Here is a 72,089-nt window from a genome sequence, read left to right on the forward strand (position 1 = left end):
AACAATAATAGGAACACACCCCCTGGACTTGAAGCCATGCTTAAAGAATTTATTAGTACACAAACTGCTTTTAACAAATCTGTTGAAGAAAAGCTTGGGAAAATTGATATACTTGCTTCTAAAGTCGATAGTCTTGTTGCTGATGTTGATCTTTTGAAATCGAAAGTTATGCCTAATTAAAATCATCATAATAAAATTGTCACTACAGCAAATGCCATCCAAGTTAGAATTAATGAGAATATAAGATTGATGGCCGAATTGCGTGCTAGGTGGGAAAGAGAAGAAAATGAAAAAGAAGAGAATATAGCTAAAGTTTGGACTATTACCACCGCTAGTAATGCTAATGCTACACAAGTTGCTGCACCTCCTACTAATAATAATAAAATAATTGGTGTTAGCAATGTTTCCACTTCTAATGCAAAGCGCGAAAAACTACCTGAAACTGCTAAAACTGCCTGTGACAAAGCTGCTGAAATTTTTTCCAACATTGGGGATGATGATCCCATTGCTTTAGATTATAATGGTTTGAATTTTGATGATTGCCACATCTCTGAAGTTATAAAGTTCTTACAAAAACTTGCTAAAAGTCCTAATGCTAGTGCTATAAATTTGGCTTTCACGAAACATATTACAAATGCTCTCATAAAAGCTAGAGAAGAGAAATTAGAGCGCGAAGCTTCTATTCCTAGGAAGTTAGAGGATGGCTGGGAGCCCATCATTAAGATGAAGGTCAATGACTTTGATTGTAATGCCTTATGTGATCTTGGTGCAAGTATTTCTGTTATGCCTAAGAAAATTTATAATATGCTTGACTTGCCACCGCTGAAAAATTGTTATTTGGATGTTAATCTTGCTGATCATTCTACAAAGAAACCTTTGGGGAAAGTTGATAATGTTCGCATTACCGTTAACAATAACCTTGTCCCCGTTGATTTTGTTGTCTTGGATATTGAATGCAATGCATCTTGTCTCATTATATTGGGAAGACCTTTTCTTCGAACTGTTGGTGCTATCATTGATATGAAGGAAGGTAATATTAAATATCAATTTCCTCTCAAGAAAGGTATGGAAAACTTCCCTAGAAAGATAATGAAGTTACCTTTTGATTCTATTATTAGAACAAATTATGATGTTGACACTTCGTCTCTTGATAATACTTGATACACACTTTCTGCGCCTAGCTGAAAGGCGTTAAAGAAAAGCGCTTATGGGAGACAACCCATGTTTTTTACTACAGTACTTTGTTTTTATTTTGTGTCTTGGAAGTTGTTTACTACTGTAGCAACCTCTCCTTATCTTAGTTTAGTGTTTTATTGTGCCAAGTAAAATCGTTGATAGTAAGGTTCATACTAGATTTGGATTACTGCGCAGAAACAGATTTCTTTGCTGTCACGAATCTGGGCAAAATTCTCTGTAGGTAACACAGAAAATTATGCCAATTTACGTGAGTGATCCTCAGATATGTACGCAACTTTCATTCAATTTGAGCATTTTCATTTGAGCAAGTCTGGTGCCTCACTAAAATTCGTCAATACGAACTGTTCTGTTTTGACAGATTCTGCCTTTTATTTCGCATTGCCTGTTTTGTTATGCTCGATGGATATTTCGATTCCATTGACTTTCAGTAGCTTTGTGAAATGTCCAGAAGTGTTAAGAATGATTATGTCACCTCTGAACATGTATATTTTGATTGTGCACTAACCCTCTAATGAGTTGTTTTGAGTTTGGTGTGGAGGAAGTTTTCAAGGATCAAGAGAGGGAGATGATACAACATGATCAAGGAGAGTGAAAGCTCTAAGCTTGGGGATGCCCCGGTGGTTCACCCCTGCATATATCAAGAAGACTCAAGCGTCTAAGCTTGGGGATGCCCAAGGCATCCCCTTCTTCATCGACAACATTATCAGGTTCCTCCCCTGAAACTATATTTTTATTCCATCACATCTTATGTGCTTTGCTTGGAGCGTCGGTTTGTTTTTGTTTTTGTTTTGTTTGAATAAAATGGATCCTAGCATTCTTTATGTGGGAGAGAGACACGCTCCGCTGTAGCATATGGACAAATATGTCCTTAGGCTCTACTTATAATATTCATGGCGAAGTTTCTTCTTCGTTAAATTGTTATATGGTTGGAATTGGAAAATGATACATGTAGTAATGTGCTAAAATATCTTGGATAATGTGATACTTGGAAATTGTTGTGCTCATGTTTAAGCTCTTGCATCATATACTTTGCACCCATTAATGAAGAAATACATAGAGCATGCTAAAATTTGGTTTGCATATTTGGTCTCTCTAAGGTCTAGATAATTTCTAGTATTGAGTTTGAACAACAAGGAAGACGGTGTAGAGTCTTATAATGTTTTCAATATGTCTTTTATGTGAGTTTTGCTGCACCGCTTCATCCTTGTGTTTGTTTCAAATAGCCTTGCTAGCCTAAACCTTGTATCGAGAGGGAATACTTCTCATGCATCCAAATACTTGAGCCAACCACTATGCCATTTGTGTCCACCATACCTACCTACTACATGGTATTTCTCCGCCATTCCAAAGTAAATTGCTTGAGTGCTACCTTTAAAATTTCTATCCTCTACCTTTACAATATATAGCTCATGGGACAAATAGCCTAAAAACTATTGTGGTATTGAATATGTACTTATGCACTTTATCTCTTATTAAGTTGCTTGTTGTGCGATAACCATGTTCCTGGGGACGCCATCAACTACTCCTTGTTGAATATCATGTGAGTTGCTATGCATGTCCGTCTTGTCTGAAGTAAGGGAGATTTACCACCTAATGGTTAGAGCATGCATGTTGTTAGAGAAGAACATTGGGCCGCTAACTTAAGCCATGATCCATGGTGGAAGTTTCAGTTTTGGACAAATATCCTCAATCTCATATGAGAAAATTAATTGTTGCTACATGCTTATGCATAAAAGAGGAGTCCATTATCTGTTGTCTATGTTGTCCCGGTATGGATGTCTAAGTTGAGAATAATCAATAGCGAGAAATCCAATGCGAGCTTTCTCCTTAGACCTTTGTACAGGCGGCATAGAGGTACCCCTTTGTGACACTTGGTTAAAACATATGCATTGCGATGATAATCCCGGTAATCCAAGCTAATTAGGACAAGGTGCGGGCACTATTAGTATACTATGCATGAGGCTTGCAACTTGTAAGATATAATTTACATGACACATATGCTTTATTACTACCGTTGACAAAATTGTTTCTTGTTTTCAAAATCAAAGCTCTAGCACAAATATAGCAATCGATGCTTTCCTCTTTGAAGGACCATTCTTTTACTTTTATTGTTGAGTCAGTTCACCTATCTCTCTCCACCTCAAGAAGCAAACACTTGTGTGAACTGTGCATTGATTCCTACATACTTGCATATTGCACTTGTTATATTACTCTATATTGACAATATCCATGAGATATACATGTTATAAGTTGAAAGCAACCGCTGAAACTTAATCTTCCTTTGTGTTGCTTCAATACCTCTACTTTGAATTATTGCTTTATGAGTTAACTCTTATGCAAGACTTATTGATGCTTGTCTTGAAGTACTATTCATGAAAAGTCTTTGCTTTATGATTCACTTGTTTACTCATGTCATATACATTGTTTGGATCGCTGCATTCATTACATATGCTTACAATAGTATGATCAAGGTTATGATGGCATGTCACTCCAGAAATTATCTTTGTTTATCGTTTACCTGCTCGGGACGAGCAGAAACTAAGCTTGGGGATGCTGATACGTCTCCGACGTATCGATAATTTCTTATGTTCCATGCCACATTATTGATGATATCTACATGTTTTATGCACACTTTATGTCATATTTGTGTATTTTCTGGAACTAACCTATTAACAAGATGCCGAAGTGCCAGTTGCTGTTTTCTGCTGTTTTTGGTTTCAGAAATCCTAGTAAGGAAATATTCTTGGAATTGGACGAAATCAACGCCCAGGGTCCTATTTTGCCACGAAGCTTCCAGAAGACCGAAGAGTCAACGAAGTGGGGCCACGAGGTGGCCAGGAGGGTAGGCGGCGCGGCCCCACCCTTGGCCGCGCCGACCTGTCTCCTGGGCCCCTCGCGACGCCCCCTGACCTACCCTTCCGCCTACAAATAGCCTTCGTCGCGAAACCCCCAGTACCGAGAGCCACGATACGGAAAACCTTCCAGAGACGCCGCCGCCGCCAATCCCATCTCGGGGGATTCAGGAGATCGCCTCCGGCACCCTGCCGGAGAGAGGAATCATCTCCCGGAGGACTCTACACCGCCATGGTCGCCTCCGGAGTGATGTGTGAGTAGTCTACCCCTGGACTATGGGTCCATAGCAGTAGCTAGATGGTTGTCTTCTCCTCATTGTGCTTAATTGTCGGGTCTTGTGAGCTGCTGAACATGATCAAGATCATCTATCTGTAATTCTATATGTTGTGTTTGTTGGGATCCGATGAATAGAGAATACCATGTTATGTTGATTATCAATTTATATCTATGTGTTGTTTATGATCTTGCATGCTCTCCGTTATTAGTAGATGCTCTGGCCAAGTTGATGCTAGTAACTCCAAGAGGGAGTATTTATGCTCGATAGTGGGTTCATGTCTCCGTGAATCTGGGGGAGTGAGAGAAACCTCTAAGATTATGGATGTTGTTGCCACTAGGGATAAAACATTGATGCTATGTCCGAGGATGTAGTTATTGATTACATTACGCGCAATACTTAATGCAATTGTCTGTTGTTAGCAACTTAATACTGGAGGGGGTTCGGATGATAACCTGAAGGTGGACTTTTTAGGCATAGATGCATGCTGGATAGCGGTCTATGTACTTTGTCGTAATGCCCAATTAAATCTCACAATACTCATCATAATATGTATGTGCATGGTCATGCCCTCTTTATTTGTCAATTGCCCAACTGTAATTTGTTCACCCAACATGCTGTTTATCTTATGGGAGAGACACCTCTAGTGAACTGTGGACCCCGGTCCAATTCTCTTTACTGAAATACAATCTACTGCAATACTTGTTCTACTGTTTTCTGTAAACAATCATCATCCACACTATACATCTAATCCTTTGTTACAGCAAGCCGGTGAGATTGACAACCTCACTGTTTCGTTGGGGCAAAGTACTTGGTTTGTGTTGTGCAGGTTCCACGTTGGCGCCGGAATCCCTGGTGTTGCGCCGCACTACATCTCGCCGCCATCAACCTTCAACGTGCTTCTTGACTCCTACTGGTTCGATAAACCTTGGTTTCTAACTGAGGGAAACTTACTGCTGTACGCATCACACCTTCCACTTGGGGTTCCCAACGGTCGCGTGATGTACGCGTTTCAGCGGATTCAGGAGATCGCCTCCGGCACCCTGCCGGAGAGGGGATTCATCTCCCGGAGGACTCTACGCCGCCATGGTCGCCTCCGGAGTGATGAGTGAGTAGTTCACCCCTGGACAATGGGTCCATAGCAGTAGCTAGATGGTCTTCTCCTTATGTGCTTCATTGTCGGATCTTGTGAGCTGCCAAACATGATCAAGATCATCTATCTGTAATGCTATATGTTGTGTTTGTTGGGATCCGATGGATAGAGAATACTATGTTATGTTGATTATCAATTTATATCTATGTGTTGTTTATGATCTTGCATGCTCTCCGTTATTAGTAGAGGCTCTGGCCAAGTTTTTGCTAGTAACTCCAAGAGGGGGTATTTATGCTCGATAGTGGGTTCATGTCTCCGTGAATCTGGGGGAATGACAGAAACCTCTAAGGTTATGGATGTACTGTTGCCACTAGGGATAAAACATTGATGCTATGTCCGAGGATGTAGTTATTGATTACATTACGCACCATACTTAATGCAATTGTCTGTTGTTTTCAACTTAATACTGGAAGGGGTTCGGATGATAACCTTAAGGTGGACTTTTTAGGCATAGATGCATGCTGGATAGCGGTCTATGTACTTTGTCGTAATGCCCAATTAAATCTCACAATACTCATCATATCATGTATGTGCATGGTCATGCCCTCTCTATTTGTCAATTGCCCAACTGTAATTTGTTCACCCAACATGCTATTTATCTTATGGAAGAGACACCTCTAGTGAACTGTGGACCCCGGTCCATTCTTTACATCTGAAATACAATCTACTGCAATTGTTCTACTGTTCTCTGCAAACAATCATCATCCACACTATACATCTAATCCTTTGTTACAGCAAGCCGGTGAGATTGACAACCTCACTGTTTCGTTGGGGCAAAGTACTTTGGTTTTGTTGTGCAGGTTCCACGTTGGCGCCGGAATCCCTGGTGTTGCGCCGCACTACTTCTCGCCGCCATCAACCTTCAACGTGCTTCTTGACTCCTACTGGTTCGATTAAACCTTGGTTTCATACTGAGGGAAAACTTGCCGCTGTACGCATCACACCTTCCTCTTGGGGTTCCCAACGGACGCGTGCTGTACGCGTATCAAGCTCTTTTTCTAGCGCCGTTGCCAGGGAGATCAAGAGACGCTGCAAGGGGAGTCTCCACATCCCAATCTCTTTACTTTGTTTTTGTCTTGCTTTATTTTATTTACTACTTTGTTTGCTGCACTAAATCAAAACACAAAAAAATTAGTTGCTAGTTTTACTTTACTTGCTATCTTGTTTGCACTCCATATCAAAAACACAAAAAAATTAGTTACTTATATTTGCCTTACTTATTTCAACATGTTTCCTTTTAATTTTACCGTAAAAGACATACCGGTAGGACGTGGGTCTATAATTGGGAGAAATAATATAGAAGAATTTTTCAATCATGTTAGTACCGTTGAAGATTTTGAAGATAGACACTTGGCAGAACTTGCTCCTACTTATGAAATTGCTGATGCTTCTTTAGTTCGCATGTTGGAAACTAAATTTGTTAATCTCAATCCTATAATCCAACACATGTTTCTTACACTCGGTGATATGGAAGAAGGGGAAAAGAAAGATTTTGTTTTAGAAACCCTTCTTAGAGAATTTGGTGGTATAGCAAGAGAGGCTAGAAAGGTCTTTATTAAATATAAGATGCTTGGTTCTTATACCAATTTTGTTAGTATCCTTGAAAAGATGGATATGGATAGAATTAAGTATACTAATAATGTTAATAATGGTGGGGAGATTAAAGCACCAATACCATGTAAGCTCCTAGCAATGCACGAAGCACTAGAAAATAACTATGCTTGGCTTGTTCCTGAAAATTTGTTTGATGAAAGTAGCAAGCCCAAGACTAATGAAAAGGGAGCCGCAGAAACTTATGTATCCAATATACTATGCATGGTTGAGAAAACTCCAAACCCCGCTGTAGATGCACCATCTTTTGATGATGCTTGATATACACTTTCTGCGCCTAGCTGAAAGGCGTTAAAGAAAAGCGCTTATGGGAGACAACCCATGTTTTTACTACAGTACCTTTGTTTTTATTTTGAGTCTTGGAAGTTGTTTACTACTGTAGCAACCTCTCCTTATCTTAGTTTTGTGCATTGTTGTGCCAAGTAAAGTCGTTGATAGTAAGGTTCATACTAGATTTGGATTACTGCGCAGAAACAGATTTCTTTGCTGTCACGAATCTGGGCCAAATTCTCTGTAGGTAACTCAGAAAATTATGCCAATTTACGTGAGTGATCCTCAGATATGTACGCAACTTTCATTCAATATGAGCATTTTCATTTGAGCAAGTCTGGTGCCTCAATAAAATTCGTCTCTACGAACTGTTCTGTTTTGACAGATTCTGCCTTTTATTTCGCATTAACTGTTTTGATATGTTCGATGGATTTTTCGATTCCATTGACTTTCAGTAGCTTTGTGCAATGTCCAGAAGTGTTAAGAATGATTATGTCACCTCTTAACATGTATATTTTGATTGTGCACTAACCCTCTAATGAGTTGTTTTGAGTTTGGTGTGGAGGAAGTTTTCAAGGATCAAGAGAGGGAGATGATACAACATGATCAAGGAGAGTGAAAGTTCTAAGCTTGGAGATGCCCCGGTGGTTCACCCCTGCATATATCAAGAAGACTCAAGCGTCTAAGCTTGGGGATGCCCAAGGCATCCCCTTCTTCATCGACAACATTATCAGGTTCCTCCCCTGAAACTATATTTTTATCACATCTTATGTGCTTTGCTTGGAGCGTCGGTTTGTTTTTGTTTTGTTTGAATATAGTTGGATCCTAGCATTCATTGTGTGGGAGAGAGACACGCTCCGCTGTTGCATATGGACAAGTATGTCCTTAGGCTTTACTCATAGTATTCATGGCGAAGGTTGAATCTTCTTCGTTAAATTGTTATATGGTTGGAATCGGAAAATGATACATGTAGTAATCTGCTAAAATGTCTTGGATAATGTGATACTTGGCAATTGTTGTGCTCATGTTTAATCTCTTGCATCATATGCTTTGCACCCATTAATGAAGAAATACATAGAGCATGCTAAAATTTGGTTTGCATAATTGGTCTCTCTAAGGTCTAGATAATTTCTAGTATTGAGTTTGAACAACAAGGAAGACGGTGTAGAGTCTTATAATGTTTACAATATGTCTTTTTTGTGAGTTTTGCTGCACCGCTTCATCCTTGTGTTTGTTTCAAATAGCCTTGCTAGCCTAAACCTTGTATCGAGAGGGAATACTTCTCATGCATCCAAATACTTGAGCCAACCACTATGCCATTTGTGTCCACCATACCTACCTACTACATGGTATTTCTCCGCCATTCCAAAGTAAATTGCTTGAGTGCTACCTTTAAACAATTCAAAATTTATTACCTCTGATTTGTGTCAATGTTTTATAGCTCATGAGGAAGTATGTGGTGTTTATCTTTCAATCTTGTTGGGCAACTTTCACCAATGGACTAGTTGCTTCATCCGCTTATCCAATAATTTTGCAAAAAGAGCTGGCAATGGGATTCCCAGTCCCTAATTAATTAATAAAAATAGACACTCCTCCATGGTATGTGATTGTTGGACGGCACCCGAAGGATTCGGTTAGCCATGGCTTGAGAAAGCAAAGGTGGGGAGGAGTGTCATCATAATAAAACTAAAATAAAAAGGCACTCCTTCATGGTATGAGATTGTTGGCAGGCACCCGAAGGATTCGGTTAGCCATGGTTTGTGAAAGAAAGGTTGGAAGGCGTGCCACACAAAAATAAAATAAAATGGGAGCCACTCTTTGAAGGTTTGTCTGGCAAGGGGGTTAGAGTACCCACTACCATTCGTTGACAACAACAAACACCTCTCAAAATTTTACTTTTATGATCTCTATATGTTTTCAAAATAAAAGCTCTAGCACAAATGTAGCAATCGATGCTTTCCTCTTTGAAGGACCTTTCTTTTACTTTTATGTTGAGTCAGTTCACCTATTTCTCTCCATCTCAAGAAGCAAACACTTGTGTGAACTGTGCATTGATTCCTACATACTTGCATATTGCACTTGTTATATTACTCTATGTTGACAATATCCATGAGATATACATGTTATAAGTTGAAAGCAACCGCTGAAACTTCATCTTCCTTTGTGTTACTTCAATACCTCTACTATGAATTATTGCTTTATGAGTTAACTCTTATGTAATACTTATTGATACTTGTCTTGAAGTACTATTCATGAAAAGTCTTTGCTATATGATTCATTTGTTTACTCATGTCATTTACATTGTTTTGATAGCTGCATTCATTACATATGCTTACAATAGTATGATCAAGGTTATGATGGCATGTCACTCCAGAAATTATCTTTGTTATCGTTTACACACTGGACGAGCAGAAACTAAGCTTGGGGATGCTGATACGTCTCCGACGTATCGATAATTTCTTATGTTCCATGCCACATTATTGATGATATCTACATGTTTTATGCATACTTTATGTCATATTTATGCATTTTCTGGAACTAACCTATTAACGAGATGCCGAAGAGCCGATTCTTGTTCTGCTGTTTTTGGTTTCAGAAATCCTAGTAAGGAAATATTCTCGGAATTGGACGAAATCAACGCCCAGGGGCCTATTTTCACACGAAGCTTCCAGAAGACCGGAGAGTCAATGAAGTGGGGCCACGAGGTGGCCAGGTGATAGGGCGGCGTGGCCCAAGCCCTGGCGGCGCCACCCTGTCATCTGGGCCCCTCGTGACGCCCCTTTACCTGCCCTTCCGCCTACAAATAGCCTTCATCGCGAAACCCCCAGTACCGAGAGCCACGATACGGAAAACCTTCCAGAGACGCCGCCGCCGCCAATCCCATCTCGGGGGATTCAGGAGATCGCCTCCGGCACCCTGCCGGAGAGGGGATTCATCTCCCGGAGGACTCTACGCCGCCATGGTCGCCTCCGGAGTGATGAGTGAGTAGTTCACCCCTGGACTATGGGTCCATAGCAGTAGCTAGATGGTCGTCTTCTCCTTATGTGCTTCATTCTCGGATCTTGTGAGCTGCCGAACATGATCAAGATCATCTATCTGTAATGCTATATGTTGTGTTTGTTGGGATCCGATGGATAGAGAATACTATGTTATGTTGATTATCAATTTATATCTATGTGTTGTTTATGATCTTGCATGCTCTCCGTTATTAGTAGAGGCTCTGGCCAAGTTTTTGCTAGTAACTCCAAGAGGGGGTATTTATGCTCGATAGTGGGTTCATGTCTCTGTGAATCTGGGGGAGTGACAGAAACCTCTAAGGTTATGGATGTACTGTTGCCACTAGGGATAAAACATCGATGCTATGTCCGAGGATGTAGTTATTGATTACATTACGCACCATACTTAATGCAATTGTCTGTTGTTTTCAACTTAACTAGCTTGGTGACCCGCGCAATTGCGCGGCTAGAAAAGTTGTATTTTGTACTTTTGCATATCTAATGTTTTATTTATCTTGTTGGTAGAGTTTTTGGACAAATTCAAGTGAAATAAGTAACCATAATTTATTTTAAACCTCATGATACACTATTTGTAGTACATATATATGGAGGCCTTTCATGAGAACTGACACTTTCCAGACAAATAATGTGGATCAAGGATACAATGCATTAGGATCAAATGTGTTTACTCCACCAAAATTATACAAATTCATGTTTGCTTGTCTCCATGCTCCATTTCAGCGTGGAAATCGTAGACTAAGCTCAAAGTTTTTTCCTTGAGTGGTACATGATTTTGGGTCTAGATAGCACCTTAATTTAGAGTATAGCTGCGCAATTTATCAGGACAATGTCTTGTGAGCCGGCTCTGGTATATTTTTCAGAGTGCTAGTTTCCTCACTTTCGCTAGACAGCGGTTGTCATCATTTGGACGTCGTCACATGTCTGCCTCATCCAATAGCTAAAGCTAGTTTCACTGAACCTCAATCTAGCTTGTTTAGAAAAACAAAATAAAATCGTTCACCTTATTTTACGGAAGTCTCTATTTCAATTATTTGGAACATTTCTACAAAGAAAAATGGCTATATCCTATCAAAGAGTTAGTGCATTGATCTTGCTTATATTAGTACGATTTTTTCCTAGTATTATCTCCATGCGATCATTTTTGTGTTTATGGGGGAGCTTAGGAATTTTGTGCCCTTTCATATTTTTAACACCTAGAAATGTACTAATTGCATGGATAAATAGTTCAAGCTTCAAAGAATACGTGTGGCTTGCATGTTTGCATGCCTCATCAGTCATGATATGTTCTGATGTTCATATATCTAATAACATTGTCATATTTTGTAGGCAATATAGAGGCTTAAGTAAAAGAAAAGAACTTGAAAATTCTCCTAGAAAACACTACAGACTATTTTTATATTTTAGGTAATTTTGTTGGAGTAAATTACAAAATAATTTCAAAAGTATGGAAGGTCCGACCGGCATTGGTTGGGCTGGTGTACAATTGAGCCTCCACGTATTTTTTGCTTCATTGTTGATGACTTAAAGAATAGCTTACATGGTCAAACTCACCAATAAAAGAATGGAAACATAAGTAGGTTATATCATTGTCGATGCAATTCCTTTGTATGGTCACGTCCATGAGCATATGTCGGGCTAGTAAACTAAATCCGGCTATAAGCGTAGGAAGAAAATTTAATCAACTAATGGTAGACATCTGAAGAAGTAATCAATCAAAAAAACAATACAAACCAGCAAGTGATTAGCTTGATCACCCCTTTATGTTTGTTTGCCTCGATTCTTCGGCAGCTGCATCCAAGCCCCGCAGCAGCAAGGATCAGCAAAATCAATTGATGCTTGCCTGCATGAATAGATTGATTGGTACATCTAGAAGTGCATCGATGAATTAATAAATCAGAAATAACAATATTATAACCTTTCTTCAGATAAAATCATAGCGTTAAGGGGAGTAAAATCTAAAAGAATTGCAGAAAGATCAGCTATGCAATCACATAAAACATGATGTCCCTAAAAGCACGGTTGATCTAAAATGCACCGCACCAAAACTCCTAGTTCGTATGCTGAAAAAATAAATAAAATAAAAACATATAGAATTAGTATTTATACCTAAATTGATCGTTTAAATTGATAGTTAACTGAACTTGTGCACCCTTTATGGATTCCTTTATGGGAATGCGTTGTTTCTACTGCAAGCTGGAGCGGTCGATAAAATGCTTCAGTTCGTATGATACACATACATCTATAGCTGCTTTAATCTAGCGCAATAAAATTTATGATAGTGTACATATTAGATGATTATATACCTTAACTTCGAAATGCACATATGTATATCCTGATTTGCTGGCCAGCTGAAGTGGACCGAGAGAGATCCCGCCTTCACCGATGGCCACAGTCTGGCAGGAGGAACCACGTGTCCGGCAACGGACATGAAGTAGGTTCCTGTCCGTGGACTATTGCACCATAACCTCAAGCCCTCAATGGCGGCCATGGAGTCGAGAACGCCTGCTTCGTGAATAGTTTCTTCTCGCAGCGGCCAGCTCTCCATTAACCGTGATGTGCCAACTTCGATCAGACGTGTCCGTGGGTGGTTGATGGCCCACTGGCTGTATCATCGATGCCGGTTTCCGCAGAACTGTGCGAGTCCAGCCCCAATTAGATCTTGGTTGCTACCATAGCGCCTGCCTCCACGGTGTACTGTACTGAATTATCCATCGGATTTTCCTGAAACTATCGACAGTGTATATATCATCCTTACCTGAGTGGGTGCAGACATGGAGGTTGATTTAGGTCCACTTCCTGGCACGAAGCTGCTGCGGGACGACGGGATGCCGGACAACCACACAATAAGCTCTATGCCGCTTGATCCTACCACAAAGGAAGTTAGATCACCAGCGTAAAACCTGAGAGAGCCGAGATCTCGTCAAAAGTTTCTGTTTGTAACGTCATGTGGAAAGTACTTGCTTTCTTTTGTCGTGATGGAGGTGGTCTCACCTTTACCAGATCGAATAAGCATATGTAGAAGACAGCATTGCTGAAAATTGATGTACAGATGCACATCTGGCGATGCCTGCAGCTTCCATGCAGTAGCTAAATCAATCGGCGGCACGCCAGAGGTTTAGATCAATGCCAAAATAAAATTTTCATTGCCAGACCTGACCTGGGAGAAGCTGAAAACGTAGTTGGGGCGTAGCTGTTGAAGGTCATCCCCGGACAGCAATCCAATATTTTCCGGCGCTGCGCTAGGAGAGCCTGGGACGCAGTGAAGATGCCTTGATTGATTGCGATCTGATTGTTTTAGGGTTGCAAAGAAGTTTTTTTTTCTCTTCGTTATAGGAGACGGAGCGAGAGAGTCAATCTTAACCGCTATAAATAAAAAAGCTAAACGTTTAATTGATGCATGCGCGTTGTCTCTATCCGTTCCTTCTATCCCCTAATCTTAACTCTGAAGCGGTATCTCTAAATCTAAGCCGTTCCTTTTTAAGTTGTTTGACGTTGCTTAATCTAAGCCCTTTATTGTTTGTTGTTTTAATTATATAATAGATAGATACTGCAAGGGGTTCGGATGATAACCTGAAGGTGGACTTTTTAGGCATAGATGCATGCTGGATAGCGGTCTATGTACTTTGTCGTAATGCCCAATTAAATCTCACAATACTCATCATATCATGTATGTGCATGGTCATGCCCTCTCTATTTGTCAATTGCCCAACTGTAATTTGTTCACCCAACATGCTATTTATCTTATGGGAGAGACACCTCTAGTGAACTATGGACCCCGGTCCATTCTTTACATCTGAAATACAATCTACTGCAATTGTTCTACTGTTCTCTGCAAACAATCATCATCCACACTATACATCTAATCCTTTGTTACAGCAAGCCGGTGAGATTTACAACCTCACTGTTTCGTTGGGGCAAAGTACTTTGGTTGTGTTGTGCAGGTTCCACGTTGGCGCCGGAATCCCTGGTGTTGCGCCGCACTACATCTCGCCGCCATCAACCTTCAACGTGCTTCTTGACTCCTACTGGTTCAATTAAACCTTGGTTTCATACTGAGGGAAAACTTGCCGCTGTACGCATCACACCTTCCTCTTGGGGTTCCCAACGGACACGTGCTGTACGCGTATCAGGAGGGTTTAAGCGATTCTGTGAGGATATCAATATCCGGTTGGATTTGTGTTCAGTGGCACACCCACAAGGCAATGGCCAAGTGGAAAGGACCAACGCACTTGTGCTTTCCGGTATCAAACCGAGGCTTATTGAACCACTCGAAAAGACGCCGGGATGTTGGCTTGATGAACTACCATCAGTGTTGTGGAGTATAAGAACCACACCAAACCGGTCTACCGGATACACACCATTCTTTATGGTATACGGAGCAGAAGAGATCATACCAACCGACATTCTCCATGACTCACCACAAGTTCAACTCTATACCGAGGAAGAGGTAAAAGAGGCTCGAGAAAATGATGTTGATTTGCTTGAAGAGCAAAGAGAGCTGGCTTTGGCAAGATCAGCCATATACCAGCAAAATCTCAGATGCTATCATAGCCAGAAGGTTCACCCGAGAGTGTTCCGGGAAGGAGACTTAGTGCTACGTCTTGTGCAGCGCAGTTAGGGATGGCACAAGCTCTCACCTCCATGGGAAGGTCCCTTCATTGTGAGCAAGGCTCTGCACAATGATGACTACTACCTAATTGACGCACAGGAGTGGAAGGAAGGAAAGAAGGACAGGTCAGGAGAAGAAGCTAAGCGACCTTGGAACATAGCCCTGCTGCGCCCTTTCTATTCCTGAAGATGTGATGTAAGGAGTTCCTTTTTGTACCTTATTTGCTATGAATAAAGATACCGACACCTCGGGTGAGTCTCGGGGACTGCCTCTACCGGAATTGCATGCAATATGTTTATTGTTTTCTGTATACCGATTTGTTTGGTGAAAGGTTTTCTTTTCCGGTTTAGTAACATGCTAAACCTAAAGGAGTCTTCGAGTTTGCTGTTGTCCGAAACCCGGCTTCATGGCAAGCAAGATAAACCGGAAGGTTTTAGGCACGTGAAAAACGAAAAAGGAACCGAGAACAAACAATCCGGAATAAATTTAACTAACCTCGGTTATGCCGGTTTTTTGTGAAAATTTTCGAATTATTTCTAAGTTCAAGAAAATGCTTGCTTGGCAAAAGAACTTTGAGTCTCCTACGCCAAACACCCAAAAGAGGTAGGCAGAGCCAAAGCAAAAGAACCAAGTGTGCATCAGATTGGATGCGGAAACAAATCCGGAATCTTCACTGTGCAAGATCAAAGCAAACCAACACAGACCGAAAAGATCTCAATCACATATGTTACCGGCTTAACATATAAGCCTACCGACGTACCGGTTAAGTTAAAAGTAGCACAACCAAAAGTACTTAGAGTATTGTGTTACATCTCCCACCCGGCATACCGGGAAAATTTTACGTCATTGTTTTCACTGAGACATGATCAGGGGGTGTGATACAGAGGGGATGAGTTATCCTGGCCTTGCACAACATGGGGTTCAGGGGCAGTTTTGGGCACAACCGGCGCTCCCAAGGCTTGCTCTGGAGGGGCAGCGGCTTCTTCTTCAGGGGCCTCCACCACGGCGTTAGCCTCGTCCTCGCCAGCCTCTTCTTCCTCCTCATCATTAGATAATTCATCTTCGATGTCAGCGGGAGGAGGAATGAAGGTGCTGGTAGAGGCAAACTGGGCAACCCGGTAAGCACGGTCACGGCGGCCTGGCGGTCCTCGCAGGATCCGTGTCGGTAGGCGCGTTCCCGCGAAGGCTGTGCAAGGCATCCAGGTCCAGATCGTCGTACCAAGAGCAGGCAACACAGAGTGCTGCATCATCTCTGGCACAGGCTGATGAGCATTTCCACTCGCTGAACCTTTTGTCGGCGTCCCTGAGCCGCTGGGCAAGGAGAGTCAGGTTGTCCGGCACGGGCTCCCCAGGCCACATGAATTTGAAGACCTGAAGGGAAACTTCCGGCACATCGCCAAGATGCCGGTCGACGACCTTCATGTGTGAGAGCCGGGCGTGGAGCGCAACAAGATGGTCGTATGCGTTCCACGGAGCTTTCGGATCGCGAGTAGGGTTCTCAGCCCGCAGCTCCATGACCCTCTTATGTGCGTGCGGCTGGGAGTCCGGAAAGAACTCTGAAAGAAAAGACAGAGAACGGTATTAAGATACACCGCTGGGAAATGCAAGTTAGCGAGTATGGGAAAAGAGGCACTTATTGAGCGCTTGGGCGTCGGTATCAATGACCATCAGGTCAAACTCAGCCTGATCTGTCGTAAGCTCAGCGTTCCGGTCATGCGCCTGCTGCAGCAGCCTGGTCTCCTCCTCCAGCTCCTTCCGCAGCTACGCGGTGACGTCGACAAATTCCTTCCGAGCCTCCTCCACCCTTGCATTGCTGGCAGCTATGGCTTCCTTCAGCGCCTGCGCATGCTGTAGCTTAGCCTGGACCAGCTGGTCCTTCAGTTCAACGGCGTTGATTCGCTGAGCTTCCAGTGCGTTGCGGTGCTCAAGGGCCAGCTTTTCCTTCTCAGCTGCAATCCGGAATGGCAAAAGTTCAGTAAAAGAAGCCGGTGAGCTCAAACAAAAGAAAAGACGAACAAACGAAGTTTACCCTTGAGCGCGGCGATTTGGCCGGAATGTCTTCAAGTGAGGCTTCCGGAAGGGCGGCTGCACGAAAGAAATTTATAAGTGTTGTTCATAAAGAAAAAGCCGGTACAAAAGAAGCCGGAAGGCAAGAGTTAACCTTGGCACTTGCCGTGGGTGCGCTCAAGGGCGGAGAAGGCCTCAGAGAGGTCCCGGTGCTCCCACAACAGCCCCTCGAATAGCTGCTTCCGGGAGTCGAGTGTGCCCTGCGCAGAGTCAGAATAAGTAGTGAGCTATGCCGGTTTTTGCAGTTTCGCGCAAAGTACTTTGTGCTTGTTTTTTGCAGTTTCGCGCTAAGTACTTTGTGCTTAACCCGAAACTCGGGGACTAGCTATGTCAGTTTTTTGCTTCAGGAATGTTTCGCGCTAAGTACTGCGTGCTTAACCCGAAACTCGGGGACTATGAGGATATATCAATAAGTTGAAAAATTGAAAACCGGCATCCGTATAAACGAAAAGTTGAAGTTTAGCAATCTTACCACCATGTTGGATTTGGCGTCGTGCCAAGCGGTGTCAAACTCCTTCATGGCACGCTTGAGCCGGTAGAAGTGTTGCACCGTGCTCCGCGGGCTGAAGTTGTCCACCACCGGCAGCTTGTCCTTGCCGATGCCGCGGGTGGCGGCGGAGAGGTCCGCCCGGTTCCAATTCTCAATGTACTCCCTGAGCGAGCCCAGGTCAGCCTCACCGCGGGTCAACTCAATGATCTGGCCCACCTAAGATGAGGCCTTCTCGCCGGCAATGACCGCGGCGCGCCCGGCGTGTAGCACAAGGAATTGAGCCTGGGAGTTGTAGGTGGGCGCTGTCGCTGCCGTAACCGCGGCAGTAAGCTGCTGCACGGTTATTATCGCGCCCTCCGGCGGAGTTTGCTGGGGGCAGGAGCTGGTTTCGTGGCATGCGCTGCCGGCGGTGCAGGTGCATCCTTTGCCGGCGAGGTAGTTACCGGCGTAGTCTTGGAGGGGGAAGGGGCAGTTGTCTTCTTCTTTTTCTTTTCAAGGACGAGCGGAACCAGAGGTTCCGGCCGTCCGGCTTCTTCGGAGCCGGCGCCCATGTTGCTGGCACCGGTGTCTTCGTGGTCAGGAGGGGAGATGAAGTCCTCCTCCGCGCGGGATGGAGCTTTGCCGGCATCATGATGTGCCGGACTTGGAGGAGGAGGAGAGGTCCTGGCTGCTTCTTCGGAAGTCTCCGGCCTCATACCGGGAGCACTCCTGGAAAGCACCATGGGAGCCCTGAAAAAGAAAAAGATGCAAAAGTTAGCTATGAGACATCAAGTACGAAAATTTAAACCAGAAAGATATGACACTACCGTCTTACCCAGAGGCGACCGGGATTTCGCGCCTGTGCTTCCTCCTGGTAGGCCCAGAGCCGCTCTTCTTGTAACTCTTGGCGGGGGGAGCTTCGCCAGAACCGGCTTCGGAGGCCGGGGCCTTGCTGACTCCGGGAGTCTCGCTGGTGCCGGCATCCTCAGCCGGGGCCTTATCCTTCTGTGCTTTCAAAGCCAGAGCGTCCAGAAACTCTTGGCCAACCTCGTCCGCTAGGGGAGCCACGTGCTCCTGGACCTGAGGGTTCTCATCGGCTGAAGGGGGTACTACAAAGGAAAAGTTTATAAGACAGAGGAGATGTACAATGTACCTCGAGAACAATGACCTCATCATCAGTATCAGAATCGTTTGCCGGATGCTGAGTTGAAAATTTACCGGGGCGCCGAAAGTGTGTTGGGCCCATCTTGTGTTTTCCCTTTACGTAGTGATCTACGTCCACGTCGTCGTGAAATTTGCGCTTGGGGGTGAAAGAGGCCGGCTCCTCAGAGCGGATCCGGGCAAAGTTCCACAACATAATAGAAACCAAGTCAGTATTACGGTTTACAAACATACCGGAAGCAGTTTTCCAGAGATCCCGAGACCTTACTCGGGGCGGCGGAGGATCGGAGCGGCTGTAAGGCTTCAGGCCAAATTTCCCGTTAGCCCGCATCGCGGTCCAGCAAATTTGCTTGGCCTTAAGGACCAAGTCAGTTTAGCTCAGCGAATGAGTGGTGATCCTTGTTGGATCCCTCAAACCCAACATTTGGCTCATCTTGTGAGCGCGACGCTGGAGGGGCAGAACCCGACGCGAGAGGAACAACCGGATTATATCGTCGGAGCCGAGGTTGGTATCCTCCTTGAGCATCTTGACGAACATGGCGACCCGCTTGGATTCTTTATCATCCTTGGGGTGGTGCAGGCAGTCGGTCATGGCGGGAGGCCCATGAACATACACCGGTAGATTGATAAAATCTTCCGGGCCTCCGTTCCGGACATAGAAAAAGGATTTTTGCCAGATCCGGACTGATTCCAGACCGGCAAACTTGTAGAAGATGCTCCCTTGGCAGGGCGCAAGGATGCACCCCCCACACCGGACAAAAGGTTTAGGGAGCGGAAGCTTCCGATCTTGGATCGAGTTCTTCCGCAAGTTGTAGAAGTAAGAGAAGTTATCAACAGTGGGAGTGATACCGGCGTATCCCTCCATGAAAGCGGTAAAAGAAGAAAGATAAAAGATAGAGTTGCCCAGAAGGTGGTGGGGTTGAAGCTCATAGAAATCAAGAAACTACCGGAACAAATCCGACGCTGGAAGGCCTAAGCCGCGCTCAAAATGGGCGGCAAAGACAACATATTCGCCTGGCCTGGGCGCAGGCTGCCGCTCCTTGCCGGGAATCCGGCAGAACACCTCCTCCGGTATCCTTCTGGACCGGTAGAGCCAATCTATCTCCGCTTGTGACACGTCGGAACCTATCCAGGCTCCGCGCGTATAGCTATCAAGATCTATGCCGGCATAGTTGGCATCGGCGCCCTGGCTCGAGCTGCCGGCATGTTTTCCTTTGTCGCCGGTTGACGTGGGCATTACCCTTCGGGTAACCGACATTGCCCTATCCTGTATTATCTAGTTGGAGGCCCATGAAGGCACTTGGAGGCAAGACCGGCCACCTGGATGGCGCACCAGAAGATTCCTTGGCGGACAAGACAAGGAAGCAGCCGGATAAGGAAAGATTAGATTTAAAACTACTGTAAACCTAGTCGTGCTCGGTTAGACCTCTTGAGACCTGGCCCCTTATATAAAGGCCAGGAGAGGGGCTGCCGAGGGGCACAATCAATCTTAGCAATCTTAGCCACCAAAAGTCTAGAGCTATGTCGCCGTAGCACTTAGCCTCTCGACGAGATCTCAGCCAAACTATTCGGCACCCCATTGTAACCCAATATCTTCGTAATCAAGATCAGACAGGCAGGACGTAAGGGTTTTACCTCATCGAGGGCCCCAAACCTGGGTAAATCGCTCTCCCCGCTTGTCTGTGAACCGATGTCTCGTGTCAGCTTACAGGATTCCATCAACCCTAAGCCCCAATCGGAGGGCATTGCCGAGGAGTACCCTCAACAATTGGCGCCATCTGTGGGGACCCTGTCGGCACAAGATCGGACATCGGCAGAACCAGTCATGTCACCAGCGGCTTCATCAACACCATCATCACCAAGGCTGGGAAGCCCGATTCGCTTCGGCTCCTACGAATTCACCCCGCACAGCGACTCGTCTCGCTCGACCTTCTCCGATCTGCAAGGCAACATGGAGATGACCTTCGGGAGCATCCACTACAACGTCAACTCGGAGGGAATCCTTCGGCTGCTGGAATCACCCACTTCCAGATCGACGAGTCCAAGCGCGTCATAATCAATCGACCTTTCGGCTGGTCTGATAGGCTCGACGAGTTCGCCCGCGCCATCGACTCCTCGTTCAGCGTCTTCCATGTCGGTTGGATCCGAAAATCCCACATCTTCGGAGTTAACCTCGTACTACTGCTTGAACTGCGACACCAGTCACGGGCTGGGATCAACCGACACACCGTTCATCTGCAATGCCCAGTATTCATCGGGAGAGGACAGTGTCGACAGCATCGTCCGAGGTGTCACCCGAGGAACAGCGCACCACCAGGTTTATGTTGCCAACAACACGAGGAACAGGGGAGACGGAGATCGCACCCCCCGTTCCAGCATGCGAGCAAGTTTTAAGAACAGCGCCAGCAACAACAACAACGATACCATCGCAGAGGAGGAGTGGGCAGCAGCCAAGGCAGCCGTGCTTAACAACACGCCGCTCCCGGCAGGAACCATGATTGGCACCCTCAACGCTTACCGCTCTATATTGGAGAAAAACCGGGAACGATTATCCAAAGAACAAGCCACCCTCGAGAGACGCTTATCCGCGGCAGACCGATCCAGTGAACGACGAAGAGGCTCGCAAGGAAGCGCCTCCCGAAGTACTCAAGGGGCAGGCAAGCACGGATCAAGACTATCCAGGCTCTCGGAAGACGACGCCAGAGAAATAACGTCGAATCTGACCAAGTCCTTTATGACCACGGACACCGCGGGCATGCCACGGCCAAAAACCATCGCGGGAGCGACCGCCAACCTCGCTGCATACCTCATCAATCAGTGCCCTGAAGGTTCCATGGCTCAAGCCCACCGAGGTGCCCTAGAAAGTCTCGCAATATTGGGAGATAATCAGGTTCCGCGGAAGGAAAAGACCACGTTGTAGGCTAGTGGCTCAAAGCATCGTGCGAGAGATGCTCGGGATGAAATCACCCAGAGCAGGATCGACAAAGCAAGGCGACGACGCGCCGCTAGGGAGGAATATGACAGTGATTCTTCGGATGAGAGTCAGGAGAACGACGGCGAGCTAAGGGGAGCTAATTGTTTAAGCTACAAAATCCGTGAGGCGATGCCACCCAGAAAGTTCAAACCCACCCCTACTGACGCTGCCAAATACGATGGACAGCAGGAGCCAAGGTCCTGGATAGATGACTATCTACAGACTGTGATTCTACATAAGGGGAATCAGATAGCAGCAATGCAGTGCTTGCAGCTTTACCTAAAGGATTCAGCGCGAGCCTGGTTAAGGGGTCTGCCGAAGGGTTCCATCAAATCATGGGACGACCTAGTAGACGCTTTTGTTGCCAATTTCCAAGCAACGTATAAAAGGCCTGTCGGGATTGAAGAGTTACGACATTGCCAGCAAAAGCAGAAGGAATCGATGCGCGCATACATCGGGAGATTCACCAAGCTCCTAAACACTGCCGAAGATGTATCTGTCGACAGAGCAATCGACGCCTTCAGCGATGGCATCCGACGTGAAAGCTACATAGAAGAACTCGGACGCAAAAAGCCAAAAACCATAACCAAGTTAATGGAAATCGCTAACAGCTGGTCTGATGGCGAGGACAACGACAGCGCAGTGACGATGAAGACGACGACCAGCCGAAGCACGACTCGGGTGGACGAAGGGATCGTCACAAGAGAAGGAAGAACCGCAGCTATGACAACAACAACAACCTGGTAGCCGCAGGGTACTCTGATCGGCAGGACGATCGATATGACGATAGACGAGACGATCGGCAGGACGGTAATCGGAACAACTCTGGGAACCGTGGCAATTATAAACCACGGCAACAGAGGACTCCCGAACTGCCCTACGCTGAGCAGATCAACGCTCCCTGTTACTTGCACTCGTATGCTGATTCTAAGGACGGCAAAACGAAGTCAAGCCACTTGCTCAGGGACTGTCGGCAGTTCATTGACATGCACAAACTCATCCAGCAGGCAGGCCAGCAACCGCCACCACCACCACCACCACCTCCACCACAGCACCAGGTCCAGCAGGCTCAACCTCATCAACCCAACGAGGCATTTCCACCACCACGTGGGCAGATGAGCATGATCCACAGGACAGGTGTTTCAAGAAGAGAAATGAAGAAGCTCACTCGAGAAATCAACCTGGCCGAAAGCATCATGGCGAACATCCCTGAATATGTCGAGTGGTCGTCTCAGAATATCACATTCAGCCGAGTAGATCACCCGATGACCATACTGAAACCAGGACACGCTGCCCTAGTAGTCGAGGCGCAGGTCGGGGGATTCAAGATGAGCAAAGTCTTCATGGATGGTGGAAGTGGACTAAATCTGATATTTCTCGACACAATCAAGAGTATGGGGATCACCATGAGAATGCTAGAAGAAACGAACACCCGCTTTCATGGGATTCTCCCCACTTCACGGGCGTACTCTCTTAGCAAAGTTTACCTGAACGTCGTCTTTGGCAAACCCGACAACTTCAGGAAGGAAAAGATCGAGTTCGAAGTCGTGAACTGGGAGTCGTAGTATCACGCTATACTCGGGAGGCCAGCTTATGCCAAGTTCATGGTTGTACCGCACTACGCATACCTCAAGCTGAAAATGCCTGGGAGCAACGGGACAAATATCACAGTCTATGGAAGTTTCTCACGCTCGGACAATTGTGATCGCGACTTTCAGAGGATTGCTGCAAAATTTGGACTGAAGCAGGAAATTACTGACCTTCCTTCAAAGTTGTTGTCACGCGATAATAAGGAAGAAGAACGCGTCACAGGAGCAAAGAAGAAGCCAGCCGACCTTGCTCTTGAAGCTTCGGCAGCACAAACTTCTGCAGCTCAAGCTTCGGCAGCAAAAGCTTCAGCAACTGATGGTACAGAAGACATAGGAGACAGCAAGACACTGACGATCGCTGCCCAGATCCCTGGTGGAATCAACGACGCTTCGATAACCACTAACGTGGTGGACAAGCCAAAAGATGAGAAGAACCCCTTCCTTGCCTGAGCAATCTACTAGTGTTTAGTTTTCCCTCTCTTTTTAAGCAGGGCTCTCCCTTTTTCGCCCTTTATTCCCGTGTTTTTTATTATTAATGAGAACTTAAGTTTCGATTCCTTGAAAGCATTACAGTAAATCGGAGCACCTACACCGCATCATCGTACACACTGTTTACGCCCCCTGGCGAACAACGGTACAGCATAGCGCGCGGCAAAAGATCGGGCTCCGAAAAAGCCTCTACGAGTGCTACCAGATGCAAAACAAACAAGGACATTCACTCTTCCCTCTGCTATAGATGCCTCTACGAGCGCCGTAAATAGCAAGAGTTTGGAAATACATATAAACACAACCCACGTTTGATATTTTACTTATGGAAATATCAAAGCACAACGGGCTCATCGGCAGAGTAATTGCACCCGATATATTCGGGAGCTGCTGTCGAAACATACATCGGTTGAAAGCAAAGTTGCACATACAACAGGTTTAGGAAGACCTGCAACACGAGCTGATCACTCAAATAATTTGCTGACCAACGAATAGACATACATCTAAACGGGCAATTAAGATTTGCTCCCTCAAAAATTGCCAACGGCATTGACAGGGTACAAGTACATATACATGTATCTACCGAACAAAGGGTCTCGACTACGCACTCCAAACACTTGGATAAAGTAGCCAAAATACCTATTTACAAAACAACCTTAACCCCTGAATCACCCTTGCGGAGTTTCTTTTTCCTCAGGTACCTTTGAATCCTTCTCAAGCTTGTCGACAATTATATTGGCGGGCAGCAATACCTTCGGATACAGTGTCTCCAAATCACCAACCGCGTTGGTGATAGTCAGCAGATTCGCTGAGGGATAACGTGCAAGGACAAGGGCAAGTGTAAACCTGGCCCCTGCAAAAACCTGAGCTCGCACCAAGTCTCGAATCTTCTTGGTATTCCCAAACTCAGACATCAGAGTCAACAACGTAGGAGGGACCGCGTTCAAGGGGAACATCGTCCTCCAAATTACCCTCAGGGCTTTGTAACACTTGTCGAAGAAATGGTGGACTTGTTGGACCCGATCCTGAAATTGTGCGACAGCCGAAGCCTTCGAGTGTTCCCGCCAGAAAATTTCTTCGGCTGATGACAGCTGGGTCAATGCATGCACACACTCGTGAATCCGCTTGTTCTCTTCCGCACGATTCAAAGCTATGACTAGCAGAGAAATCAATGGAAGATCATGCAATACGTTTTCGACGAAAGAGTAATGAACCCAAAGACCAGGGAACTTACAGTTTAAACTTTCAGTGGCCTTATGCAGTTCAGTAAGAGCATAGCGCTCTACGTCGGCTGCAATCTCGCCCTTCTTCTTGATAATGGCAGCCAAGGCGTAGGTGCTGCGCAGATCTTTTTCCAACTGTGTGATCCGATCCTTCATACGTTGGACTCGATCATCTTCAGAAAGAGCACCCGAAGAATTGTCAACAAATGCAGGCACTGGGAACACCTGCAAGGAAAAGTGTCAAAGGCATGACAGATCGATTCACATCAACATCAGAAGGTACTCCCATCGGGAGAATGCAAGTGAAAATATCATAACAAAGAGTGTGCTAGCAACATTGCTAGCACAAAGTTTATTACAAGCAGAAGTTATCCGACAGAACATTGTTGCACATCAGCTCAAAGAAAAGTTTGTTACAAAAATCAAAGGGCTTGGGTCTGAGTCGATAAACTAGGGCCAGCCGATGTCTTCCTTGATGACACCACCTCGAGGAGCTGGCGTGCACACTTAAGAGCCGATGTCTTGAAGATGCTTAAATCAATGAACCGCCCATCCTGCTCTTTCGGCAGCTCCTTGATACGTCCCCAATGTATCTATAATTTCTGATGTTCCATGCTTGTTTTATGACAATACCTACATGTTTTGTTCACACTTTATATCGTTTTGATGCCAATTGACAAGATGCCGAAGTGTCAGTTCCTGTTTTCTGCTGTTTTTGGTTTCAGAAATCTTACACAGGAAATATTCTCGGAATTGGACGAAATCAACGCCCAGTACCTTATTTTTCCCGGAAGCTTCCAGAGCACCGAAGAGAGACCAGAGGGGAGCCAGGGGGGCCCCACACGCCAGGGTGGCGCGACCAAGGGGTGGGGCGCGCCCCCTATGGTGTGGCCCCACCAGGGCCCCTCCGAGGCTGCCCTTCCGCCTACTTAAGGTCTCCGTCGCAAAAACCCTAAACGAATAAGCCACGGTACGAGAAACCTTCCAGAGCCGCCGCCATTGCGAAGCCAAGATCTGGGGGACAGAAGTCTCTGTTCCGGCACGCCGCCGGGACGGGGAAGTGCCCCTGGAAGGCATCTCCATCGACACCACCGCCATCTTCATCGCCGCTGCTGTCTCCCATGAGGAGGGAGTAGTTCTTCATCGAGGCTAAGGGCTGTACCGGTAGCTATGTGGTTAATCTCTCTCTCCCATGTACTTCAATACAATGATCTCATGAGCTGCCTTACATGATTGAGATCCATATGATGAGCTTTGTAATCTAGATGTCGTTATGCTATTCAAGTGGATTTTACTTATGTGATCTCCGGAGACTCCTTGTCCCACGTGTGTAAAGGTGACAGTGTGTGCACCGTGTGGGTCTCTTGGGCTATATTTCACAGAATACTTGTTCACTGAGTTATGATTTGAGTTGGATGTCTCTATGAAATTGTGGTGTGTTAGTACCTCCTATGAATGCTCACAGTGACAGCGTGGGGTGTTTATTAGTACTTGGGAATACATCTTTAAGGTTTGCCTACATGATGAATTAGAGTTCGTTATCTTGCCAGAGAGTAATTCAGAATAGCATAGTGAAGTGCTTATTTATATTCCTTTATGATTGCAATGTTGAGAGTGTCCACTAGTGAAAGTATGATCCCTAGGCCTTGTTCCTAAGCATTGAAACACCGTTTCCAACAAGTTCTGATGCATGTTTACTCGCTGCCATATTTATTTCAGATTTCTATTACCACCCATATCCATCCATACTACTTGTATTTCACTATCTCTTCGCCGAACTAGTGCACCTATACATCTGACAAGTGTATTGGGTGTGTTGGGGACACAAGAGGCTTCTTCTATCGTGATTGCAGGGTTGCTTGAGAGGGATATCTTTGACCTCTTCCTCCCTGAGTTCAATAAAACCTTGGGTGATTCACTTAAGGGAAAACTTGCTGCTGTTCTACAAACCTCTGCTCTTGGAGGCCCAACACTGTCTACAGGAAAAAAAGCGTGAGTAGACATCAAGCTATTTTCTGGCGCCGTTGCCGGGGAGGTAAGGTAAAAGGCACTCACACTCCGGTCCCAGGTAACTAAGTTATTTTCTGGCGCCGTTGTAAGTGCTCGAAGCTATTTCCTTTAGATCCTCAATTGCATCTTTTTGTTTCTTGTTTTTATTTTTCATTAGCTAGGCATAATGGAAAGTAACAGTGAGCTTTTTAAGCTATTTCCTGAGTTAAGACATGTATTGTTTGATGCGAAAATTAAAAAACCTATGGAACCTTATTTGCATGCTAGTAGCAATAATATTAGTATGAACGCTTCGAACACCATTGTTGTTAATGATATGGAAAATTCTAAGCTTGGGGAAGCTGGTTTTGATGAGCATGATATTTTTAGTCCCCCAAGCATGGAGGAGAAAATTTTCTTTGATGATACTTTGCCTCCCTGATGACCCACAAGTATAGGGGATCGCAACAGTCTTCGAGGGAAGTAAAACCCAATTTATTGATTCGACACAAGGGGAGACAAAGAATACTTGAAAGCCTTAACAACGGAGTTGTCAATTCAGCTGCACCTGGAAACAGACTTGCTCGCAAGAGTTTATCAGTAGTAACAGTTTTATAGCAGTAGCAGTGGTGAAATAACAGCAGCAGTAGAACAAAGACAGCAGTAGTGATTATAGTAAACAACAAGATTAAAATATTGTAGGCACAGGGATGGATAACGGGCGTTGCATGGATGAGAGAAACTCATGTAACAATCAAAGCAGGGCATTTGCAGATAATAATAAAGCGGTGTCCAAGTACTAAGCAATCCATAGGCATGTGTTCCGTATATAGTCGTACGTGCTCGCAATGAGAAACTTGCACAACATCTTTTGTCCTACCAGCCGGTGGCAGCCAGGCCTCTAGGGAATCTACTGGATATTAAGGTACTCCTTTTAATAAAGTACCGGAGCAAAGCATTAACATTCTGTGAACACATGTGATCCTCACATCACCGCCGTCCCCTCCGGTTGTCCCGATTTCTGTCACTTCGGGGCCTCGGGTTCCGGACAGCGACATGTGTATACAACTTGCAGGTAAGATCATAAAACAATGCATATCATCATGAAACAATAACATGTTCAGATCTGAGATCATGGCACTCGGGCCCTAGTGACAAGCATTAAGCATAACAAGTTGCAACAATATCATCAAAGTACCAATTACGAACACTAGGCACTATGCCCTAACAATCTTATGCTATTACATGACCAATCTCATCCAATCCCTACCATCCCCTTCAGCCTACAGCGGGGAAATTACTCACACATGGATGGGGGAAACATTGCTGGTCGATGGAGAGGCGTCAGTGGTGATGATGGCGATGATCTCCTCCAATTCCCCGTCCCGGCGGAGTGCCAGAAGAGAGTTTCTGGTCCCGAGATGGAGTTTCGCGATGTGGCGGCGTTCTGGAGGGTTTCTGGCGACTTCGACTTCCTCCTCGCATTTTTAGATCGAAACCTTTAAGTAGTCCAGAGGAGGGCGTCAGAGGCCAGCCGAGGGGGCCACACAGTAGGGCGGCGCGCCCCCTCCTGGGTCGCGCCCTCCTAGTGTGTGGGGCCCTCGGGCCTCCACCTGGCTTGCCCTTCTGGCTCCGTAATTCTTCTGGAAAAATAAGACCTTCGACATAAATTCCGGGGATTTTCCTGAAAGTTGGATTTCTGCACAAAAACGAGACACTAGAGCAATTCTGCTGAAAAAAGCGTTAGTCCGTGTTAGTTGTATCCAAAATACACAAATTAGAGGCAAAACAATAGCAAAAGTGTTCGGGAAAGTAGATACGTTTTGGACGTATCAACTCCCCCCAAGCTTAGCTTATTGCTTGTCCTCAAGCAATTCAGTTAACAACTGAGTGCGATAAAAGAACTTTCACGAACACATTTGCTCATATGATGTAAATATTCTCATGATATGGCTAACACTTAGGCAGTTCATAATAAGATACATGCAAATAAGATCATCTAATAGCTATGTCAATCATGGAAAGGTACCAACAATTAATAATAAGCATCATGAATCATGTCTATAAGCAGGATTGCAATGTTCATATAAGGATATGATAAAGTGGTATCTCGCTTGCCCGAATTTGAACAGCAAAACATAAATGCCCAGGCACCTCTGAAATTCATAGAAATACTAGAAATAGAGATTGTCAAAGATAAAAGCATCAAAGTTATACCACAGTAAATCATACTTTGGGACAAGCATATTATACTAAGAATGACAGTTGTGCTCTCAAGAAAGTGCTCAAAGAAAGAATGGTGACACAACATGAAAGTAAAAGATTGACCCTTCGCAGAGGGAAGCAGGGATTAACATGCGCTAGAGCTTTTCATTTTTTAAACAGGAGTAAAATTATTTTGAGAGGTGTTTGTTGTTGTCAACGAATGGTAATGGGTACACCAACTACCTCGCCAACCAGACTTTCAAGAGTGGCTCCCATGAAGGACGTTATTTCTACCAGCAAGGTAGATCATCCCTCTTCTCTTTTGTTTACACATGTACTTTAGTTTTTATTATGAGTGACACTCCCCCCAACCTTTGCTTACACAAGCCATGGCTAACCGAATCCTCGGGTGCCTTCCATCAATCTCATACCATGGAGGAGTGTCTATTTGCAAAATTAAGTTGCTTACTGATGAATCAGAGCAAAACATGTGAAGAGAATTATTAATGAAGTTATTAATTGGGGCTGGGCACCCCATTGCCAGCTCTTATTATGAAAGTCCGTCAAAAGTAAATGACAAGGTTGAAAGATAAACACCACATACTTCCTCATGAGCTATAAAACATTAACACAAATTGAGAAGCATTTTAAAGGTTTAAAGGTAGCGCATGAGAATTTACTTGGAATGGTTTGAAATGCCATGCATGGGTATTTATGGTGGACACTTTGGAACAACTTGGTTTTCAGGGGTTTGGAAGCACGAGCAGCGTTCCCGCTCAGTACAAGTGAAGGCTAGCAATAGACTGGGGAGCGACAATCAAGAGAGCAGTCACTGTCATAATCATGCTTGCGGCAAAATAAATTAACGGAGGCATAAAAGTGATACAAGAACTCTGAGGCAAAGTAAATCATCAAGGCTTAATTGACTTTTGTTCAATCATATGCATGCGTGAGCATGTGCCAAGTCGATTCAAATGAATTATTCAGAGGAGGATACCACAATGTCATACCTATTTATGAATAAAACAATGCAAGCAAACATCCATGACATGCTACTCATATTAATAAATTGGAGCTAAAGATGAGAGATCATGAACTACTAGACTTTCTTAAATGACATATACCTCACATGAACCAACTAAGCATGCTCACATGGATGAGTATATGTACAAAAATGAAAACAAATAGAGTTCATACCAGCCTCTCACCACAGTCGAATTGTCGTAGATCGTCATTATTGCCTTTCACTTGTGTAGCTTGAATAATATGGAATGAAAGCCACGCTCCAGCCACCGAAGACCATTGAACTCATAATGAACTTTACAAAACCAAAGAAGAACAGCAAATATTTTTGGTGTTTTCTAATTTGAAACAAGAACAAAAAGAAACAAGCAAACAAAGTAAAATCTTTTTGGATTTTCTTATAGCAAACCAACGATAGCAAATAAAGCAAAATAAATGCACAAAACCAAAATAAGCAAATGGTGAAGGGAAACAACAGAAATATTTTTGGTCTTTTTGTGTTTTAGGAAAGAAACAAAACAAAAACAAGAAAATGAAAACTAGAAAAGTCACATAAACACAAAGCAGCAGGAATTCGTCAAACTTGACAGCAGTACAGTAATCGATTTTTAAGAAATTCTTCCGGTGCTCAGATCGAAAAGTGTTCAACTAATGAAAGTTAGATAACAACCTGGGGAACATGCAAAAAAATTGGCTTCGCAAAATAACGTTCTGGCTGTTTTTGAGAATTTTTTTGGTAACAGTCCAGAATCTGTTTTCAGGCAGCCCTTCCCCAAATATCATCTCCCTCTTATTAGAAAACCACTTCAAGAAGCTAAACAAGTATATACAAGTATCCAGCAATCATAATATGCAAAGAATGAGTAATGCCGGTATACCTCCCCCCAAGCTTAGGCTTTTGGCCCTTCTTGATCACATTATATCACCCTTCTCTCTTGACCCTTGAAAACTTCTGCCACACCAAACTTCTCATAAACTTCATTAGAGGGGTTAGTACTCAAAAACTTTAATCCACTTTAGTCCTGTAGTGACACATTGCAAGAACTCAATAAAACATTAGCTATAGCTCTCCACGTCTAGAAAGCCTTGCTTAAAGTCCACAAGAGACAATGCAAAAAACAGAGACATAATCTGCCAAAACAGGACAGCCAGTAAAGACGAATTTTTTCGAGGTACTTCCGTTGCTCAAATCAGAAAACTCAAAACTAATGAAAGTTGCGTACATATCTGAGGATCACACGTGAATTTTTACAGAATTTTTAGGTTCTCCTACAGAGAGAAAAACTCAAATTCGTGACAGCTAAAAATCTGTTTCTGCGCAGAAATCCGAATCTAGCATCAACTTTCTATTAGAGACTTTACTTGGCACAATAATGCAATAAAGTAAAGATACAAAGGTATTGCTACAGCGAGTAAAACAAGTGGAGGAAGAAAGAAATGTTGTTTACCTCCTCTATGCTTATAAAAAGTATTTGTTAACAAGGTTGATCAAGTCTTGCCACCAAATAAATTTTACATAGCATAAGAAGAAATAAACCTCAAATCAATCATGTTACCTTCAATTGTATTGATATGGATCTAATCATAAGATTTTGATATCCTTCTTTAGGCTCATATATAGGACAATCAATAGCTCCAACTTTGATAGTTCTCACATTAGAAATGGTATTAACTCCACATACTTTATCAATCCTCTTGGGGAAATAAACGGTATGCTCCCTGTCATCAACATTGAAAGTAACTTTTCCTTTATTGCAATCAATAACAGCCCCTGTGGTGTTAAGAAAAGGTCTCCCAAGAATAATAGACATATTATCATCTTCAGGCATTTCCAACACAACAAAATCAGTTAATATCAAGCAGTTATTAGTAACTTGAACAGGAACATCCTCACATATACCAACGGGAATAGCAGTAGATTTATCAACCATTTGCAAAGATATATCAGTAGGTATCAACTTATCTAAATAAAGTCTCTTGTAAAGAGAAAAAGGCATAACACTAACACCGGCTCCCAAATCACATAGAGCAGTTCTAACATAGTTATTCTTAATAGAACAAGGAATAGTCGGTATACCTGGGTCGCCCAACTTCTTTGGAACTTTGCCATTGAAAGAGTAATTAGCAAGCATAGTGGAAATCTCCTCATTAGGAATTTTCCTTTTGTTAGAGACAATATCTTTCATATATACTTTGAATAAGGTGGCAATTTAATAGCATCAGTCAAAGGGATTTGCAAGAACAAAGGTTTCATCCAATCGCAAAATTTATTATAATGTTCTTCTTCCTTTGATTTTAGTTTCTTAGCAGGAAAAGGCATTTGCTTTTGTACCCAAGGTTCTCTTTCATTACCATGTTTCTTAGCAATAAAATCTTCTTTAGTATACTTTTTATTTTTAGCATGCTTCTCAGGTACATCTTCAACTTCTTCTTTATCAGAAGCATCATTCTTATCATTATCATGTTCATTACCACTTTCAGTTTCAGCATCAGAAATAGAAACACTATTAGGATCATTAACAGGTTCAGAGGATTCTACAACATTTTTATGTTTCTTCTTCTTTTTCTTAGACGGAGCACTAGGTTCAATTCGTTGAGAATCTTGTTCAACTCTTTTGGGATGCCCTTCTGGATATAGAGGATCCTGGGTAGAGACACCGCCTCTAGTTGTTACTTCATAAGAATGTTTCTCTTTAGAATTATTTTTTAGCAAGTCATTTTGCACTTTAGTGAGTTGATCAATTTGAGTTTGAACCATTTGAAAATGTTTAACTAGCATCTTAACATCATTGGAGGTTCTCTCCACAATATCATGCAAATTGCTAATAGCTTGAGAATTTTCCATTAGATGATTCTCTACTCTCATATTAAAATTTTCTTGCTTAACAATATAATTATCAAACTCATCTAAGCATTGAGCAGGAGGTTTTGTATACGGAATATCTTCCCTAGTAAAGCGTTGAAGAGAGTTTACCTCGATCATGGATGAAGGGGGAATTATCTCACATATATCTTCTATGGGAGGTAAATTCTTCACATCTTCGGATTTAATACCTTTCTCCTTAAGAGACTTCTTGGCTTCCCTCATATCTTCATCATTTAATTTAATTAAACCCCTCTTCTTCAATATTGGCGTCGGAGTTGGTTCAGGTGTAGTCCAATCATCATGATTCCGGCCTATTTTAGCCAATAATTCTTCAGCTTCGTCTGGAGTTCTTTTCCTGAAAACACAACCAGCACAACTATCCAAATATGCTCTAGACTCCACGGTTAGTCCACTATAAAATATATCAAGTAAATCATGCTTTTCCAAATCATGTCCAGGTCGAGCTCTGATAAGAGAGCAAAATCTTGCCCAAGCTTCAGGCAATTTCTCTCCATCTTCCTGGTCAAAGCTATAAATTTTCTGTAAAGCAGCATGTTGAGCACTAACATGAAAGTATTTCCGAAAGAAAACATCAAGCAAATCACCTGGAGTATTAATAGAACCAGGAGGCAAACTATTATACCAAGTTTTAGCATCATCCTTTAATGAGAAAGGAAAAAATTTAGCAACAAAATAAGTGCGCATCTTGACATCATCGGAAAACAAGCTACTCATAGAAGAAAGTTCATTCATGTGTTCTACAACACTTTCTTTTTCAGTACCACAAAAGGGTGTTTTCTCAACAATAGCTATATGAGATAGATCAAGAGAAAATCATAATCTTTATCCTTAATGCATATAGGAGATGTGGCAAATTTAGGATCAGGAGATAGCTTATATCTAACAGTATGTTGTGCGAGAAACTTTTTAATTTTTCTTGCATCAGTAATAGCATTGCATTTATCAATAAAATCATCATCAAGCTCCACATAATCCTCATCAGGATCATCACTAGAGTATTCAAGCTCAGGTGAATTAACAGGTGTAGCAGCATTTTCATTAGGAGTTTCAGCATTTTCAATTTGTCTAGACCTAGCAATTGTAGCATCTAGAAAAGATCCCAATGAACCACTATCATCAAGCACAGTAGAAACATCATCAATATTATGAGAATTTTCAGATTCAGCAGAAGTACCAGCAAGTGAAGCTTGCGGTGGTGAAACAAGTTGACCTATCACAGATGGTGAATCAAGAGCAGCAGAGGTACTCAGAGTTGTACCTTTTCTTGTAGTGGATGGTAATATGGCGACTTTAGGATCGCGAGATTTACCCATGATGGAGAATTTGCAGCGAACAATATCAATCCAAGTGAACATCCAAATAGAGCTATGCTCCCCGGCAACGGCGCCAGAAAATAGTCTTGATGACCCACAAGTATAGGGGATCGCAACAGTCTTCGAGGGAAGTAAAACCCAATTTATTGATTCGACACAAGGGGAGACAAAGAATACTTGAAAGCCTTAACATCGGAGTTGTCAATTCAGCTGCACCTGGAAACAGACTTGCTCGCAAGAGTTTATCAGTAGTAACAGTTTTATAGCAGTAGCAGTGGTGAAATAACAGCAGCAGTAGAACAAAGACAGCAGTAGTGATTATAGTAAATAGCAGGATTAAAATACTGTAGGCACAGGGATGGATAACGGGCGTTGCATGGATGAGAGAAACTCATGTAACAATCAAAGCAGGGCATTTGCAGATAATAATAAAGCGGTGTCCAAGTACTAAGCAATCCATAGGCATGTGTTCCGTATATAGTCGTACGTGCTCGCAATGAGAAACTTGCACAACATCTTTTGTCCTACCAGCCGGTGGCAGCCGGGCCTCTAGGGAATCTACTGGATATTAAGGTACTCCTTTTAATAAAGTACCGGAGCAAAGCATTAACATTCTATGAACACATGTGATCCTCACATCACCGCCTTCCCCTCCGGTTGTCCCGATTTCTGTCACTTCGGGGCCTCGGGTTCCGGACAGCGACATGTGTATACAACTTGCAGGTAAGATCATAAAACAATGCATATCATCATGAAACAATAACATGTTCAGATCTGAGATCATGGCACTCGGGCCCTAGTGACAAGCATTAAGCATAACAAGTTGCAACAATATCATCAAAGTACCAATTACGGACACTAGGCACTATGCCCTAACAATCTTATGCTATTACATGACCAATCTCATCCAATCCCTACCATCCCCTTCAGCCTACAGCGGGGAAATTACTCACACATGGATGGGGGAAACATTGCTGGTCGATGGAGAGGCATCGGTGGTGATGATGGCGATGATCTCCTCCAATTCCCTGATACGTCTCCAACGTATCTATAATTTCCGATGTTCCATGCTTGTTTTATGACAATACCAACATGTTTTGTTCACACTTTATATCATTTTCATGCATTTTCCGGAACTAACCTATTAACAAGATGCCACAGTGCCAGTTCCTGTTTTCTGCTGTTTTTGGTTCCAGAAAGGCTGTTCGGGCAATATTCTCGGAATTGGACGAAATCAACGCCAAACCTCCTATTTTTCCCGGAAGCGTCCAGAACACCGAAGAAGAGTCGGAGAGGGGCCAGGGGGCCACCACACCACATGGCGGCGCGGGCCAGGCCTAGGCCGCGCCGGCCTAGGGTGTGGCGCCCCAGTGCCCCCTGCGCCGCCTCTTCGCCTATAAAAGCCCTTTCGACCTAAAAACGCAGTACCAATTGACGAAACTCCAGAAAGACTCCAGGGGCGCCGCCACCGTCGCGAAACTCCAATTCGGGGGACAGAACTCTGTTCCGGCACCCTGCCGGGACGGGGAAGTGCCCCCGGAAGGCTTCTCCATCGATACCGCTGCCATCTCCACCGCCATCTTCATCACCGCTGCTACTCCCATGAGGAGGGAGTAGTTCTCCATCGAGGCTCGGGGCTGTACCGGTAGCTATGTGGTTAATCTCTCTCCATGTACTTCAATACAATGATCTCATGAGCTGCTTTACATGATTGAGATTCATATGAGTTTTGTATCACAATTCATCTATGTGCTACTCTAGTGATGTTATTAAAGTAGTTCTATTCCTCCTGCACGTGTGTAAAGGTGACTAGTGTGTGCACCGTGTGGTTCTTGTCGTAGGCTATGATCATGATCTCTTGTAGATTGTGGAGTTAATTATCATTATGATGGTATTGATGTGATCTATCTGGTTATGTTGATCTATCTTACACTATAAGGTTACTTAAATATGAACAAATTGTGGAGCTTGTTAACTCCGGCATTGAGGGTTCGTGTAATCCTACGCAATGCGTTCATCATCCAACAAGAGTGTAGAGTATGCATTTATCTATTCTGTTATGTGATCAATGTTGAGAGTGTCCACTAGTGAAAGTATAATCCCTAGGCCTTGTTCCTAAATACTGCTGAGTTACTACTGCTTGTTTACTGTTTTACTGCGTTACTACTGCTGCAATACCACCACCATCAACTACACGCCCGCAAGCTATTTTCTGGCACCGTTGCTACTGCTCATATATATTCATACCACCTGTATTTCACTATCTCTTCGCCGAACTAGTGCACCTATTAGGTGTGTTGGGGACACAAGAGACTTCTTGCTTTGTGGTTGCAGGGTTGCATGAGAGGGATATCTTTGACCTCTTCCTCCCTGAGTTCGATAAACCTTGGGTATCCACTTAAGGGAAAACTTGCTGCTGTTCTACAAACCTCTGCTCTTGGAGGCCCAACACTGTCTACAGGAAAGGAGGGGGGAACGTAGACATCAAGCTATTTTCTGGCGCCGTTGCCGGGGAGGAAAGGTAAAAGGTACTCACACTCCGGACCTCGGCTACCAAGCTATTTTCCGCCATTGTAAGTACTCGAAGCTATTTCCTTTAGATCCTGCAATTGCAACTTTTTGTTTCTTGTTTACACTAGTTAGGCATAATGGAAAACAACAAAAAAATTGGTGAGCTTTTTAGTCTTTTTCCTGATTTAGAATTGTTTGATTCGAAAATTAAAAAACCTATGGAACCTTATTTGCATGCTAGTAGCGATGTTATTAGTATGAATGCAATTACTGCTAATGCTATGAAGAAGTCTAAGCTTGGGGAAGCTAGTTTTTGTGGTCTTTTTAGCTTCCCATCTTTAGGGGAGAAAATTTGTTCTGATAATGCTTTATCTCCCATATGCGATACCGCTAATGATGCTCCTGATATTTTGAATCCACCTGCTGAAAGTATTCCGTATAAAATACCTATGAAAATTATTGAACGTGTTATGGACAATCACTATAAAGGGGATGGAACTGTCCATCCTAGAGATCATTTACTGTTTTTGCACGAATTATGTGGGTTATTCAAGTGTGCAGGTATCTCTATGGATGAAGTGAGGAAGAAGATATTCTCTGTTTCGCTGTCTGGTAAAGCGGCGCATTGGTATAAATTGTTGGAGAATAGACATTCTCTTGGTTGGGAGGAAATTGCATCTCTCTTTTATTCTAAATTTTATCCTCCTCATGAAGTGCATATTGATAGGAATTATATTTATAACTTTTATCCTCGTGATGGAGAGAGTATTTCTCAAGCGTGGGGGAGACTGAAGTCACTAATGCTCAAATGTCCCATTCATGAGCTCCCCCGTAATGTTATTGTTAACAATTTTTATGCGAGGCTTTCAGGACAACACAAGGACTATCTGGACGCGTGTTCGGAGGGATCTTTCACAAGCAAGGAGGTTGAAGCTAGGTGGGATCTTCTTGATCGGATTGAGAACAACGCTGAAGGATGGGAGAACGACAAAGGTAAAGAGTCAGGTATAAATTATGATTATGAATGCATTGAAGCTTTTATGGATACCGATAAATTTCGAAATATGAGTGCTACTTATGGTCTTGACTCTCAAGTTGCTGCAAATCTTTATAAAGCCTTTGCTTCTCATTTTGAATTGCCTAAAAATAATTTTGATAAGTATCATGAACCTTTTAAAGAGGCTTGCATGAAGAATGAAATTGTTGTTAATTATTGCAATAAGCATGCTCAAACTCCTAAGAATGCCATTTCCTATAAGCATGTTAATTTTTGTGGAATACATAGACCTTGTGGAATTAATCAAATCAAAGATGAATATTGTATCCATCATGCTAATGAAAAAACTAGAAAGTGGTTTAGGGCTCTAGATGATCTTGGTAAAAAAGTTTGCGCCCTCTATCCTTTTATTTGTGAAGTTTGCCATGAAGTGGGTCATTTTAATTTTCAATGCTCCTCCAATGATAATTTGAACCCAATGAGTGCTGCAAATTTGTATTGTGATGATGAAATTACTCCTAATCAGCATGATGAACTTACTTTATTTTTGGGGTGTGAAGAAGCCGAGAAAAATCTCTTTGTTACATATGAGTGATCTTGATATTGATGATGTCCTACATGGGTGTTTTTCTTATTGCATTGATAATAGCCATACAAATACTTACATACAAAATATTTTAGAAGATGACACCTTGCCAAAATATGATAGGACCGCTGTGTGTTTTCAACTAATTAATGAAAAGGAGGGATCCTCCCAAGTTTCTTCTATTGTTTCTGAAAGTAAATCAGGTTATGCGGACAAGCCACCCTTCAAGCCTCTCCCTCCTGAAGAAGGGAACGAGGAAAAGGAGAAGGAGAGGAAGAAGAAGGGAACGAAGAAGAAGAAGAAGAAGAATAAGGGGAATAAAAAGAAAGAGGTAACAGCATATCCCCGCGTATACGAGATAACGATAGGTAACCGTAAGTATGTTGCTCCTGATGATTATTGTGATAATGAATCTGAATACGATGATCTTCCTATGCCCTTTACATACATTAGCAATCATGATTTGAATGAGCACACTACTTTTGATATTGCAAATCTCTGGGAAATTAATTCTGAAAATGATGATGATAATGATTGCCATAGTGTCAGTGCTATCCATGCTTCCTCCCATAATGATATAGAAAGCTTTAAGCTTGGGGAAGAGGTGTTTGAAAATCCTTTAGCTACTGGTCATTATGTTCTTGATACATCTCCTTCTAATAACAATGATGGTGTGGGCACAGATAAACCGACTGTGAAAGATAACTATTCTATTTCCTATGATGACACTGTGCCTCCGATCTCTGATGATTATTACAAAGAATGCTATGATATAGGTTCTAACTATCCTTATGAAACTTGTCATAGTCATGATTGGGTTACCAAAAACAATTCCCTTAATATGCAACTTGTTTACCATGTTCAAATTCTTGATAATAATCTTGCTCCAATTACTATTAATGAGAAGAACTCTTCTTATGCCAAAATTAATGATACTTCTATGCATATGAACCATGATAAGAATGTTTTAAGTGATGGGTATATTGTGGATTTCATCAATGATGCTACTGAAAGTTATTATGAGAGAGGGAAATATGGTTATATGCATCTTAATGATATTAAGTTTCCCCTCTTTATGTTGAGAATCTTGAAGTTACTCGTGTTTTATCCTCTTATGCTTGTCACTTTGTTCTTCATGAATTCATTTGTGTACAAGATTCCTCTTCATAGGAAGCATGTTAGACTTAAATTTGTTTTGAATTTGCCTCTTGAAGCTCTCTTTTGCTTCAAATACTATTTCCCGCGAATGGATTATTAAAACTACTGAGCCCATCTTAATGGCTATAAAGAAAGAACTTCTTGGGAGATAACCCATGTGTTATTTTGCTACAGTACTTTGTTTTATATTTGTGTCTTGGAAGTTGTTTACTACTGTAGCAACCTCTCCTTATCTTAGTTTTGTGTTTTGTTGTGCCAAGTAAAGCCGTTGATAGAAAAGTAAGTACTAGATTTGGATTACTGCGCAGTTCCAGATTTCTTTGCTGTCACGAATCTGGGTCCACCTCCCTGTAGGTAGCTCAGAAAATTAAGCCAATTTATGTGCATGATCCTCAGATATGTACGCAACTTTCATTCAATTTGAGCATTTTCATTTGAGCAAGTCTGGTGCCATTTTAAAATTCGTCAATACGAACTGTTCTGTTTTGACAGATTCTGCCTTTTATTTCGCATTGCCTCTTTTGCTATGTTGGATGAATTTCTTTGATCCACTAATGTCCAGTAGCATTATGCAATGTCCAGAAGTGTTAAGAATGATTGTGTCACCTCTGAATATGTTAATTTTTATTGTGCACTAACCCTCTAATGAGTTGTTTCGAGTTTGGTGTGGAGGAAGTTTTCAAGGGTCAAGAAAGGAGGATGATATACTATGATCAAGAAGAGTGAAAGCTCTAAGCTTGGGGATGCCCCGGTGGTTCATCCCTGCATATTTCAAGAAGACTCAAGCGTCTAAGCTTGGGGATGCCCAAGGCATCCCCTTCTTCATCGACAAATTATCAGGTTCCTTCTCTTGAAACTATATTTTTATTCGGTCACATCTTATGTGCTTTACTTGGAGCGTCTGTATGCTTTTGTTTTTGTTTGTGTTTGAATAAATGCTTGTGTGGGAGAGAGACACGCTCCGCTGGTTCGTATGAACACATGTGTTCTTAGCTCATAATATTCATGGTGAAGGTTGAAACTGCTTCGTTAAATTATTATATGGTTGGAATTGGAAAATGCTACATGTAGAAATTGGTGTGATGTCTTGAATAACTTGATACTAGGCAATTGTTGTGCTCTTGTTTAAGCTCTTGCATCATATACCTTGCACCCATTAGTGAGGAAATACATAGAGCTTGTTAAAATTTGGGTTTGCATGAGTGGTTTCTCTAGAGTCTAGATATTTTCTAGTAAGATGTTTGAACAACAAGGAAGACAATGTATAGTTTTATAATGCTTGTAATATGTCTTTTATGTGAGTTTTGCTGTACTAGTTCGTGCTTGTGTTTGCTTCAAACAACCTTGCTAGCCTAAACCTTGTATCGAGAGGGAATACTTCTCATGCATCCAAATCCTTGAGCCAAACAACACTATGCCATTTGTGTCCACCATACCTACCTACTACATGGTATTTTCCGCCATTCCAAAGTAAATTACTTGAGTGCTACCTTTAAAATTCCATCATTCACCTTTGCAATATATAGCTCATGGGACAAATAGCTTAAAAACTATTGTGGTATTGAATATGTAATTATGCACTTTATCTCTTATTAAGTTGCTTGTTGTGCGATAACCATGTTCACTGGGGACGCCATCAACTATTCATTGTTGAATTTCATGTGAGTTGCTATGCATGTCCGTCTTGTCTGAAGTAAGAGAGATCTACCACCCTATGGTTAAGCATGCATATTGTTAGAGAAGAACATTGGGCCGCTAACTAAAGCCATGATCCATGGTGGAAGTTTCAGTTTTGGACATATATCCTCAATCTCATATGAGAAAATTATTAATTGTTGTTACATGCTTATGCATAAAAGAGGAGTCCATTATCTGTTGTCTATGTTGTCCCGGTATGGATGTCTAAGTTGAGAATAATCAATAGCGAGAAATCCAATGCGAGCTTTCTCCTTAGACCTTTGTACAAAGTGACATAGAGGTACCCCTTTGTGACACTTGGTTAAAACATGTGCATTGTGATGATCCGGTAGTCCAAGCTAATTAGGACAAGGTGCGGGCACTATTAGTATACTATGCATGAGGCTTGCAACTTGTAAGATATAATTTACATGATACATATGCTTTATTACTACCGTTGACAAAATTGTTTCATGTTTTCAAAATAAAAGCTCTAGCACAAATATAGCAATCGATGCTTTCCTCTTTGAAGGACCATTCTTTTACTTTTATTGTTGAGTCAGTTCACCTATCTTTCTCCACCTCAAGAAGCAAACATTTGTGTGAACTGTGCATTGATTCTTATATACTTGCTTATTGCATTTGTTATATTGCTTTGCATTGACAACTATCCATGAGATATACATGTTACAAGTTGAAAGCAACCGCTGAAACTTAATCTTCCATTGTGTTGCTTCAATGTCTCTACTATGAATTTATTGCTTTATGAGTAACTCTTATGCAAGACTTATTGATGCTTGTCTCGAAAGTACTATTCATGAAAAGTCTTTGCTATATGATTCACTTGTTTACTCATTGCATTTACATTGTTTCGAATCGCTGCATTCATCTCATATGCTTTACAATGGTATGATTAAGATTATGTTGGTAGCATGTCACCTCGTAAATTATCTTTTATCGTTTACCTACTCGAGGACAGTAGGAACTAAGCTTGGGGATGCTGATACGTCTCCAACGTATCTATAATTTCCGATGTTCCATGCTTGTTTTATGACAATACCAACATGTTTTGTTCACACTTTATATCATTTTCATGCATTTTCCGGAACTAACCTATTAACAAGATGCCACAGTGCAGTTCTGTTTTTCTGCTGTTTTTGGTTCCGTAAAGGCTGTTCGGGCAATATTCTCGGAATTGGACGAAATCAACGCCAAACCTCCTATTTTTCCCGGAAGCGTCCAGAACACCGAAGAAGAGTCGGAGAGGGGCCAGGGGGCCACCACACCACATGGCGGCGCGGGCCAGGCCTAGGCCGCGCCGGCCTAGGGTGTGGCGCCCCAGTGCCCCCTGCGCCGCCTCTTCGCCTATAAAAGCCCTTTCGACCTAAAAACGCAGTACCAATTGACGAAACTCCAGAAAGACTCTGTGGGCGCCGCCACCGTCGCGAAACTCCAATTCGGGGACAGAACTCTGTTCCGGCACCTGCCGGACGGGGAAGTGCCCCGGAAGGCTTCTCCATCGACACCGCTGCCATCTCCACCGCCATCTTCATCACCGCTGCTACTCCCATGAGGAGGGAGTAGTTCTCCATCGAGGCTCGGGGCTGTACCGGTAGCTATGTGGTTAATCTCTCTCCATGTACTTCAATACAATGATCTCATGAGCTGCTTTACATGATTGAGATTCATATGAGTTTTGTATCACAATTCATCTATGTGCTACTCTAGTGATGTTATTAAAGTAGTTCTATTCCTCCTGCACGTGTGTAAAGGTGACTAGTGTGTGCACCGTGTGGTTCTTGTCGTAGGCTATGATCATGATCTCTTGTAGATTGTGGAGTTAATTATCATTATGATGGTATTGATGTGATCTATCTGGTTATGTTGATCTATCTTACACTATAAGGTTACTTAAATATGAACAAATTGTGGAGCTTGTTAACTCCGGCATTGAGGGTTCGTGTAATCCTACGCAATGCGTTCATCATCCAACAAGAGTGTAGAGTACGCATTTATCTATTCTGTTATGTGATCAATGTTGAGAGTGTCCACTAGTGAAAGTATAATCCCTAGGCCTTGTTCCTAAATACTGCTGAGTTACTACTGCTTGTTTCTTGTTTCTTGCGTTACCTCTTTGCTGCAATACCACCACCATCAACTACACGCCCGCAAGCTATTTTCTGGCACCGTTGCTACTGCTCATATATATTCATACCACCTGTATTTCACTATCTCTTCGCCGAACTAGTGCACCTATTAGGTGTGTTGGGGACACAAGAGACTTCTTGCTTTGTGGTTGCAGGGTTGCATGAGAGGGATATCTTTGACCTCTTCCTCCCTGAGTTCGATAAACCTTGGGTATCCACTTAAGGGAAAACTTGCTGCTGTTCTACAAACCTCTGCTCTTGGAGGCCCAACACTGTCTACAGGAAAGGAGGGGGGAACGTAGACATCATTCCCCATCCCGGCGGAGTGCCAGAACGGAGTTTCTGGTCCCGAGATGGAGTTTCGCGATGTGGCGGCGTTCTGGAGGGTTTCTGGCGACTTCGACTTCCTCCTCGTGTTTTTAGATCGAAACCTTTAAGTAGTCCAGAGGAGGGCATCAGAGGCCAGCCGAGGGGGCCACACAGTAGGGCGGCGCGCCCCCCTCCTGGGCCGCGCCGGCCTAGTGTGTGGGGCCCTCGGGCCTCCACCTGGCTTGCCCTTCTGGCTCCGTAATTCTTCTGGAAAAATAAGACCTTCGACATAAATTCCGGGGATTTTCCTGAAAGTTGGATTTCTGCACAAAAACGAGACACCAGAGCAATTCTGCTGAAAACAGCGTTAGTCCGTGTTAGTTGTATCAGAAATACACAAATTAGAGGCAAAACAATAGCAAAAGTGTTCGGGAAAGTAGATACGTTTTGGACGTATCACTCCCATTTATGATGATTATAATGATAGTGGTCTTTTGGTGCCGCCTACTATGGAGGATAAATTTTATTATGATTATACTATGCCTCCTACACTTGATGAGAATAATAATGATAGCTACTTTGTTGAATTTGCTCCCACTACAATTAATAAGAATGACTATGCTTATGTTGGGAGTAGTAATAATTTTATGCATGAAGCTCATGATAAGAATGTTTCATTTGATAGTTATATTGTTGAGTTTGTTCTTGATGCTACTGAAAATCTTTATGGGAGAGGAAAATATGGTTGTAGAAATTTTCATGTTACTAAAACACCTCTCTATATGCTGAAATTTTTGAAGTTACACTTGTTTTATCTTTCTATGCTTGTTGCATTATGCTTCATGAATTTGTTTATTTACAAGATTCCTTTTCATAGGAAGTGGGTTAGGCTTAAATTTGTTTTGAATTTGCTTCTTGATGCTCTCTTTTGCTTCAACTCTTATTTCTTGCGAGTGCATCATTAAAATTACTGAGCCCATCTTAATGGCTATAAAGAAAGCACTTCTTGGGAGATAACCCATGTTTTTATTTTGCTACTGTTTTGTCGTGTCTTGGAAGTTGTTACTACTGTAGCAACCTCTCCTTATCTTTATTTTATTGCATTGTTGTGCCAAGTAAAGTCTTTGATAGTAAGGTTCATACTAGATTTGGATTACTGCGCAGAAACAGATTTCTGTCTGTCACGAATTTGGGCAACGTTCTCTGTAGGTAACTCTGAAAAATCTGCCAATTTACGTGAGTAATCCACAGATATGTACGCAACTTTCATTCAATTTGAGCATTTTCATTTGAGCAAGTTAAGTGCCCCAAAAAAATTCGTCTTTACGGACTGTTTTGTTTTGACAGATTCTGCCTTTTACTTCGCATTGCCTCTTTTGCTGTGTTGGATGGATTTCTTTGTTCCATTAACTTCCAGTAGCTTTGTGCAATGTCCAGAAGTGTTAAGAATGGTTGTGTCACCTCTGAACAAGTGAATTTTTGATTATGCACTAACCCTCTAATGGGTTGTTTTGAGTTTGGTGTGGAGGAAGTTTTCAAGGATCAAGAGAGGAGGATGATACAATATGATCAAGAAGAGTGAAAAGTCTGAGCTTGAGGATGCCCCCGTGGTTCATCCCTGCATATTTCAAGAAGACTCAAGCATCTAAGCTTGGGGATTCCCAAGGCATCCCCTTTTTCATCAACAATTTATCAGGTTTCTTCTATTGAAACTATATTTTTATTCCGTCACATCTTATGTACTTTACTTGGAGCGTCTGTGTGCTTTTATTTTCGTTTTGTTATTCTATGAATAAATTCATGCTTGTGTGGGAGAGAGACACACTCCGCTCGTTCATATGAACACTGGTGTTCTTAGCTTTACTTTAATGTTCATGGCGAAGGTTGAAACTGCTTCGTTTATTGTTATTTGGTTGGAAACAGAAATTGCCTTATAATGTCTTGAATAATTTGATACTTGGCAAGTGTTGTGCTCATATAGATCATGTTTAAGCTCTTGCATCATATACTTTGCACCTATTAGTGAAGAAATACATAGAGCTTGCTAAAATTTGGTTTGCATGATTGGTCTCTCTAAAGTCTAGATATTTTCTAGTAAGGGTTTGAGCAATAAGGAGGACATTGTAGAGTCTTATAATGCTTGCAATATGTTCTTATGTAAGTTCTGCTGTACCGGTTCATACTTGTGTTTGCTTCAAACAACCTTGCTAGCCTAAGCCTTGTATTGAGAGGGATTACTTCTCATGCATCTAAAATCCTTGAGCCAAAAACTATGCCATTTGTGTCCACCATACCTACCTACTACATGGTATTTTCTGCCATTCAAAAGTAAATTGCTTGAGTGCTACCTTTAAAATTCCATTCTTTCTCTTTACAATATATAGCTCATGGGAAAAATAGCCTAAAAACTATTGTGGTATTGAATATGTACTTATGTATCTTATTTCTTATTAAGTTGCTTGTTGAGCGATAACCATGTTCCTGGGGACGCCATCAACTATCTTTGTTGAATATCATGTGAGTTGCTATGCATGTTCGTCTTTTCTGAAGTAAGGGTGATTTATCATGAATTGAATGGTTTGAGTATGCATATTGTTAGAGAAGAACATTGGGCCGCTAACTAAAGCCATGAACCATGGTGGAAGTTTCAGTTTTGGACAACAATCCTCAATCTCTTATGAGAATATTATTTGTTGTTGAATGCTTATGCATTAAAGAGGAGTCCATTATCTGTTGTCTATGTTGTCCCGGTATGGATGTCTAAGTTGAGAATAATCAAAAGCGAGAAATCCAATGCGAGCTTTCTCCTTAGACCTTTGTACAGGAGGCATAGAGGTACCCCTTTGTGATACTTGGTTAAAACATATGTTATTGTGGTGACCCGGCATACCACTGCATGGTGTAGTATGCAAGTCTGATATAACACCAATGAAACACCGTTCCACTAGTATTATATCGCTCAGAGTGGTACAACAGAAACATATGCGGGTCCAAGGCATGTCTATAGAATTACAACATTGACTCTGTTACATAAGATCATCATAGCCTCCTACTTTTCAATGAGGTAAAACTGCAAATAAACTCCAGAAGAACGACTCGTAGTCTAATTCTATCATGAACTCTATTTGTAGAGTATTTAACTAGCTATATAGGCTAAGAATAGATTCTAGCTAAATGAGAGCTAGGTTTAGAAAACTAGTTCCCTTCTATGGCTAAACTAGGTTTTCTCCTTGTTGGATATGGTATCTGACTCCTCTGACAGGGTCCTGTCTCTTGAAGTAGTTGTTGACTCCTCGGCCTTCGAGTTGCACTGTAGATCCTCCTTCGATGCCTCCATATCTAAGCAGGGGATTTAAGAGTGGGATGAGTACGAGCGTACTCAACAAGTTCATTATAGGAAAGAGGTGTTTAATGCACTAGCTATAGCATTAGACCAGAAAGTCTAATACCAATGCAGGTTTTCATAATCATTTCTTCAAAAGGTTGCTTTTATTCAGAAGAACTATGTCCGTCAGCCTTCACCGGTTTACTAGAACTTCATGGAGCTCCTTTCCGGCCGCATTCGCAGTTCCATATCCCGGAACAGGGAGTGACAGGTCACGGTTCTTTACACTCTGCAGAGGTGTGTTGCTTTACCCATAAGAGATCTTAACCTTGGTGCCAACCGGGTGATCTTCCCGTCCACACTTCCTATGGTGTGAGGCCCGGTATAAGGTCTAGCCAATCATGTTCCTCCGCTACCTCGAACACCCACCCTTTGTTGCATGCCCCGACCCTGGGTCCTCGCCGGTCCCATTATTCCCACTCACGGGTGGACCCCGACCACGACAACAGTTTGGGACTCGTTAACCAAACTCCTTCGCCGGTAGCTGCAACCCATCATAGACCGCATTACCGTGGGGACTTAAGGCTTCCCCAGCCAACCGCTTGCTCTTCGAGCGACAAGTGTCTACGGACTATGCCGTGGGGACTTAAGGCTTCCCCAGCCTACCGCTTGCCCTGACAGATACACGTGTCTACGGTAAAGCGCATCCGTTGATGAACGAGAGGTGGAAACACTTTTGACTACTCCGTCCCACTCCGGATCTTATGGTTAACACGGGTATTACGGCACAAGAATCACTGGTGACATTTGTTGTTTAATCCTAGATGGATATAAACCCTTGCAATGGAACCTCCACCATATCAACACAATCCATGGTTCCATTGCCAACCACATAGTCATAATCATAGTTATGAAAATAGTGGTTTTGGTTTTTATGCAATAGTGATAACCATAGTACTTTGCAAGTAATTTGATAGAAATACTCAAATGACATGAGCAAGTGATGAACTTGCCTGTCTTGACTGCAAGATTATGCAGGCAAGGTCTTTGATACGCAATAACTCCAAATTCTGAAATAGCATCATCGTCCGGTAAGGACGATATTTAAAAGATTGGCAAAGATGCAATAATGCATAAGTATGAGATGCAATCGTTCTAAGCGTGTCCTAACCCCGATGAATTAGGATTAGTGAGTGGTAATGATTAGTTCAGGGTGTGTTGCACTTTTAGAGAGATTCACAACAAGGTTCTTATTCAGGTTTGTGTTGTTTTAGAATCATAAGCAAGTGGTAATATGCATAGTAGTAATCTTACACACCAAGGAATAGTAGCTGTATAATAAGTAAAGAACAGTTATCAATTTTAAGTCCTTTAGTGCATGGTTGATGATTACTTGTTATATAATTCAAAAGAATAACTTTTGAAGAACATGTTCTATAATAAAGAACAAGTATGATGTCTAGGTTTGTGGGGTTCTATGGTTTTCTATGATTCTAATTGGTTTCTGGAGTAAGTAGTAGATGGATCACAACAATGTTGGATTCATCAATACCTAGGGCTGGTAAGGCTAAGTTAAGCCTAGGCATCCTAAGCAAGTATTTATACATGGTTGCTATCAAGGTTGATTCATCTGGCTGGTGATTGCTAGCTAGGGTTTATAGGTTCTTATAAGCAGGGTTGGTGATGATTCCTTATTTTCTTCAAAGGAATAACTTTTGAAGAACATACTTCTTAAGTAATAAGAAGTATATCAATTAGGTTGAGGTTGTTTAGGTTTGCTATTTATTTCCCTAAGTAAAATAGTTGGTTTCTAAATCGGATGGTTCATAAGTATCCAACACTAGTAGGGTTTAGTGGAACAAGGATATGTAGTGCAAAATAATAGGTATGGGTGCTGTTAGGGTTCATCACAATAGTGTGATGATAAATAGGAATGAATAAGGATGATGGCTTTGGTAATAGGATCTAGGGTTTACACTTGGTTGGCCCTACTTGATTATTTAAGTCTGATGAAGATGATCACATGGGATGCTAATTAGTAGTGATAGGGTTCCCATATTTTATGTGGATTTGAACTAATATTTAGTTGCTAGATATGAATCTATGATTACTAGTGAAGTAACATGATCACATTTACTTAGGGTTTAGGTTTGGGAACAATTTAAGGTTCAAATGAAGTAATGGTTCTAGGGTTTCTAATTGAATTAGGGTTTTAGGAGTCACGTGAAAAGATAAGTTCCTAGTTTTCTACCATATGGAACTAGGGTTGTAATATTACTATTAGTTTATAAGTTAATAACTTCAATAATAAAGTTGAAGTTATTAATAACTTCAGAATAAAATAATATTCAATTTGGCTTTTTATTATTTTTAAACAATTAATAATTAGCGTAATTATTAATCAGGTTTTAAATCCCTCTAATAATGATTTAAAAAATAATAAATAAAGAAAATTAGTTTTAATGTTTTCTTTATTTATTTACTGGTTTTTAGTTACTTTTGGAAATTTTATTAATTATTGAATTTTACTTGAATTTAGAATTAAAAGAAAAGGTTTAAATAACAAGTATTAAAACATTAAATTTTTATTAAAAATAAAAATTTCGTTTTATATTTTTATTGGGTAGAGCTTATCTTTATAAGAATTTTGATATTTCATTTATATTTTTCGGACTTAAATTGAATTTTCTATAATTATTTGAAGTTGCAGTAATTATTCAATTTAAATTTAAAACAGAAACAAAAGAAATACTAAACCTACCCGGTTTTCTACCCACAGAGACACTGACCTGTGGGCCAGTGACCAGGTCACCTGCCACGCAGGCATTGACCAAGGTCAAAATTGCCACGGTGGCCAGGGGCTCACTGCCGGCGGGTTGCCGGTGACGGCGCCGCCGTTCCAAGGCTCGAGCGGATGAATTACCTACACCAATCGATTTAACTCGTCGCGGTGAACTCAATGGTACCAGCGCCGCCCCAAAATGGTCGCCGGAGCTCGCTCGCCGGCGAGGCCGAACGGCGGCGGACACGGGCACACGCGGTGAGGATGCTACGGGCGACGATTTGCTGCAATAGGTAGCTCAGTAGGTGCGTGGGCTCACCGTGAGCACGACGCGCGTGACGGCGAGGTCGGAGGAGGCCTGGTTCGCCGGATTAGCTCGATGCCGGCGTCGGAGAGGATGACTTGGCGCGGTCGATTGGAGGCGCGTCAGCGCAATTCCTTGCGTACGGTAGCCATGTCGAGGACGGCGGTCTCATTGGTGGTAACGGCGGGGCTTGGGAAGGTCTACATCGACGGCGATGGCCGGGGTCTGAGAGTGCTAGGGTTTCGATTTGGGGTGAAACTAGAGCAAAGGAGGGGAAATGGAGGGCTCTCGCGCGTTTTATAAGGCCTCCGGCGTGCGCTGGCGGTCAACAACTCCGGCGGCGACCGAGGGACGTGGCGTTGGCGTCGCGGTGGCGATCTCCTGCGCGCCCAGAATGAAGACGAAGGTGAGGACGTCTTCTTCGTGTTTATCCTCGCGAAGAGGTACTAGGGCTGGGGTTGGGCTGGTTCTGACGATGGACTGGGCCGTGCTGGTGGGCTCGTGCTGGGCTGCGGCACTCTGGTAGGTCCAGGTGAGTTTTTCCTTCTTCTCTTCTTTTTCTCTTTTATTTTCTGTTTTTTACAATTCTAGTTTGAATTCAGATTTGAATTCATATTCTAACTCTTTTTCTATTTTGCAGGTATTTCAATTATGTTAATTCATTGAATATGTAGTGCAGTGATTACCTTCATTCTCCTAATTGAAGACAATGTTTAATATTAGGTTAAATTTCATATATGTGGGTTTATTCAAAATAGCAATTAGACATGTGTTTTTGTTCTCATTTAAATTTCCTTTTTCTTATTCATAATATAACTCCCTGTTGAATAACTAGAGTGGATTATTCTTATTCCAAATGTTATAGAGGTTATTATTAGGGCTTGGTTTCAGATTTGAGGAGTTGGTCAATTGCACATGATTTTATGTGAGCTTCAATATATTAGGGTTTTATAGTTTCTCTCATAACCCCCACTTATTAAGGTTAGTACTATCATTATATTTGAAAGTACCAAAGTAGGTATTGTTTCCATCATGGTTTATCTTGGTTATAGAGTTAAATAGTTGTTAAACACAGGGTTTTAATTAAAGGATTTAGCATTAGGTGGCTCTTTTGTTTTATAATTGAAGCATGGAATTTGATTATTGAACCATTAGGGTTCAAATGTTCTATACCAACTAACACATGGTTTATACTTAAGTGTGGTTTAGGTTTTAGCTGTGATCACCCAAATGATGCACAAACTAGGTTTGAGATATAATTCTAGGTTGTAGGAATGAGATGGCCTCATATTGTATTTGGTAGGGTTTAGTCTCTCCTTACCAAGATAATATGATTACTTGCTTAATAGTTTATGTGCTCCTTTAGTGAATGAGTACTTGGGAATTGGTTTTATCTTCTACCAATAGATTTCTAATATTAGCCTTAACCTATCATTAAGGTAATTAAAGTGGTTATGGTTCTTTTTATAGTTAACTTTGGTTATAATGATGGATGGTTTCTCACCATGCAAAGTATAGAATTTGGCACTAGGTTTTCCTTATGTTCTTAATATCCTCTACCTCAAGTTCTTAGGGTTTATGATCACTACTCAATTTATAATGATAAAGGTTGGGTTTTCTAAGGTATATCTGATGAATTTGGTTTCTCACTCCCAATATCAAGTGTTGACTTGAATAGCTAGGGTATAGTACTTCTCTTATAATTCCTTAGGTGGACATGGTCATGGTTATCTCATTAGATTTATATCCGAGGAGAATGCCTAAGATAAATTACTTATGATTCTTCTCAAGGAATGATGATTTAATCATCATGATATATGGATAGTTCTCTCCCTTCATTTTAAGTGTTGCCTCATCTATCTTGAGTATAACACCAAAGCTTGAGCTCTCTCGTTTAGGAATAGTGATTCTAGGTTTTATGGTGTAATCCTAATATTTATTTAGGTTGCTGAGCTAAAGATTCAATTGTCTAACTTAGTTGGATTAATCCACTCCTTATTTCACTAATTCATGGATATAATCTTATTCCACTTGGTATTTGATTATCTCACCACTCCAAGATGAAATGGTTTACAACCCAATACTTTGGTTCAAAGATTGTCCTTTATTCATTAATAGGTAAAGCTAGAATTGATATGAATGGGCTCTCTCACTTGGGAAGGACGTCAATACTAACCTAAGTTTGGGCTCCATAGAGAATGATGTGATCATCAATATCTATGTTTAACATAATTGGGTTCTCTCTCTAGGGATGGTCTGGGATAACATCCTAGAGTTTCTCTTAAAGATGATGATTTAAATACTTGGATGTATATCTAAGGTTTAGCTCAAGGTTTGTTATTGCTTCTCTTCTAAATAACATAGAACTCTCACCTCTCTAGGTTTGATGTCTAATAATATGTAATAGAGAAGAATATATACTTCTAGAGTTGATCTCCTTGTCTTGTTTCCAAGATTGAAATAGAATGAATACCATGAGGTTCATGGTAAGGTCAAGGATTAGTTTAAGACATGGAAAAGATAAATGAAGAATAGTTTCTCCAATTATTGTTACTTGATTTCCAATTAAATAGATGTTCATATGTTATGGCAAGGGTTACCATATTATGGTTTGTTATAAGATCAAGCAATGGATCATTGATTGAAGTGTTGTTGTGTTAGATTTAATTCCATTTGATCTAACCCCTTAGATCAGATCATCTCTACCCAAAACAAGGTTTTAGCAAAGTCACATTGAGGTTTATAGCGCTTGACTTGATGAGCTACTTCAATTCCACCAAGGTCAAGTGAAACTTGCCATCGTGGACTGTTTTACTTTAAAGCGCGAAAATTCCCCAGATTTTCTATGCATGAATGCAATGCACACATCTGTTTTCTCTATTTTTGTAACCCCAATACCTGGGATATTACAGTTATGTGATGATAATCCATGTAAATCCGAGCTAATTAGGACAAGGTGCGGGCACTATTGGTAATCTGTGCATGAGGCTTGCAACTTATAGGATATCTTATACATAACACATATGCTTTATTACTACCGTTGACAAAATTGTTTCTATGTTTTCAAAATAAAAGCTCTAGCACAAATATAGCAATCCATGCTTCCCTCTATGAAGGGCCTTTCTTTTACTTTTATGTTGAGTCAGTTTACCTACTTCTTTCCATCTTAGAAGCAAACACTTGTGTTAACTGTGCATTGATTCTTACATACTTGCTTATTTGCATTCATCATATTACTTTGTGTTGACAATTATCCATGAGATATACATGTTGAAGTTGAAAGCAACTGCTGAAACTTAAATCTTCCTTTGTGTTGTTTCAATGCCTTTACTTTGAATTTGTTGCTTTATGAGTTAACTCTTATGCAAGTCTCATTGATGCTTGTCTTGAAAGTATTATTCATGAAAAGTCTTTGCTATATGATTCAGTTGTTTACTCATTGTCTTTACCATTGCTTCGAATCGCTGCATTCATCTCATATGCTTTATAATAATTTGATCAAGATTATGTAAGTAGCATGTCACTTCAGAAATTATTCTTGTTATCGTTTACCTACTCGAGGGCGAGTAGGAACTAAGCTTGGGGATGCTGATACGTCTCCAACGTATCTATAATTTCTGATGTTCCATGCTTGTTTTATGACAATACCTACATGTTTTGTTCACACTTTATATCGTTTTGATGCATTTTCCGGAACTAACCTATTGACAAGATGCTGAAGTGTCAGTTCCTGTTTTCTGCTGTTTTTGGTTTCAGAAATATTACACAGGAAATATTCTCGGAATTGGACGAAATCAACGCCCAGTACCTTATTTTTCCCGGAAGCTTCCAGAGCACCGAAGAGAGACCAGAGGGGAGCCAGGGGGCCCCACACGCCAGGGCGGCGCGGCCAAGGGGTGGGGCGGGCCCCCCTATGGTGTGGCCCCACCAGGGCCCCTCCGAGGCTGCCCTTCCGCCTACTTAAGGTCTCCGTCGCGAAAACCCTAAACGAATAAGCCACGGTACGAGAAACCTTCCAGAGCCGCCGCCATCGCGAAGCCAAGATCTGGGGGACAGAAGTCTCTGTTCCGGCACGCCGCCGGGACGGGGAAGTGCCCCCGGAAGGCTTCTCCATCGACACCACCGCCATCTTCATCGCCGCTGCTGTCTCCCATGAGGAGGGAGTAGTTCTTCATCGAGGCTAAGGGCTGTACCGGTAGCTATGTGGTTAATCTCTCTCTCCCATGTACTTCAATACAATGATCTCATGAGCTGCCTTACATGATTGAGATCCATATGATGAGCTTTGTAATCTAGATGTCGTTATGCTATTCAAGTGGATTTTACTTATGTGATCTCCGGAGACTCCTTGTCCCACGTGTGTAAAGGTGACAGTGTGTGCACCGTGTGGGTCTCTTAGGCTATATTTCACAGAATACTTGTTCACTGAGTTATGATTTGAGTTGGATGTCTCTATGAAATTGTGGTGTGTTAGTACCTCCTATGAATGCTCACAGTGACAACGTGGGGTGTTTATTAGTACTTGGGAATACATCTTTAAGGTTTGCCTACATGATGAATTAGAGTTCGTTATCTTGCCAGAGAGTAATTCAGAATAGCATAGTGAAGTGCTTATTTATATTCCTTTATGATTGCAATGTTGAGAGTGTCCACTAGTGAAAGTATGATCCCTAGGCCTTGTTCCTAAGCATTGAAACACCGTTTCCAACAAGTTCTGTTGCATGTTTACTCGCTGCCATATTTATTTCAGATTGCTATTACCACTCATATCCATCCATACTACTTGTATTTCACTATCTCTTCGCCGAACTATTGCACCTATACATCTGACAAGTGTATTGGGTGTGTTGGGGACACAAGAGACTTCTTTTATCGTGATTGCAGGGTTGCTTGAGAGGGATATCTTTGACCTCTTCCTCCCTGAGTTCGATAAAACCTTGGGTGATTCACTTAAGGGAAAACTTGCTGCTGTTCTACAAACCTCTGCTCTTGGAGGCCCAACACTGTCTACAGGAAAAGAAGCGTGAGTAGACATCACTCCTTAGACATTTCCTCGATGTCGGCCTTAAAGCCGTGACCCATCATAAGTTGGAAGGCAAGGAGGGCACCATATGTACGCGAAGTGCGTTTGAATACCTCGATAACCTCCTTGGTGTCAACCGCGAAGGCGTCGATCAACTGCCCCAGAGTTTTGTCTTGATTGATCTTGGGGAAGATCATCGAGTGCATCCGCGCCATGGCACCTTTTCCCTTTTCAAGAAGCTCCCGTGTAAGCTGGTGGGAGGCGAGAGTCATCGACACACCGTTTGTCGGAGAGTTGTTGGGAATTTTGTCCAAGGCATCGGCAGGGATGTTGGCGGCTTGTGCAAGAGAATAAAATGGAAAAGATCACCGACAAAAGATCGAATTTACAAGTGCAATAATCGATAGAGGAGTATAAAAGAAGTTACCAAGCAAAGCCAAGGAAGATTGACGAAGGAGTTCATCCTTTTCAGCTGCCCGAGCCTCGGCAGCCAGCCTGGACGCCTCCTCTTCTTTCAGCTTCTCCTTCAGCTTGCCCAGTTCCTCCTTCAGGGAGTCGACTTCTTGGCGAGCTTCGGCAGCTATCTTGACTGCGCCATCCAACTTCGAGGAAGAAGATTTAACTTCCTTTTGCAGCTGAACCTTGTCTACCTCCAGAGAAGTGAATTGGGAGGCGAAGGCCTCCAAAGAGGATATAACACCCCGCAGGTCCTAAAGGAAAGAGGATGTTTGATGAAGAATCATTAAACAAGGTACACACAAGGAAATTCGTGTTGTAATCAAAAAGGACTTACAGAAGGAGGAGGCGTGGCGGCAGCAGTTGAAGGAACATCTTTCCCCTTAGAAAGGGAGGAAGCTATCGATACCTGAGCCGCGAGGGCTGCCTTAGGAGCCGAAGCTTCGGAAGCCGCGGCGTCCAGCGGGGCAGCGCCAGATTTGGCTTTCTTAGACGGAGGCTCAATCAAACCTTCGTCACTGCGAAAGGAAATGATGGACAAAAATTATGAAAGAAATGAGAAAAATAAAGGACGAAATATGAATTCAGGGAAGAAGGCGCTTACATATCGAAGAGATCGTCTTCATCGGCAAAACCGCCGGTTGATCTCTTCACAGGTGAAGCCTTGGTCTCCTCCACAGCTGCATTAACAAAGGCATTACGATCAGCGTCATCATCACGCACTGATCCCTCTGTGTCGCAAGCATCATCGGCTGAGGAAGGAAGATTGGTGTGGACAGCTTCAGAATCTATCGGATCATTGTGTTCGCTCTCTGGGCCTGTGTGCTTGACAGTATGAAAATCAACAGGGACTGAGGAGCCTCTTCCCTCAGAAGTATCATTCGGCGAATCATGCAAGTTTCCAGAAACTATGGGGATCTGTCGAAGAAAAGAACAAATGAGAACAATAGTAATTATGCCGACTAAGTGGAAGCAGCGTAATAAGAGTATGAGAAGGAAAATTACCTCTGATGGTGGATGGTCGGCATCAAGAGGAGTATAAGAAGGTATCAACGAGATCGAGTCTTCCTGACTAAAGAGAGTAAGGCGACGGACTTCATCAAGCAGCTCCTTTTCCGACAGTTCAGCGATATTTATCCTGGTTTCATCCTTTGGACCCGAATACAACCACATCGGACGAATTCTGGCCATGACTGGCTGGACTCGACATTTCAAGAACACCGCTGCCACCTCTGTGCCGATCATAGTTTGACCATCGGCCTCTTTGATCCGAATGAATTTGGCAAATAATTCGTCGGCTGTTGCCCTTTCGTCGGGAGAGAGAATGTTCTTCCAAGAATCCTTAGGCTTGGCTTCGAGGACGTCGGCAAAGCAAGGAAGCTGGGACTCAGTTGTCAAGGAATCCTTGACATAAAACCATTTCAGTCTCCATCCTTGCACAGATTCTCTCATTGGGAAACTAAAATAGTTAACCTCTGAGCGAGCCACATGTCGTGGTATCGTCACGGCATATTCCATAGGGTGGCTAACGAAGGTGGTTCCTAGGAGATCTCAAGGCGGTATCCGGATGCGGGTATGGGAACGAGCGACACGGCTACGTACCCATGTTCGAGGCCCTCCAATGGAGGTAACACCTCTACTCCTGCTAGAGTGTATATGATGATCACACAATACAAGGTCGCTCCTTGAGCTGTATCCGACTGCTCCTGGGAGGCTAAGGAAGACAAGAGTCTCTCTCACAGGGCAGCGCTAAGGGTGGAAGTGAAGTGAGAATGATCGATCCCCTGCACGAGAGGGGGTAGTGCGGCTTATATAGGCACCGACACTTTACATATAAGACCCTATAGTCTACTGGCCGGCTTGGCCGGCTCCGGCTTCCGCTCCTTCCCGAGGCAGTGACGTTAGGAGCCGTTGAGGCCTCATGGCCTGTCCCATCCGGCTGCCAAGGTCAGCGGTATGGAGAGGAGGTGTCCCTGTCGCCATCAGCCACTGTAGCCAGTACAGATCGACGTAGGCCATGATGGCCTGTCCGGCGCGTGGCACTATTGCTCCACAGTGCCCCGCGCTTTACGGAGGATGAAGTCAGCGTGGACTTTGGGAACCCGGATCACCAACCCGGTTCCTTATAGTGCAAGACTCGCCAGCCTCGAGTCGGTCTGAGGTACAAACCCCCAGTCGGATATGGCTTGTAGAAGCCGGCCCAGCCACAGCATTGGCGGCCGTAGCCAGGCCGACTAGGACCTAGAGCCAGCCGGCTTCCGGACCAGCCGGCCACGGCGCCAGCCGGCTGCTCCTCAGCCGGCCTTTGCCGCGAGCCGGCCAGTGGCCAGCCGGCTGCTCCGCGTCCATTGCCCTACCCGGGGTCTTCCCCCCGACATTAGCCCCCGAAGCTGGCAAGGTCCTGCGTTAAGAAGGACCTAGGCAGGTTTTCCTGGCTTTTGATCTCTTGAGTATACTTGACGGTGCTTGGAGGGGCCGACTGAGAATTCCCATTCAGCCGGCTGCGCCCTCTTCCGGCTCGTCTCGGCCGGCTGCTCCTAGCCGGCCACTATTTACACTTATGCAGCTTTTGCTTTCTCGCAAGTTTTGGCGATGTCTCCGCCTTGCTGGACAAATTTTGGGCTGAGGTGAACTTAATGTCCGGCTCCGGCTTGCGGCGTGCCGGAGTCTCCGCCGCCTCGGGTCCTGCACCCGACTTGACCGGTCTGACGTCTGGGCTCTGCCGCCGGTTCGTCTGGTCACATCACTGTCTCCTCCGGATCCGGTGCGGTCGTGGGCGACGTGGTGTGGCAGTTTCTGGTAACCGCAGCGATCGTGGGGGGAGTTATTGCGCAGAAGATCCAGGCGACGTGGCCACGTACGCCACTTGGAGCCCAACCGTCCGCCCCGGGCGGCTATAACACTACTAGGAAAAGGCCTACCGCCGGCGAACCTAAAAGGCCCATTGCCGGCGCACCACGAGCCCGTCGGTGCGAACGCGCCGGTGATAAATGGCCACTGCCGGCGCACCAGGTAGTGCGCCGGCGATATGTCAGCTACTGCCGGCGCACCACCCAAGCTTCGCCGGCAAAGCGAAATTCCACCGGCGCACGTGCAGCTGCGCCGGCAGTAGGTCTTCCAGCACTGGCGCATGCCACGTGCGCCGGTAGTAGGGCATTTAGGTGCGCCGGTAATTATATTCGAAAATTCATTTTCCAGCTTTTTTTCTAGCATATTACAATACATATTTGACAGCAGTATATATTTACAACGCAGTTCATATTTAGACAGCATTACATAGAGAGCCAAGTTTCATTTCAGTATCAATACACAATTACGCAAGTCTCGTTCCGGAATGTGTTGATTCATACAACACATGTGCTTATGCAACACCGAACGACGAAGTTTCACAAAGTTAGAAGTCTCGGTACATAGTCGTCACAAGTATCGTCATACACCTCACAATGTAGGTCCTAACCTAAACTACAATCACATAGAACATGACCAACATGGTCATGATGACCATCATCACGAAGGCCATGGTCTTCATCCGGTTCTTCCTCATGTCCCTCATCTCTCCCGCTAGATAACGGGCGTATCTTCCTTCCGCCTCCACCCTAGTGGGGTATCCCTTGTAGCTGTTGCCACTGAAACAGTGCACCTGTCTCCGACAGTCCTCCCAGTCGTCGTAGACTCCAGGAACCCTCCCCTTGTACACGACATATGTCGTCGGCATCTCCATTCACAAGACAAGTAAAACGTTAGTACCAATGCAATGAACAAGTGCCAACTCAAATAAGAGACAAGTAGTATGAACTAAATAGCATGTGCCTCATACTTTGTTGGTCGAAATAAATAATAACATACAGGGATGGGGTCAGTGAGGCTAGGTAGGATGCACAATAGATTGATATTTGTGGGTATCACACCAAGCCTCACTGGCCCCACCCCGGAGTGTACAAGTGACCGAACATTTTAATCATCGGCCAATGCAATTAAGAAGTGCGAACTCAAATAGAAGACAAGTAGTACGAATTAAATAGCGTGCCTCATACTTTGTCGGTCGAAACAAATATTAACATCCAGGGATGGAGTCAGTGAGGCTAGGTAGGATGCACAATAGATTGATACTTGTGGCCGTCGCACCAAGGCTCACTGCTCCACCCCGAGTGTACGATTGACCGAACATTCTAATCATCGGCGAACTCCAAATACGAGGCAAGTAGTGGTCGAGTAAATGCAAATAATTATTAAGCTATGTACGCCATAATCTTGAAATATATAGCAAAGTAAATGAAACTACAGACACATGTTCACATGCACATTCATACAACTAAATAAAAGCAACTAGTCGATTCTATGGGAATATATAGCAATTATTACAGTACGGAAGTTCAAGGACATATCGTTCAAGCTTTAACAAGTGTTCCCGTCGTAGGATCAGGTTGTACGCCTAGGGGGGAATGGACGGCAGCCCTCAAGCGAGTTGAACGGCCTCTCATCACGCGACATCTCCAAGCGGAGTTCTATCTCGTCATTAGGTGGTAGACCGTAGCCGTAGAAGAACTCGCCAGACCTATTGTTGACATCCTGCAGGATTATCGTGCAAATGAACTGCTGGATGCGACCCCAGTTCTTTCTAATCTCTCTATCAGGGACATCCGCCATGTTTGCAAACCTGTTTCTGAGATTCTCTGGCAGCAACATGTCATCTGCGTACTTTATGTACTCCTGCATCTGAAGGATGGCGTACCACGCGTCCATCCCATTGTCGGGCGTCGATCGCACGAGGCAGGGGAAGTTGGTTGTGTGGGTTAAGACCAAGCCTCCTCGGGATTTCCTCTCTACTTTGAGGGGGCCTGCCTTGTTGGCGAAGCCGGTGAGAGCATCATTGAGAAGGGCCCTGATGTGGGTGTAGTCTTTCTTGCGGTCCCTACCCGAGTCGAGATAGACTGCATGCGAGTGTTGCGGGTGCACGACGATGAGGGTGCAGAACTTGTCTCTGCGGAAAACACACGGATTAACCTTTGGAAATGCAAATGGAGATATAGGATAGAATGGTAATGGGGGACTAGCGAGTGATTACTTACTCGGGGAAGTAAGGGATGAGAATGGCGCCCTTTTTAATATTCGCCAGCATGAAATCCTCGACCTGCTGGGTGGCAATTGTAGTGCTCCTCTAACTCTTCTTGAGACGACATGGTGGCTTGCACTAATAGAAGATGAAAAAGAGTTAGAATTCACGGAAAAATTCGGCATGACCTTTGCTAAAAATTGGTCATGCCGAGTGCTAGAATTGCCGGAACGGAAATGAATCGACATTCCGGCACTCAATAGCAACTCAATCCCTGCAAATGTACAGAAATGCAAAAAGAAGACCATATACTTTAGCACCATTTCATTCTTGATCATTTAGTGTGGAGAGCAGCACCATTGCATCAGCATGCACATCACCATATACATCAGCATACACAGCACCATATACATCAACATGCACTTAATCATTTGATATACATCATCATGCACTTAACATCAGCAGCACCATGCCAGTAGCATGCATTTCATTTTCAAACCAGAGAACAAATTCAGTAGCATGCATTTAACCAGAGACACAAAATCATTTTATATGCATACTGAATTCCTGACACAAAATCATTTCATAGCACTTACAGTAGCATAAAATAGCACTTGTTCTTACAGTAGCACCAGCTATGTTTAACAGTGTACATCAGTTGACAGCATCCATTTAAAACCAGAGAATGAACATAGCACTTGTTCTTTTTAAATGAACCAGAGAATGAACATATCACTTGTTCTTTTTAAATAAAGTAAACCTACTGCTAGTGAATAAATGTGAGGTATGCCTAACCCTAACACTTGCTACTGGTGGCATTTGATGCTTAATTAGTTTTTATGTATTCAAAAATAAGAAGCAAATACCAATGAATTTTTGCATATCAACCAATGAATTTTATATATCAACCAATTCTTGGCAGTAGGCATTTAAATGAAGAACCACTACTGCATATATAGCAGCAGTAGCAACTACTGCATTTTGCATTTCATATAAACAAATCTACTGCATGCATTTCATTTTCTATTTTCAAACCAGAGAACAAATTCAAACCAGAGAAATAGCATGTGACAAATCCCATTACTGCTAGCATAGCAGTAGCTAGCAACTTAGCATTACTGCTTATTTACATAAACAAATGAAATATCTGCAACTTAACACTTTAAATCCCTGGCACCTACTGAGAAACTTGCATACTAGCTACTGCTAGTAAACCCCTGGATCAGTATTATTTAGCATTTTACACCATAACCAGAATTCAAACACTAAAATAAAAACCAGAATTCAAACAGTAAAATAAAAACCAGAATTCAAACCATCTTTAGCATTTTACACCATAACCATTTTACATCAACATAGAGAGCTTGTACCCACTTATACATGAAACCAGAATTCAAACCATGAATGCAATGCAATGCAACCAGGGGTCATTTTACATATGAATTTACATTGTAATCCTCATAGTGAAGCTCTCTGCCCGGGGTCATTTTTATTTTGATCAATATATAAAACAATAGGAGCCTAGCTAAATGAACTAAATTTCAAACCAGATAACAAATTCATTTTCTTTTATTTTTTCAAACCAGAGAACACTTGTTCTTTTTATGAACCAGAGAATTGCTAACATCATTTCATCATTCATTTTAAACCAGAGAATTGCTAAAATTTGCATTTCTTGCAATGTTAACCAAAGGTAATCATCCATGAACCAGGGTATGAAAAAAGCATTAAATTTTACTGATGCCATTCTTGCATTTTAGCTAAATGAACCAGGGTATTAAACACGAATTAAATTTTACTGATGCCATTCTTTAACCCTAGCAATTAACCGGAGACGAGGAAGAACCCTAACCGGCTTGGGTCACCGGAGATGAGGAAGAACCCTAAACAGAGAGGGAAGGGGGAGGGAAGGGGAGAGGGAAGGGGAGAGGGAAGCTCACCAATGGCGCGCGGCTCCTTCTTCTCCAACGGCGGCGCCGACGTCCCCTCGCGCGGGCAACCTTCTTCTCCAATGGCGTGCGGCACCTCCTTCTCCACGGGTCTTCCGCGGCGGCGTATGGGGCAGGTGGTGGGGGATGGTCGAGGGGATGGTGGAGGGCGGTGGCAGGGCGCAGAACAGCGGCGCTCGAGAGGGGGACTTGAGGTGGCGACAGAACGGCGGCGCTCGATCGACGGTGGGGGTTGGAGATGTGGCTGTGTGGGGAGAAGGAAGAAGGGGAAAAAGGTTAAGTCCTAATTACAGCTGATCCAGGGTTATTGCCGGCGCACCACATACCTGGTTCGCCGGGGACAAGTATACCCCCGGCGAATTAATAAGCCTGGTGCGCCGGCAATAAGGCTAGCACAGCTGTAACCTGGACATGTGTTTAGCATGGTATTGTGGGACATGTTTATTTATTTCTTTTCTCTTTATTGTATGTTTCTTTTCTTTTACCCCAAATACTGTAGTATTTTATTTTTCTTATCTTTTCAAGATAATAATGAAGCAATATGCATGAGTTATGTAAAAACATGAAGATATATATATGAGTTATATATACATACACAAAATATTGACCAACACAATATTAATTAGTCATACATAAAATATTGGCCATGACCATATGAGTAGTTATGAATTACACAAAATATGAGTTATAGATTGCAAATAAAGTTTTACATCATCGATTGAGAAGAGTGTTTCACTTTCTTCTTGCTTTTCTTGCTCGTCGTTGAATAATTTAGCCCCGTGTCGTGACTTCTTCTTTTGAAGGGTCGACCTGACCTCGGTAGCGTGGTCCTGCTTCTTCTTGTGGTGTATGTTGTGTCTTCGTCCTCATATTCTTCCATCATTGGGTCTCCGACTTGTCCTTCGAAGTCTTCCTCGTTGGCGACTCCATCCATTCCGACGATGGTCCTCTTGCCTCTCCTCACGATAACACGGCTAGGCCTGGATGGGTCGGTTATGAAGAAGCATTGGTGCATGTGTTCTGCCAGTACCCATGGCTCATTCTGCGCGGTGGCGTTCGTGGACTTTGATTTGTTGGCTTCGGGTAGAAACATGGTGGTGAAATACCGGTCTTCTTTTACGACGCTCTTAGCCCATCCGATACGGAACATCGGCACTTTCTCCCCAGGCGTAGCTAAGCTCCCAGATTTCCTCGATTCTTCCATAGTATCTAGTCTTTACGTCACCCGTCCAGAATCCATCGTTACCCCCGAGTTCGGTAAACACTTTGTTCTTGTCTTTTTCTTCCGTGTAGAATGTGTACCCGTTGATATCGTACGCTTGGTAAGTCATGATGTTGGGCGCGGGGCCATGTGACAAGGCCAATACTAGTTTATCCTTGTCAGAATCCATTGGTGGGGGATTAGCATCAATGTGGTCTTTGAACCAGCGCGCGAAAGAGGAGTTGTGCTCTCTGTATATTTACCTTCCGTCATCATCGGCTTGCCACTGTTCTCTATCATGGTTTTGTGCTCTTTCAACCAAGGATCGATCAAGTCAATGTGTTGTAGCGCTACTAAGTTGGCCCTGTCAAAGTCGGAACTCCGACCAGACATGTGCACGTGCAGTTCCTTCCTTCCATTTTTGTGGCCTACTCCCTCGAACCTGCGGAGGTGCTTGTTTTGAGGCAAACCAACAGGGTCCTCGATGTCTAGATAATTCGTGCAGAAAGAGATGCACTCTTCGGTGAGCCAGCCCTGTACGATGCTTCCATCCGGATGTGACCTGTTACGAACGTATCCTTTAATGACCCCATTCATTCTTTCAAACGGCATCATGTTGTGTAAGAATGCCGGCCCTAGACTGACGATATCATCCATGATATGGATCAACGGATGGACCATCACGTCAAAGAATGCAGGCGGGAAGTACATCTCCATCTCACATAGGATCACCACGATCTCTTCCTGGAGCCTTGCGAGTTTCTTCACGCTTATCGACTTCCGAGTTATGACGTCGAAGAAGTTACAGAGCCCAGTCAGCGTTGCACGGACATGGTCATCCATTATACCTCGGATTGCAACCGGAAGAATCTGCGTCATCATCACGTGACAGTCATGAGACTTCATGCCGCTGAAGTTTCGTTTCTTGGGGTCCATGTATCTGCTTATTAGCCCGGAGTAACCGAAGGGCACTCTGACTCCTACAAGGCAATTGAAAAATTGATCGACCTCGGCCGGACTAAAAGTGAAGCAGGAGGGGGGACAGTAATAGTCTGGCTGCTTAATCCTTTTGCGCTTCTGACCGCCGTCCGCCTCCTCCTCCTCTTTGTCCCTCTTGGGCCGGCGGGATCTGAAGCTCTTCCATGATGCCCAAAACTTTCAGGTCCTGTCTTGCTTTCGGCCCATCTTTGGTCCGGTCCGGCATGTTGAGAAGAGTGCCAAGCAAGCTCTCGCACACGTTCTTTGTAATATGCATGACATCAAGGCAGTGAGGTGTATCGAGAATTTTCCAGTACGGCAAGTCCCAAAACACGGACCTCCTTTTCCATACACCAATGAGCGGCGTCGTTTCCTTTTTCTTCTTCTTCTCTCCAGGCTTTTGACGAATCTTTCCCGGCGCAGGGCACTCCTTCCAACCTTTCAGTAATGTATCGATCTCTTCGCCGCTCTTCTTACGTGGAGGTCCTCGGCGTTCATTTGTACCATCGAACAGATCTCCACGCTTTCTCCACGGGTCAGTTTTCTGTAGCCACCTTCGATGCCCCATGTAAACTGTTTTCGAAGAGCCGGGATCCTTACCAAGCTGCAAAAACATCGTCTCTTCCATGCACCTGACACATGCCTTGTGTCCATGGCACACCTGGCACGAAATGTAACCGTATCCGAGGTAGTCCTGCACCGTCGTGATCAACGCGGCTCTCAAAGGGAAATATTCTTCCGCGACGGCGTCCCATGTATCTACCCCTTCCTCCGCCCACAACGTTTCAAGCTCCTCCTTTAATAGTTCGAGATACATGTTGATATCGTTTCCTGGCTGTGTCGGCCCTTGAATTAGCATACTCATCTGTATGTACTTCCTCTTCATGCACAGCCAGGGCGGGAGGTTGTAGATCCATACAAACACGGGCCATGTGCTATGTGTGCTGCTCTGGTTTCCGAACGGATTGAATCCGTTCGTGCTCGCACCCAACCTGATGTTTCTGGGATCTGCCCCAAAACTTCCGAATTCATTGTCTAATGCTTTCCACTGGCTTGCATCCGAAGGGTGCGTCAGCACTGGGTGCTCAATCCGCTCTTTATCATTCAACACTGCCTCCTTTCTTTCTGCGTGCCAGCGCATGAGCTTTGCTTCCTTGCGGTCCGCGTAGAACCGTTGAAGCCGGGGGGCGAGCGGGAAGTACCACACAACTTTCCGAGGAGCTTTCTTCTTCCCTTTCTTGTACCGTTCAGCTTCACACACAGGACATTTGGTCTTGTCCATGTGCTCCTTGTGATACATGATACAGTCATTGATGCAGGCGTGATACTTTTCGTGGGGTAAGTCGAGAGGGCACGTGATTCTCTTGGCCTCGGCTAGACTACCAGGACACGTGTTCCCGGCAGGAAGGAGATCTTTCACGTATTCCAGGATGTCGTCGACGCTTGTGTCCGTCCATCCGTGTTTCGCCTTCATCTGCAGCACATCGAGAGCTACTCTCAAGCGAGACTCCCCCAACCCACGACCTGAGTCGTACAACGGAGTATTCGAGTCTATCTCGAGTTGCTCAAGCTTTGATTTCCGCTTGGCGCCTTTCGTCTTTTCGAGAAGCAGATCTTGAAGATGAGGGTCCCGCACGACTGAAGCTAGCGGCACCTCTTCGTCGTCGTCAAGGTTATTGTCGTCGTCAAGGTTATTGTCGTCGTCAAGGTTATCGTCCTGTGCGACAAACTCTTCATCGTCATCAATATCATGATGCCCTCCTTCTTGCCGGCCATTTTTACCACCTGCCGCCGTCGCCCCATTGACCTCCGCGCCATCATCACTCATCCATTGAGTGTGTCCATGCATGAAACCATTAGTGAGCAGGTGCCCCTGCAATTTGCCTGAATACGGGTCAAACCATTTCCCTCGTTTGCATCTCCGGCACGGACACAATACCTCCGTGCGGTTATTTTCATACATGTCGATGATCGCGTGTTTCAGATATCTCATCACGATGCTTTCACTCATCTCGATAACCATTATCGCCTGCATGGTAAGATTACATAATTCATTAGAACCATGCATCCGTCGGTAGTTTTCACGGAAAATTTCGGCATGACCTTCCTACACGGTAGGACATAGGAGCGCCAGAAATGTGCCGAAACGGAAACTTAAAGAATCAACATTTCGGCGCAACGTTGGCAACTCATTTTCAACGCCAACACACACAAGCACAAGCACAACATATATATATGCCACACACGAGAGCTTTGCTTCAAATGTCCAACATAAGTCGATTTCATTCCTCAATTTGTTCATTAATCACCTATTTGTTTGATATATTCGTCAACGAGATCGAGACGTCGCGCCGCTACCACGGCGTATGGAAGCCAACTTTCTAGATCTAGATCGATCTAGATTGAGCGGTCAATGCGTGATAGATAGATCTAGATCTACATAGGGATGTGGGAGATGCATGTAGGAAGGGAAGATTTGCTCAAAAAATATGATTTTGTTTGGTCAAATTGGCTAAAGTTCGGGTAGAAATGGGCAAATATTAGGTGGGTTGGGAGAAGGGTCGGGTTGTGTGGATGAGGAGTGAGTGTAGTGGCTTGTGAGTGCTGGTTGGTGGCTGTAATAAGTCCCAGGTTACTGCCGGCGCACCAGGACCTGGGTGCGCCGGCAGTGTATAGCCCTTCCGGCTATATCTGCTCCAGACCAGGCCCATGAAGCATTGCCGGCGCACCAGCCCAAGAGCGCGCCGGTAATAGAAAAATTACCGCCGGCGCGCTCCTGGGCTGGTGCGCCGGCAATGCTTCGTGGGCCTGGCCGAGTTGGGGGGAGGTGTTGCCAGGAAATAGCGCCGGCGCATCGTGTCAGCTGGTGCGCCGGCAGTGGGAAGGCATCGCCGGCGCGGCGGTTTTCTGGTGCGCCGGCAACAAGTTCCACCGGCGCATGCCTATGGTGGTGCGCCGGCACCACTTGCCTCCACCTATAGGCTTTTCCCTAGTAGTGTAAATGCCGCGCGGGGGGGGGGGGGGATCGAGGCGGCACTCCCGCACTTCTTCTTCTTCCTCGCGTCTCCGCTCCGCTCGTGCTCTCGCTCCGCTCTTCCTCGCGCTCGAGCTCCTCACTGCCCCGGCGAACATTTCTCACTGGCGAACTCCGGCGAACGCATCTCCGTCAAGCCGCCGCCGCCACTCCGTCGAGCCGGCGCCACGGGGCCCCGAGTTTCAACCGTGCGCCCTTCGCCGCCGCCGTCGCCGCCGGCCTCGCGAGGTTCTTCTTCCCCATTTCGCCTTTCGTGGTCCTCCTCTTCGTCTTCTTCGTCAATGGCCTCCGCCAGCGGATCTTGGAGGGGATCCTACATGAGGGACGATGATATCGAGCGCTTGGTGCGCCTCCGCCGGATCCCGTCGACGGTGGTCACGAGGGCGCCCGGCGCGGAGACAGAGCCCGAGCCGGAGCCCGGCGAGCGCGTCGTCTTCGGTGCGCACCTCGACCGCGGGTTGGGCCTGCCGGCGTCCAACTTCTTCCACCAATTCCTCGACTACTTCGGCTTGCAGCCGCACCACCTGCCGGCCAACGCCTGCGTCCTCCTCAGCTGCTACGTGGCTTTCATGGAGGCGTATGCCGGCTTGTGGCCAGACATAGATTTCTGGAGCCGGCTCTTCTACCTCAAGGCGCAGACCACTGACGGCCACCTGCGGACCTGTGGCACCGCCTCGATCTACACTCGGCCGGGTACGCCCTTCCCCAAGATTCCAACCGTTGACTCGGTGAAGAATTGGCAGATGTCATTCTTCTACGTGCGCAACGAGGGCCAGCTCGTCGACCGGATCAATCTGCCGGAGTTCAACCCGGCTCCTTGATGGCGTGTAACTCACACGTTCGTTGGGAACCCCAAGAGGAAGGTATGATGCGCACAGCAGCAAGTTTTCCCTCAGAAAGAAACCAAGGTTTATCGAACCAGGAGGAGCCAAGAAGCACGTTGAAGGTTGATGGCGGCGGGATGTAGTGCGGCGCAACACCAGGGATTCCGGCGCCAACGTGGAACCTGCACAACACAACCAAAGTACTTTGCCCCAACGAAACAGTGAGGTTGTCAATCTCACCGGCTTTCTGTAACAAAGGATTAACCGTATTGTGTGGAAGATGATTGTTTGCAGAAAACAGTAGAACAAGTATTACAGTATAGAGAATTGGACCGGGGTCCACAGTTCACTAGAGGTGTCTCTCCCATAAGATAAACAGCATGTTGGGTGAACAAATTACAGTTGGGCAATTGACAAATAAAGAGGGCATGACCATGCACATACATATCATGATGAGTATAGTGAGATTTAATTGGGCATTACGACAAAGTACATAGACCGCCATCCAACTGCATCTATGCCTAAAAAGTCCACCTTCAGGTTATCATCCGAACCCCCTCCAGTATTAAGTTGCAAAGCAACAGACAATTGCATTAAGTATGGTGCGTAATGTAATCAACAACTACATCCTTAGACATAGCATCAATGTTTTATCCCTAGTGGCAACAGCACAACACAACCTTAGAACTTTCTCGTCACATCGTCCCGGTGTCAATGCAGGCATGAACCCACTATCGAGCATAAATACTCCCTCTTGGAATTACTAGCATCTACTTGGCCAGAGCATCTACTAGTAACGGAGAGCATGCAAGATCATAAACAACACATAGACATAACTTTGATAATCAACATAACAAGTATTCTCTATTCATCGGATCCCAACAAACGCAACATATAGAATTACAGATAGATGATCTTGATAATGTTAGGCAGCTCACAAGATCCGACAATGATAGCACAATGGGGAGAAGACAACCATCTAGCTACTGCTATGGACCCATAGTCCAGGGGTAGACTACTCACACATCACTCCGGAGGAGACCATGGCGGCGTAGAGTCCTCCGGGAGATGATTCCCCTCTCCGGCAGGGTGCCGGAGGCGATCTCCTGGATCCCCCGAGATGGGATCGGCGGCGGCGGCGTCTCTGGAAGGTTTTCTGTATCGTGGCTCTCGGTACAGGGGGTTTCGCGACGTATGCTTTAAGTAGGCGGAAGGGCAGGTCAGGAGGCGGCACGAGGGCCCCACACCACAGGGCCGCGCGGCCAAGGGGGGGGCCGCGCCGCCCTAGGGTGTGGTCCCCTCGTGGCCCCACTTCGTCTCCTCTTCGGACTTCTGGAAGCTTCGTGGCAAAATAGGACCCTGGGCATTGATTTCGTCCAATTCCGAGAATATTTCGTTACTAGGATTTCTGAAACCAAAAACAGCAGAAAACAGCAACTGGCACTTCGGCATCTTGTTAATAGGTTAGTTCCAGAAAATGCACGAATATGACATAAAGTGTGCATAAAACATGTAGATAACATCAATAATGTGGCATGGAACATAAGAAATTATCGATACGTCGGAGACGTATCAGCATCCCCAAGCTTAGTTCTGCTCGTCCCGAGCAGGCAAAACGATAACACAGATAATTTCTGGAGTGACATGCCATCATAACCTTGATCATACTATTTGTAAAGCATATGTAGTGAATGCAGCGATCAAAACAATGTATATGACATGAGTAAACAAGTGAATCATAAAGCAAAGACTTTTCATGAATAGCACTTCAAGACAAGCATCAATAAGTCTCGCATAAGAGTTAACTCATAAAGCAATAATTCAAAGTAAAGGCATTGAAGCAACACAAAGGAAGATTAAGTTTCAGCGGTTGCTTTCAACTTGTAACATGTATATCTCATGGATATTGTCAACATAGAGTAATATAATAAGTGCAATAATCAAGTATGTAGGAATCAATGCACAGTTCACACAAGTGTTTGCTTCTTGAGGTGGAGAGAAATAGGTGAACTGACTCAACATTGAAAGTAAAAGAATGGTCCTCCATAGAGGAAAAGCATCGATTGCTATATTTGTGCTAGAGCTTTGATTTTGAAAACATGAAACAATTTTGTCAACGGTAGTAATAAAGCATATGTATCATGTAAATTATATCTTACAAGTTGCAAGCCTCATGCATAGTATACTAATAGTGCCCGCACCTTGTCCTAATTAGCTTGGACTACCGGATCATCACAATGCACATGTTTTAACCAAGTGTCACAAAGGGGTACCTCTATGCCGCCTGTACAAAGGTCTAAGGAGAAAGCTCGCATTGGATTTCTCGCTATTGATTATTCTCAACTTAGACATCCATACCGGGACAACATAGACAACAGATAATGGACTCCTCTTTTATGCATAAGCATGTAACAACAATTAATAATTTTCTCATATGAGATTGAGGATATTTGTCCAAAACTGAAACTTCCACCATGGATCATGGCTTTAGTTAGCGGCCCAATGTTCTTCTCTAACAATATGCATGCTTAACCATAAGGTGGTAGATCTCTCTTACTTCAGACAAGACGAACATGCATAGCAACTCACATGAAATTCAACAAAGAGTAGTTGATGGCGTCCCCAGTGAACATGGTTATCGCACAACAAGCAACTTAATAAGAGATAAAGTGCATAAGTACATATTCAATACCACAATAGTTTTTAAGCTATTTGTCCCATGAGCTATATATTGTAAAGGTGAATGATGGAATTTTAAAGGTAGCACTCAAGCAATTTTACTTTGGAATGGCAGAAAATACCATGTAGTAGGTAGGTATGGTGGACACAAATGGCATAGTGGTTGGCTCAAGTATTTTGGATGCATGAGAAGTATTCCCTCTCGATACAAGGTTTAGGCTAGCAAGGCTTATTTGAAACAAACACAAGGATGAACCGGTGAAGCAAAACTCACATAAAAGACATATTGAAAACATTATAAGACTCTACACCGTCTTCCTTGTTGTTCAAACTCAATACTAGAAATTATCTAGACCTTAGAGAAACCAAATATGCAAACCAAATTTTAGCATGCTCTATGTATTCTTCATTAATGGGTGCAAAGCATATGATGCAAGAGCTTAAATATGAGCACAACAATTGCCAAGTATCGCATTACCCAAGACATTTATAGCAATTACTACATGTATCATTTTCCAATTCCAACCATATAACAATTTAATGAAGGAGAAACTTCGCCATGAATACTATGAGTAGAAACTAAGGACATACTTGTCCATATGCTACAGCGGAGCGTGTCTCTCTCCCATAAAGTGAATGCTAGGATCCATTTTATTCAAACAAAACAAAAAACAAAAACAAACCGACGCTCCAAGCAAAGCACATAAGATGTGATGGAATAAAAAT

This window comes from Lolium perenne, chromosome 3 (genome assembly GCF_019359855.2).
Source record: "Lolium perenne isolate Kyuss_39 chromosome 3, Kyuss_2.0, whole genome shotgun sequence".
Taxonomy (NCBI): domain Eukaryota; kingdom Viridiplantae; phylum Streptophyta; class Magnoliopsida; order Poales; family Poaceae; genus Lolium; species Lolium perenne.